At 35.3% G+C, this 70,582-nt stretch overlaps 9 protein-coding genes across 9 annotated transcripts; 8 read left to right on the forward strand and 1 right to left on the reverse strand.

The window, feature by feature from the left end:
* The first annotated feature begins 5,383 nt into the window (after positions 1-5,383).
* On the forward strand, positions 5,384-8,012 carry LOC135837751 (putative nuclease HARBI1). Its single transcript, XM_065353134.1, has 5 exons — positions 5,384-6,089; positions 6,165-6,355; positions 6,434-6,584; positions 6,660-6,915; positions 7,008-8,012. Exons 1-5 carry the CDS (start codon positions 5,841-5,843, stop codon positions 7,256-7,258), a joined length of 1,098 nt encoding a protein of 365 aa, XP_065209206.1. The 5' UTR covers positions 5,384-5,840; the 3' UTR covers positions 7,259-8,012.
* A 6-nt stretch (positions 8,013-8,018) lies between these two features.
* On the reverse strand, positions 8,019-9,582 carry LOC135837752 (uncharacterized). Its single transcript, XM_065353135.1, has 4 exons — positions 9,439-9,582; positions 9,091-9,322; positions 8,804-8,993; positions 8,019-8,731 (listed from the first exon to the last, which is right to left on the reverse strand). Exons 1-4 carry the CDS (start codon positions 9,444-9,446, stop codon positions 8,397-8,399), a joined length of 765 nt encoding a protein of 254 aa, XP_065209207.1. The 5' UTR covers positions 9,447-9,582; the 3' UTR covers positions 8,019-8,396.
* Positions 9,583-21,724: 12,142 nt separating this feature from the next.
* LOC135834495 (FMRFamide peptide receptor frpr-18-like) lies at positions 21,725-23,720 on the forward strand. The gene is made up of 2 exons (XM_065348387.1): positions 21,725-22,547; positions 22,634-23,720. Exons 1-2 carry the CDS (start codon positions 21,901-21,903, stop codon positions 23,073-23,075), a joined length of 1,089 nt encoding a protein of 362 aa, XP_065204459.1. The 5' UTR covers positions 21,725-21,900; the 3' UTR covers positions 23,076-23,720.
* A 2,956-nt stretch (positions 23,721-26,676) lies between these two features.
* LOC135834173 (G-protein coupled receptor dmsr-1-like) lies at positions 26,677-30,687 on the forward strand. Its single transcript, XM_065348010.1, has 2 exons — positions 26,677-27,780; positions 27,857-30,687. Exons 1-2 carry the CDS (start codon positions 27,134-27,136, stop codon positions 28,287-28,289), a joined length of 1,080 nt encoding a protein of 359 aa, XP_065204082.1. The 5' UTR covers positions 26,677-27,133; the 3' UTR covers positions 28,290-30,687.
* Positions 30,688-32,963: 2,276 nt separating this feature from the next.
* LOC135834496 (sex peptide receptor-like) lies at positions 32,964-34,477 on the forward strand. Its single transcript, XM_065348388.1, has 2 exons — positions 32,964-33,871; positions 33,960-34,477. Exons 1-2 carry the CDS (start codon positions 33,231-33,233, stop codon positions 34,414-34,416), a joined length of 1,098 nt encoding a protein of 365 aa, XP_065204460.1. The 5' UTR covers positions 32,964-33,230; the 3' UTR covers positions 34,417-34,477.
* Positions 34,478-42,278: 7,801 nt separating this feature from the next.
* Positions 42,279-44,709, forward strand: LOC135834497 (FMRFamide receptor-like). Its single transcript, XM_065348389.1, has 2 exons — positions 42,279-43,224; positions 43,328-44,709. The coding sequence occupies exons 1-2, from the start codon at positions 42,578-42,580 to the stop codon at positions 43,755-43,757; spliced, it is 1,077 nt and encodes a 358-aa protein (XP_065204461.1). The 5' UTR covers positions 42,279-42,577; the 3' UTR covers positions 43,758-44,709.
* An 11,942-nt stretch (positions 44,710-56,651) lies between these two features.
* Positions 56,652-58,645, forward strand: LOC135834174 (thyrotropin-releasing hormone receptor-like). Its single transcript, XM_065348011.1, has 2 exons — positions 56,652-57,492; positions 57,596-58,645. Exons 1-2 carry the CDS (start codon positions 56,837-56,839, stop codon positions 58,167-58,169), a joined length of 1,230 nt encoding a protein of 409 aa, XP_065204083.1. The 5' UTR covers positions 56,652-56,836; the 3' UTR covers positions 58,170-58,645.
* A 3,644-nt stretch (positions 58,646-62,289) lies between these two features.
* Positions 62,290-63,457, forward strand: LOC135834175 (uncharacterized). The gene is made up of 4 exons (XM_065348012.1): positions 62,290-62,795; positions 62,896-63,031; positions 63,131-63,191; positions 63,390-63,457. Exons 1-4 carry the CDS (start codon positions 62,290-62,292, stop codon positions 63,455-63,457), a joined length of 771 nt encoding a protein of 256 aa, XP_065204084.1.
* Positions 63,458-67,330: 3,873 nt separating this feature from the next.
* LOC135834176 (substance-K receptor-like) lies at positions 67,331-68,572 on the forward strand. Its single transcript, XM_065348014.1, has 3 exons — positions 67,331-67,444; positions 67,575-67,900; positions 67,999-68,572. Exons 1-3 carry the CDS (start codon positions 67,331-67,333, stop codon positions 68,570-68,572), a joined length of 1,014 nt encoding a protein of 337 aa, XP_065204086.1.
* The last annotated feature ends 2,010 nt before the right edge of the window (positions 68,573-70,582 follow it).

The raw sequence follows: 70,582 nt of genomic DNA on the forward strand, positions 1-70,582 counted from the left end.
TTTTTTCAAAATAAGCGAAGTTCACGTCAGCATTATCAACAAATAAGCTGCGACGCTAATGGGGTGAGTAATTTCGACGCTATTGTAAAATGGTATACATTATCAAAAGCGTTCCAGAAATATCATCATGTTAGGTTCATAAAAATGGAGCAACGGAAGCTAGTTGATTTACTCATTTCCTTTGAAAGTTGAGAATGCGGAATTATTTCGTTTATAAAATAAACGATTCGTGATAAACGAACAATGCGATATTGAAAATCAGTCCCTATTGATGAAAAATTCGGATAACATCGATAGCTCTAAATCAATAAGTGGCCGAGATTGATCGCGAAATAACGCATATTTTCTGAAAAATTGTTTCGCGTATTAAGCATGTTAGTATTAAACAAAGAACTCGTGGTTTTGAAATAAAGACATAATTTTCAATGAACTCGCATTAATACGTACAATTAAATTAGTGATTTTATTATTCGAATATCATTAATACAATTGATGGAAAAATTTTATCCGCTCACGAGGAAACGGAAGTGCTAGTTGGTAGAAAAATTAACGTTCGATTTATTTATACCTACCTACAATCGTTTTCCAAGAATTTATCATTACCTTTAAAAAACCAAAAATGTCAAACCAAGAACCATATTGTGGAGACACATTTCGGAAAATTGACGTTTATTATTACGACAATATACATGTATACATCACCATACCAACATGTTTGGTAGGGATGATTTTGAATCTACTCAACTTACTGGTATTCACAAGGAAAACTATGAGTTCGCCGCCGAACCTCATACTCGCTCATTTGGCCTTCGTGGATTTTCTATATTTACTATCTAACATTGGACAATTTTGGTTAACCAACATTCAATTTGAAAGTGCTTTTGATTTATGGCAGTCTTACGGATGGTCAATGCTTTATTGCTACATCGACATTTTTGTATGCACAGCTCAATTCATATCTGCATTTCTGACAGTTCAATTGGCTGCATGGAGATACATAGCTGTGGTGCATCCGTTGGAGGAACGTCGTTGGTGCAGTAAGAAAATCACTCGTAATGTCATCATTACCGGATACGTTGTATGTTGCGTTTTGTACGCTGTACCTTTTCATTTGTCATTTGATATTGATGCGTGGGACATAAATGGAAAAACCTATTACACAGCCACTTTCCAGCGACATCCCATTATGAACTTGATAAGCGACATCGTCTATGGATTGGTGACCAAAATATTGACATCGCTCGTGTTAGCTGGACTTACATCAAGGTGAGTAATCACAGTCGAACCAGAAAAAGTAATATGTAATAAAGGTAGACCTACCTATATGTACATTTTTCTTTTCACGTGTTTAGAATTGTCGCTGCCTTATTGGCAAGAAAAACCCGTCGCGAGCAATTAAGTCCATCCGCAAGCACCCGAAGTGGCATAAAAAATGTAAAAAAGAGACAACAAACCACCAGATTGACAGCGATATTATTGGCAGTTGCGGCATTATTTTTCATTGCAGAATTTCCAAAAGGGATTCTATGGTTACTGACAACGATTAATAAGCGTGATTGGGGCTCTTGTTACGATTCACTGGTAGGGATATTTATGACAGTAACTAATATAAATTTATCCATCACATTCATGGTATACTACACCTTGAGTCAGCAATTCAGAACCACATTCAAATCATTGTTCAATTTGAAAAAGCGTACAACTTCTCATCAAACACATACACCTTTTGCTTTGGGTGATACCGATGAAACCGTGTCAGGAAGAAAAACTTCTGAAGTTTAGCAGCAGTAAGTAGTTCATTAGGCTACCTGTAGGTACCTACATAACCATAAAAATTTTCTGTTTAAAGATTAAAATTTCTAAAGAATAAAAAACTACTCATGAGATCCAAAAGATAGAGGGCGAACTGTTTGCATTAAGAATATCGTTTTTCACAACTCAAATCACAACTTTTCGAAAGATTAAAGCTTTTCATCTCGCTTCGCTCCAAACTATTCACCTTTCTACTTTTCTACTCCTATTTCCAAGTTGAAATTTCTAAAAAAAAAAAAAAAAAAAAAAAACTGAGTTCCAAATTTGAAACCAACAAAATGTCATACAATTTTCTCCTCACATGAAAAATATAGTTTCTTTGTCATCGTTGTAGTCTCACTCCTTTACAGGAGATAGTGTATATTTCCATCTATATTGGCCAGTATCTAGCGTATCTGATCGTTTCTTTTAGGGTCTTACAGGGAGAGTTGGCCGGTGAGTTTGTTGTTAACAGCTCTGATCAATTCTTCCTGCTCGTCGATCTTCCTTGGATTTTCTCCTGTACCACTAGCATGGAAATACCGTTTTCTCATATGTATTTTATGAGCTATATACTTTGGCTTTCTGGTTTTGATATCTTCAACTACCATTTTCCGCTCCTCTCCTATTCTTGCCAATACTTCCTTGTTGGTAATGAAGTCCTTCCATGAGATCTGTAGTAGCCTTCGATAGCACCACATCTCAAAAGCGGATATTCTCTTCTCACATTCTGCACTCATGGTCCATGCTTCGCAGGAATTCTTCAGAACGATTCATACGTAGCATCGCATAATTCTCTTCCTCAGATCTATACTCATTGTTCGATTTCCCAGCACATTGGCAAGGTTGTTGAAAGCGGTTTTTGCCATTCCAATCCGTGATTTAATTTCTTTATGATCTCCACCATCATTGTTTATCAGCGCTCCAAGGTGTCTGAATCACTTCTTCTAGGTCGTTGTAGAAGTTGTTGATTTCTGCTGTACTGCTTTCCTCTGTTGGTGCATAAACTTGAATTATCACAATTGGTTTAGGCTTGACCTCCAATCTTACACGTAGTATCCTCTCGGATTTTGGAATTATGGCACTGATTTTATCGCTGATTCTGGTATGTATTAATATACCCACACCTTGTTCGTGTGTGTCTTTCCCAGGGTAGGCCATTTCATAGTCTTTTTCTACCCGGTTTCTACCATTTCCAGTCCATCAGGTCTCACTTATTCCTAACACATCGATTTGCAATCTCCTGGGTTCTTTAATTACATTAGCAAGTTGTCCAATTTTATACAAAGTTTGTACATTCCAGGTTGTGACGTTGATGTTGTTCCGCCTTGTTTTGACTCTGTGTATTCTTAGCACCCTATCCGGCTGCCTTGGCGGATGAGGATCAGCCTGACGGAGACATAGGACCATTGCTATTGCTAAATTGATGTCCATATAATTCTAGGGAAATATAATGTTGTTGGTTTTCCGTTGCCTTCCATCATGATTTTCTGTTGGGGTTTACTCCCTTAGCCAAATTTGCCAGTTTTTAGGTGCTGATATTTGCCTACTCACTCTGAAGCTCTTGTGCTTCCCTAGAGCTGGAACGAGTGAGTTGTTGGTGTTCTGCAGCTCTTATGCATTTTTGTTTGTAATCCGTATTTATGTAGAGGCTTGGCCTTTATTGACTTGCCACTCCTCTCTGTTGTTCCACCAACTGGAGAATTCTGCTTCAGCCATGTTTATCGATTCCAAGTCCATCAAACAGCAACATGTTACCACATCGCACCCTCAAAATACCAATTTTCAGATGTTTTTTCCCTCGCTTTGATCGGGTCAATTTGTTTCTCTGTTTCAAAATGGTAAACTGAAAATTTAAATCAAAAATTTAAAATATTTTACTGCAAAAACGCTTTATTTTATTTGAAAAAATTGTTATATATATTCCTTGCGCTATAGTCGATTAATTTCCAGAACACACCATAGAAAACACCTTAGAACCTTAGAAACCTTATCATCACTCAGTTCAACAGAAATATTTCCTCTCTTAGGAATATTTCTTGGAATTTACCTATGACAAAATTATCGCAATATCTCCTTCAGGTATATATTCATAATATCCTTGTCTATGTAGTCTTTCTAACTTCCACTCTTACAACAGTAGGTAATAGCGCGTGTTCCAAAATAGCAAAATCTACAGATCTGCCACACTCTTCCAACCACTTATGTATGTACCTACTCACTGCAACTTCTACAACTTTTTCTATAAATCAGACACGCTGTGAACTCTATCGAGCGATTAATTTCAAAAGCACCAACGCAAAAAATAATGACAATACAAATTATCAACATCATTCCTGGAACATCACCTTTATACTTATCAATTTACAGTGATGGAAATTACTGCATTTCCTCATTTCCTTATTTGAAAATTGAAACAGTTGAATCATTTCGAGTAGAAAACAGTAGAAAATAATGGATTGACTATTGAATCGAAAAGCGGTATATCCCAAATGAACCTACGTAATTAGTATGATAATAATTCAGATTACATCAATAACCGTTTGGAGCAGTAAGTGGCCGAGATTGATCGCGAAGTAACGTTCTTTCGCAAAACAGTTTCGTGTAATACATAAGTATGTGTCAAGTAGAAAAGTTACAGTTTCTGATAATTTTCAGTAAAGCTCGCATTAATGAGTATGCATAAATTTTGAAAAGTGATTGTTATTCCGATATCGTTACAATAATTGGAAAAATCTTATCCGCTTACCAGGTAACGGATGCATCAGTTGGAAGAAAAATTTACGTTCAATTTAAATACCTATGTACAATCATTTATCAAGTACCTATCAACTATTGCACCAAAATGTCAGATGAAGGACCATATTGCGGGGTCATGATTCGGAAAATTGGCCACTACTATCGACATATTATATATGAAAACATCATCATACCGATATGTTTGGTGGGGATGATTTTAAATCTACTCAACCTATTGGTATTCACAAGGAAAACTATGAATTCGCCGCCGAACCTGATACTTGCACATTTGGCCCTTGTAGATTAGTCAAGCTGCTATCTTCATTTTGGTCTGTTTGCAATGCTTCCTGTAGGTTAGCAGCCAATAAGGCTTTTGACGTATTGCGGGTTGCATATCGGTTTGCCTGAACTTTATCAGTTTGGTGGGCATTCTTATCAGTGAGTATCAAAATTTCATATTTTGAGCAATTTTCACAAGATGTTTTTGAAATGTATAGCTTTTATTTAGTTTTTTCTTCAATTTTAAACACTGTTAAATCCTGTGATGGAAAAAGATCCGCTCTTTGTCGAGATTCAAAGACGTTTTGTCAACTTTTTTAAAACTCGACGAAGAGAGGATCTTTTTACATTACAGGGTTTCACAGTTTTAAAATTGAAGAAAAAACTAAATAAAAGCTATACATTTCAAAAACACCTTGTGAAAATTGCTCAAAATATGAAATTTTGATACTCACTGATAAGAATGCCCACCAAACTGATAAAGTTCAGGCAAACCGATATGCAACCCGCAATACGTCAAAAGCCTTATGCAGAGTTACCCCTAAATATTTAGGGCAGTCATGAATGTCGCAGCTCGGATTCGCTCCATCAAACATTTAGCTGCCTTTTTACCTCGCAGTTACGAAGGTGAAAGGAGCGGGTCTCTGTCTTCGAGGGTTTTGGCTTTAAATGGTTGGCTTTATAATACGTGTCCAACTCTCCAATGACCTGGACCCGTATTATGAACTGTCGTTATGGATAACGAAATTCGCTATCGTCCGCTATGACTCGCTATAAAGTTGTTTGACCAGTTTTGGTGTCGTTATTATAGCGACACCTAAAACCTGTCGTTATGATTCGTTATGCGTCGCTATGTGTAAAATGTGATGGAAATTTGAAGAAGGGAGAAGCCAAAAAAGAATTTAGTGATAAAATAAAACACGTAAACGCCATAAACAGTTGATAGTAAACATTTATTTGCGCCTTTTTTTTGTTCATAAGTTTGTTAATTTTGTAAAATTGATTTACTTTTATTACAAATTAATTTCAAAATGCCGTTACAACGATTTAATGTCACTCTTCAAATGGTTGGTGTTCCTCGTAATAGAAGGAGAAACAATAGAACTAGAGATCGATATGATTTGAGACAGAATAGAGAAGGTTGTTATTTAGATTTAGAAGAAGATCAATTCATCAGTCAATTTCGTTTGAAAAAAAGTGTTTTTCACCACATCGTAGATATTATGAGACCTTATATACGAGTTGGAACTACAAAACGCTCACTTTCAGCAGAAAGAAAGGTAAACTTTATCTGCCGCTTTATGGGCATTTTATACTGATTGGTGATTATTACAAACAATGGTGTTATTTATTAGGTGCTGGCTGTGCTGCGATTTCTCGCTCAAGGAGGATACCAAGCGAGTGTAGGAAATGAGTATGAAGCTGCTATAGCTCAGTCAACTGTAAGTGTTGTTCTTAATGAAGTTATTGATGCCATGAATCTGCTGATTTGTCCTCGGTTCATAAAATTTCCATCAATTGAAGGCTTGAAACGCACTGCTCACTAGTAAGTTCTATTTCACATTATTTAAGGGGTTATTTTACTTGAAATATGACGTACTTATCTCTGCAATTACTGAAACAGTTTTCAACATAAAAAGAAACTTCGTATTCCTGGTATTATTGGCGCAGTTGATGGAACCCATATCAGCATTGTGGGCCCGAAAGATGATGCGGAGCATCCAGAGTTCATTTACGTGAATAGGAAACATTTTCACTCAATCAACGTTCAAATTGTGAGTAAATTTTTCTGAGAATTACACTACAACTACGTACGTAAGTTTGATAAATAATCGTTTTCATCATTACAGATCTCTGATCACAATTACAAAATATTGAATGTAAATGCAAAGTTCCCTGGGTCATCTCACGATTCTTTTATTTCGAAACAAAGTCAAATACGGAGACATCTTTCAGATAATTTTGCAGATACGCGATTATGGTTACTGGGTGATTCTGGATACCCTTTGGAACCCTGGCTAATGGTTCCATTTAAATCACCGGATACCCCTGGAGAAGAATTGTTTAACAACTACCACGCTCGATGCCGTTCAACTGTTGAAAGATGTATTGATGAGTGTTTATTTTCCAACGCCGCACTTGTGTAATAATAAACTGTGTGTTATGGACTTACGGATACCAAAAAAATTATTTTTCAGGTGTTCTCAAGGGACGATGGCGTTGTTTAAAGCAAGAAAGAGGTTTACATTATCACCCAGTAACAGCGAGCAAAATTATTAATGCGTGTGTGGCGCTTCATAACATTTGCATTGATACTGACGATTCATATTGCGACATTGAAATTGAAGAAGATGTGCAACTAGCAGAAAATGCTGTTGTCAATGCAACAGATCCACTTCACGTGCAAGGAAGTGAAATTAGGAATTCATTGATAGCATATGTTCTGTAGATAGAATGCTATAACGAATCAGTTGTACTCAGAGTTGGCGCGATTCCGGCAATTTCGGATCCCGATTCCGAAATAAAACCCCCAAATCCAAATTTTCGGCTGCCCAAGTTCATTTTTTCGATTTTTGGTGAATTTTTGAAAATCCAAAATTGACTATTTTAGTATAAAATGTATACCTTTCTTTCTGCTGAAAGTGAGCGTTTTGTAGTTCCAACTCGTATATAAGGTCTCATAATATCTACGACGTGGTGAAAAACACTTTTTTTCAAACGAAATTGACTGATGAATTGATCTTCTTCTAAATCTAAATAACAACATTCTCTATTCTGTCTCAAATCATATCGATCTCTAGTTCTATTGTTTCTCCTTTGCAATTCCGCCGAAAAAGGAATCGGGATCCGGAATCTGATTCCAGCGATTCCCACGGCTCTTTTTAAAAAGTCGGAATCGCGCCAACTCTGGTTGTACTTTGTACTGTACTACCTATTCTAAGTTTGCTGCAAAATATTATTTATTGAATTTGGTGTGCTACTGCTACCCAAATTAAAATAGTTTAAAATATTACCTATTGATTTATTGAATTTGGTATGCTGCCCAAATTAAAACTCTGCTGCAAAATATTATTTATTGAATTTGGTGTGCTGCCCAAATTAAAATAGTTTTAGATTACCTTGTACTCCATACTGTGGCCCTTCTACTTATTTTATTATTTATTGTAAATCTTAACTACATTGAATAAAAATGATTGAACACATTCACGTTTATAATTTTAATAAAATGAACTGGTAAGAACAAATTATAATAATAAAACAGAAAAATATGAAATCATTTTTTCTTTAAAATAAAATTCACCAACTCTGTGAGACAAGCTGCCGTTTCTGCCGATGACTGGGCTTGACTCTCTTGAGCAGCAGCAACTTTTCGGAGCAAATCGTTGCTCGTTTCCATTTCGGTATGTATTGCCTTAAAAATGTTCAGTTCTTGGTCTTGAAGGTTCAAGGCTTTGTCACCCTTTGTTGTTCGTTTTGGTGCCTGAATTTTTGCTCTCATGGCCGCATATTGTGCAAGAGTGGGACTGCAGACAGAGCTTGCTTTAGGCACAACTGTTGGGGGTTTCTTACTGGATTCCTGTTTTGCTTCAGCCAGGGAATTGCCACTGCATGGGAGTGGGATTTAGCTGAACTTTTGCTATAGGTTTCTTCTCCTTCATTGGGGGTTTCTTACTGGATTCCTGTTTTGCTTCAGCCAGGGAACTGCCACTGGGAGTGGGATTCAGGTGCACTTTTGCTGTAGGTTTCTTCTCCTTCATTACCTTTAATATTTGAAAAACGTTGCTGGAGCTGATTGGTGTACTTTCACGACATTCCTCATCTGATTCTATCTCAATGCTGTCTACTTCAAAGTCAGGAGAAGTTAATTTCCTTTTTACAGTAGTGGAACGAGAGTAGGAGGGTGTTGAAGGGGTTTCCGTTTCTGTAAATAGAGATTTGAAAATGTTTATATTTTTGATCATTTTTAGAGGCATTCCTGAATTTTTGTACTAACCTCCAATTCCGAACTCTTCAATTCCAGCATGGCCTTCTGTAATGGTGTCCCCACCGGAGATCGCCAATATCCGTTCTTTCAGGGGGCTCAAGGTATCCGCTGGGATGCCTTCACCCCCCCCTGTTTGAGTAGAACTTCGTCTCAATGCAGCTTTGGCTGCTTTGGCTTTGCTCCGCATATCCTGCCAGGTCTATGGAACACATTAAAAAATAATGCATTAAGAAAAATAAAATTTTAAAGAAATTATAAAATAATTAGAATAAAAATTGAAGACAGAGCATTCATACTTTTTTCCAATCCGCTCCAGTTTTTACACAGCCATATTTATTAAGTTCTCTTGAAATTTCTTCCCATTTCTTCTTTTGATCTATAAATGTGAATGCTGGTGTTATCTGTCCCTTAGCAACAATGGGGCAGTTCTCTAGTAAGGAGACCATGAAGTCTTTTTGGTACTTATTTAGCTTCGCGGATCGTTTCACATTCACCTTATTTTCTGCTTTTTCAGTATCAGTAGTATTGCTGTAAAACAAAAATTATTATATTTCATTTATGGTAGATTTTCATTTTCAATTATCTAAAATCTAAATTTGAAATTATGGAAGTGAGCACATCAGTGCAATGAATTAAATACTTACCTCGCCATTTTATCTTTCTCTTCCGGATGGTTTACGTTTATAATAATTAATAAGTACAAAAATTATTATTTATTTAAACAATAATAACTGCATAAATTCAACAAATAATACACATTTATCAGTCTTCAGTCCGCCAAAATATCAAACAATCTTTTCTTATCATTGGATTGTGAAAAAAATCACAGATAAAGCACAGAAGAAATGCCATTATAACGACAGTTCATAATACGCTCCTCGATAGCGAAAAGCGGATAACGAATTCGTTATTCGTTCGCTATAATAACGACAGTTCATAATAGGGGTCCTGATTCAGTTAATCTTCTACCTCGACAAATGTGTCATGTTGAGCTGCAAGTGCCAGGTCATCTGTGTATAGGAAATGTCGTGTGTTTTCACCAATGGGTTGATCATTGGTATAAATATTGAAAAGCACCGGTGAGAGCACACAGCCCTGTGGTATGCCATTTTTCTGTCTTCTCCAGGCACTGCTTTTCCCATTAAGCGGTGGCATACTGTATCAAAGGCAGCTGTGAGGTCTACGAATACTACTCCAGTGACCTTTTTTCTTTTCGAAGCCATCCTCAATGTGCTGAGTCAGGTTTAAGATTTGACCTGTACACAACTTGCCTGGTCTGAATCCTGCCTGTTGACTGATTAGTCCCTTTTCTACACATTTGGCCATTCGATTCAGAATTACTCATTCAAAAATGTTATATAGGTGGCATAGTAACGAAATTGGCCTGTAGATCTTTGGATCGTTTGAATCTTTTCCAGGTTTTTGAAGCGCAATTACGTGAGCCTGCCGCCATAACCTAGGCATTTTGAGCTTTTCAATACAGGAGTTGAACATTTTTTGGATCCACATTATCGTTTTAGGGCCAAAATGCTTGATCTGTTCCCTGAAAATTGTGAACATTCGTTTTGGCACATTTTAAACATATACAAAAAAATAAACTTCAGAATAGCATTCTTACCTCACAGAGCCTTAATTTGAGAAAGTGTATGTGCCCTAAATTTTTCCTTGTGTGTGAATTCATTTATTTGAGTATGTTTGAAGAAAGTTGAGGTGTGATAGATCTGCGGTCATAAATGTGAGTGAAAAATGATTTGACAAAAAATTGAAAAAAATGCCATCGATTTGTTTTTCACCTCTTTCAACACATTTGACATTAGAGAAAACACAGACAAACTTTTTACCTCAATTCAGTGAAAATTGTGCCGGGAGCCTAACGTGAAATTTTTTCTTATTCTTGCTGACCTTTGAAGCCAGTTCTGTTTGAAAAACCATCAGCGGGTTGATTCTACTACTCATGTTAACATTTTATAAATACCGGATTTGAGTTTATTGCCCTCGTCCGAGCCAACAAAAAGGGAGTGAACCCAAAATCGTTAAAAATGAACCTTTTAGAAGTAAGTACCATAGTTATAAGAATTGTGTTCATACCTTCTCATCTCTCCAGTTTGTGATTTTATAGAATGTCAAATTATAGGTTTATTCAAAGTGTATGTAGATACGATAATAAGTAACTAAGTATGTAATGCATTATTCATATGCGAGTAATTTTAGCTATACAGTGAAAGTAGGTAAGTACATTCGATAAGAGTAGATTGTAGATTGTAGATAAGTAGGTAAGTAGATGTACCAAGCAAGCAAGACACAATTTTACTTACATTGAGGCCTAAATTATACCTATGCACTTGGGAACACATCAAATGAATTGAATATAATTATTATTATGCTATGTAAAATCATTAAATGTCTTTAAAAAATGTAAAGGGAAGATTTTTTTTTTAAATAAATAAAATTATGTAAATGTTTTTAAATATGCAAAAAAAATATTTTTTTTTCGTTGTGATTAGGTAGGTATTTATAAATATTGTTGTTTTTTTTTTCAAATATACTTCCGAACGTGAAACAATATAAATGAACAACATCATTTCTATATTACCTTTACCTTATATGGAAATGCAGCGGTGGTGGAAGTCATGATCATTTCCCCATTTCCTTTAAAACGTGAAAAGCTTGACTCATTGCAATTTGAAAACACGCAATCCACTGTTGTAACGATTAGCAGGAAACTTCAAATGTCGCTGATATTACAATATTTAAGATAACATCACTAACCATAAACCAGTATGTGGCCGAGATTAATCGCAAAATAACGTCCTTATGTAAATATTTTCGCGTAATATGTGTTAAATACGCAGAAATTATGGTTTCGAAATATTGACATAGTTACTTGGTTTTCGAAGAATTCGCATAAATTGGTGAAATTGAATTTTGAAAAGTGATTTTTATTGAGGTATTATTACACTATAACCTATTTGAAAAATTTTAACTGCTTGCGAGGAAACGGATGCGTCAGTTGGAAGAAAAATTTACAATAAATTTTCAATACAATCATTTACTTGTATCAAGTGTTAACATTATCCTTCGAAAAACCAAAATGCTGAACCAAGAACCATATTGTGGAGTCATAATTCAAGAAATTGGCGATTATTATGAGAAGAATATACATGTAAACATCACTATACCGATATGTTTGATAGGAATGATTTTGAATCTACTTAACGTATTGGTATTTACAAGGAAAACTATGAATTCACCACCAAACTTTATACTCGCTCATTTGGCCTTCGTAGATTTTCTAGTTTTACTAACAAGTATTCCATACTTTTGGATTGACTTCATTCTACCCAAAAGTGATATTCGCCGAGAACAATCTTACGCATTGACACTATTTTATTGGTATGCCGACGTTTTAGTAACCACGTTTCAGTTCATATCTGCATTTCTGACAGTGCAGTTGGCTGCATGGAGATACATAGCGGTAGTACATCCCATGGAACTATAATCTTAAAAGGGAAGCGACGTTGTATGTTGTAAAAAGTGAAGCTATCGCTATCTCTCTCTAACCAACGTTTTCGTCGCCGTTGTGATACGCGCCTTTTTTCAAATTTTGAACGCGCGACCAAGATTTTGACGTTTTTAGATTTTTTCAAATTTTTTTCAATTTTTTTTCAATTTTATTTTTAAATTTGCATAAAATAAGATTATTGCAGTCGACATTCATCATTTTTAAAGTTAATACAAAGAAGGTGTGTTTTTAAATTCGAATTTTCACTTATGTGAATCATTTTTTTCATGTTTTTTTCAAACAAGGATGATTTTTTTTTGGTAAAAATTTTTTCCAACGGTGAATCAGACTTTCCTTTTTTTTCAGCCTCCTAAAAGTTTGTCAATGCAAAATTAGATGTACGTACATAAGAATGTCGAATTGGTATGATTAGGAAAACGAACTCCTAATGAGAAATAGTACAAAAAAATTATACACAAAAATTCAAATTTCTTCAAAAAGTAAAAAAATTAACCTTGAAATGGCCTTTTTGTACTAAAACTGAATTGTAGGACCTTGGAACATGCTCTTTGATTCATTTTGGTTTAGTTCAAATCAAAAAGTTCCTGTTCAAAAGTTACCTTATTTTTTGGAGCTGAATTTCATTTTTCAATACCTATTTGAGCAATTTTTGAGAATCCCATTTGGCCTATTTTCCATGAAAAAAATAATAATTGATGAAACTTGGAAAGAGAACTGAAATTTGGTTTAAAACTCGTTTCGGCTTTCTGGTTGTAAACCATTCTGGGACTTCCAGTGGATTTTTTGTTTTTTTAGTTTGAAAAATCCTCACAAAAAATGACCACTTCAATTAATTAAAATCTATTGATTCAAATCCGAAATTTCTTCTATAACTGAATCGGTCAGTGCGGAAAGGGCATAAGTCCATTTTTGCGTTTTTCAGGAATAACAAAAAACTGATTCATTCAAAAATCAAAAAATTTCAGTAAACATGCTTAAGGTCATTGAAAGAGGACCCCAAGACACAACTTTTAGCGCAGTTTCCAAAAAAAAATATTCACGTGCGCCAGTGCTGTTGCTGCCTAAACAAATGGGACTTAGACCCTTTCTGCACCGAATTGACAAAATTTCTTTCAAAATTTCTCGGGCACGAATGGGGCTTGATTCTACATCTAAGTACATCATTTAGACTGCTATCTCGTTTAAATTGACCAAAAACCCCTTGAGTTCTAAGACTTTTTGCCGAAGTTGTTAATTTTTTCATCATTTTTCAGTTCAGAGATTAACTTAAATTTCAAAAAATGGTCTTCTCAAAAATGTTAGTTATTTTTCAAGGAATTTAAAAAATTTTACAAAAAAGTCATAAATGCGGATCCGCCCTTTTTCTGCGCCCAAATACCACTTTCCCGGCAGTTTAGCGGAAATCTGACATCACCAGTCGATCCGCCATACTTTGAAACCCCCATTTCCGCAAAAAATTTTTTTTTCAAAAATGTGACTTGTTACCTTTCTGCACTGACCGATTCAACTATAAGTACATATTTTTAAAAATTGTAATACATATGTACATAATTCATTGGAGGGAGCAATTGATTAGGCTGGTGGAAAATTAGGCGTAAATTGTTTGACTTTTTACATACCTACCTTAATCGAATGAAATCTTAATTTTCTCGTGAAAATTGATTTCAAAATAAATTCTCTAAAAATTGATCAAAAATGAAATTTAATGTTTTGCATTTGGTTTGTGAGTGATGTATTTTTGAAAGGTCTATCGAAACAACTTTTCACATTAAGAATGTTGTTTTACATTTTGAATATTGTAACATACGTTAATTTATCTATTTAATACATTATAGAAATGCATGCAGACTTCGGTTTCCTTATCATACCGATTCGCCATTCTAGTGTACGTACTACGTACATCTAATTATGCATTGAAAATTTTTTTAGGAAACTGAAAAAAAGTAGGAGAGTCTGATTCACCGTCGGAAAATTTTTTTACCAAAAAAATTCATCGTTGTTTGAAACAAAAAGAAAAAAATTATTCACATAGGCAAAAATTTGAATTTAAAAACGCGCCCGCTTTGTATTAACGTTGAAAATAATGAATGCTGATTGCAATGATCTTATTTTGTGCGAATTTCAAAAAAAAAAATTGAAAAAAAATTGAAAAAAATTTGAAAAAATCTAAAAACGTCATAATCTTGGTCCTGCGTTCCAAATTTGAAAAAGCGCGCGTATCATAACCGCGACGAAAACGTTTGTTAGAGAGAGATAGCGATAGCTTCACATTTTTCAATACGTTGTCGCTTCCCTTTTAAGATTATAGTTCCATGGTACATCCGTTGAAGGAACGTCATTGGTGCAATAAGAAAATTACTCGTAATATCGTGATTACTGGATACGTCGTATGTTGTGTATCGTATGCTATACCGTATTATTTGGCATTCGATATTGATGCGTCGTTGTACTCGTATAGTAATGGAAAAACCTATTACATAGTCACATCACACAGACATCCCATCATGCGTTCAATAGGAGACTTCATCTATGGACTAGTGGCCAAATTATTACCATCAGTTGTGTTAATAGGACTTACTTCCAGGTAAGTAATACATATCGCACCTTCGGAGTAAATAAGGTTACCTCTCAAAAAGTCGAAATTTACAAGAGAGTGATTTTCTTCTTTTTCAACTCTTGATTCATTATTTTCATCAACGTAGGTACTATAATTCAATGTAAGGAATGAATGGTAGGTACCTCATTTTATAGATTGGATATCGTACCTCCTCTTAGCATAATGAATACTCGGAAAAATAAGTTCTTAAAGAGGAAATTAGGTATTTTAATGTTTGGAAAAAATACCATCAGAAACCTAAAAAATGAATATGTTTGAATTTTTGAAATATTTCACCAATATGTAGACGGATGTGTGAAAAATCCACCTCCCCATAATTTGTCAGTGAATTTATGAGAAATGTCATTTTTCTGGAAATGATTTTACAAGTGATACGTACTTATTGGAAAAATTTTGCCACAGTTTTAAACAAATGAAAAGAACACAATTTTCGTAAAAGATTTTATCAGGGGTGAAACCGGGTCAAGTGGAATGATTTTTACTGACCAAAAATGGCGACTACTTGTTTCAACTTTGAGACCCCATAAATTTTTTGTTGTGTAGTCCCATCCTTTGGCTACAAAATGACTTCTCATTTTTCAAATTTGGTCCAAAAACTTGTGCTCCAGAATTTTTTTTCTGAATCAACTTTTTTCGTTCTACTTGACTCGATGTCGTATCCAAGAGGAAAAGATGGGTGGGTCAAGTAGAACGAAGAGTTTCTCATAAGAAAACAACAGAAAATTAACGTATGATTCTGAATTTTTAATATGATCTTCGCCTCAAGGAGAGCTCACATTTGATATTTTTACAAGCTCTCTACGGTGAAAAATATGTAATATAGACAGGAAGATCCGAAATTAGCATTTTGAGGCAACTTTTGAAATCACAAATGTTTGTGTCAAGAAAAAACCATATACGTATTTAATCAATAGAGTCCAATTTTGTAGAATGATGTAAATTAGCGTGTTATTTCGCAATTTAATGCAATTTTTAAAAAAAAATCATTTTTGACCTGTTTTTCTATATTTGAAATTTTATATCCCCCTTAAAACACCCCCAAAATGAAAATTTTTCGTTATACATATTACTGTGTGAAATCTCGAGCAAATTGGTTCATTTGGGGAGGCTGTAGTCGGGTAATTCTCAAAAAAAGGTAAAAATCGTGTACATGGCAAATTTCTTGAAGGTTTTAGCACGAATTTTTTTTTTTTTTTGGCCCATTCAAGGATCATCCTTTACACATTTTACATATGGTATTAAGATTTTTAGCCCCTCCTTTTATTGGTGTACATTTTGATTTTATACCCCAAATGTCCTTTGACTTGGCTGTCACACGCAATGTTTTTGAAAATGAATGTTATAGTGTCATGAACTTCATTTTTTTGGGGGAAAAATTGACACATTCTCATAATCATAGAACACGAAGGTCCATTATTGTGCAAATTGCAATTGCAATAAGTCCATAGGAAGCTCAAATTTCACATTTGAAAACTGTCACACACTTTTTGCGCAAATTTTAGAGCAATTTTCAATTATTTTTGCTAGTTTTCCAATCCAACATTTTTTTCTGGTAAGTGGCTGCACTGGTGTTCTTGTTTTCATAGAAATGTTACCCCGCAATGTTATTTTCAAAACCTACGCAATGGCTCGTTCTGATCGTACTTATCATCTCTGAAAATTTGATATTAAGAAAAATCGGTGGCCTTCGGCTTGCCTTTTTATTTACCCCGATGAACCCGCCAAAAACGATAATTGTGAAAAGGAAGTTATTCTACATGATAAGTACACATTTATTACGTTTTAAAAATCGAATAATGTCCAGTAGGTAAGGCTAGAAACGAAAAAACGTTGAGATTGTCCTTCGGCTTGTCCAGCGCCCATTTGTCCTTCGACTTGGCCAAATTTCAGACAGATGTACTTTTATCGCGCTAGTCGACATATTACATGATAATACAAGCAAAATTTGACATGTTCTCCCTCCCCACGCCTCACCTCGACGACTACCAAAAAAATAGGTCCAGATTCGAACTCTGCGGGATGAAAAACATAAATCGACATATTACACGATAATACAACATATGTATAAGCAAAAATTGACATTTTCCTCCCTCCCCACGCCTCACCATCCACCTCTACATAAAAAATAACTCCAGATTCGAATTCTACGACCTCGAAAACATATCAATCGACGTATTACACATCGATGAGTGTCGAATCCTAATTATCGTCGTTTTAGGGGGGTCAGGGCCCACAGGGGGATTGAATTGAGGCCAACACCAGAATAGGGATCTGGGACACCTATACAAATGGTTCCAACTTGAAATTTTCCAAAAAAATAATTTTTGTTTTTCAAAATTATGCACATCAAAATTAACCTTTTTTTTTTGAGAATTACCCAGGGTATTTCTATCTTTAAAATATTCAAAACTATTGAAACTGTTTTTCAACACTTTGAATATATGAAATTTATTTTAAAAAATGAGTTTTGTGAGATATAGGTAAGTACGTTTGTAACTCCAAACAACTTGCAATGTTTTTTGGGAATCTTGAGTTATACAACTTACGTTTTAACACGATCAAAGTAGGTGCCTATGAATATTGTGTATAGTCTAAAAGGACTGATCCAAGTAATAAATCATCATCTCTACATAGGTAGTGTACCCAACTCAAAGTGTAATTTTTGGTTGCAAAGGGGCCATATAAGCCCCAAAAATGCAAAAATTTCAAAATTGATTTTTTAATAAATATAACCTTATTACCTACTACGGAGGTGAGATATAATCAAGACAGACAAAAAGAAGTAATAATAAAGCTATGTAAAGGTCTCGAATTGGCTTCATTTTTCTTTTCTGATTTTCAGAATTGTCGTTACCTTATTAACCCGAAAAACTCTTCGCGAACAATTAATCTCATCCGCAAGCAGTCGAAATAACATAAAAAACGCCGAAATGAGACAACAAACCAACAGATCGACAGCGATATTATTGGCAGTTGCAACATTACTTTTCATTGTTGAATTTCTCAGAGGGATTCTATGGTTACTGAGAGTAATTAATGAGAATGATTGGTACAGATGTTACTATTCACTGATGTGGATATTTCACACAATAATTAATATTAATGCGTCCATCACATTTATAGTATACTACACTTTGAGTCAGCAGTTCAGAATCACATTCAAATCTTTGTTCAGTCGTCACCCACATACATCTACTCGTATTTCGCATCAAATACACGCGCTCCCTCCTTTAGGGGATATCAATGAAACAGATTCAGGATGGAAAACTTCGGAAGTTTAGCAGCAATAACAACTACATTCTAGTAGAAAATTTAAGCGATTTTTGAAAAAAAAAAAAAAAAAAATTCAAAACGATTTAGCGGCGTTTCCAGCAAAACTGTTCTCGAGAGGTGGCTGCGGGAATTTATTTTTTTTTTTACCAAATTCAGATCTTAGTTCGTGTTTTTTCATGGCGAAATGAATCTATAAAATTTATAGAAATTGTTTTTGATTTTTATATGTTTGACTCACCTCCGTCCCTAAAATTTTTGTCAATCTCTTCTTCGACTATTTCCGATAAGAGTCTTGGAATTTGCTGTTTTGCACCTTGAGCAAACTAGAATGGCAGGGAAGTAGGATATCTTGAAAATTGTGACAGTCAAATTTAGCCGTTCAAGAACATTTTCAACACGTAAAAAACGAACTTCAGAGCATGATTCTGACCTCACAGAGGCTCAATTTGAATAATTGCATATGCCCTAAATTTTTCCTCAAGGGCGAAAATTCGTTTCCCTATTTGAAGGTTTAGGAAAGTTGAAGCTTGATAGATCTGCGATCAAAGGTCAGTCAGATATTATTTGAAAAAAAATGAAGAAAACTCCATCGTTTTCTTTTTTTACCTCTTTTAATAAATTAAAGAAAACACGCACGAACTTCTAATCTCAATGTTGACCTCTGAGACCAGTTCTGTTTGGAAACCTACCAAGGGTTGATTCTACTACCCAAGGTAACATTTTTATAAATATCTGTTGAGAAGTTTATTGCCCTCCCCTCGAGCCAACAGAGAGAAGTAAACTCAAAATCGTTGAAAGAATTGTGTTCGTTTTATAGAATCTAAAATTATGGGTTCATTTTAAGAGTAGATACGATAATTAGTAGGTACCTACGTTATTTTTCATAAGCGAGTAACTTTAGCTATAGGCACAGTAACAGTAGGTACATAAATATAATTTATAATTATTATGCTATGATAAAATAATTAAATATCTTTAAGAATGTAAAGAGAAGATTAGTTTTTTAATTAATAAATTGTTTTGTCGAAATATTGGCCAAATTCCATTTCTTCTATGTACCTACATGAAATCAACAAAGTTCGTATAATCCTACAAAATGTTATCTTTGCGATATATGTAACTATACCGTATTGTACGAAGTAAAAGATTTTACGCTTTACAAGGGAACTACCTGAACCGGCAGAAACAAAAATGAACGAATCAAAGCTAGATCGAAAGGGGACCACCTCAGGACCCCAAATCCAAAATTTCAAGTGCTGAAGTTGATTTCTCGATTTTTGGTGAATTTTTGAAAATTGAAAAAACCAAAAAATTATCAATTAATACCAAAAATAGAAAATATTGATGAAAATGGAAATTTTCTCGGGAAGTGGTTCAGATGGCATCCCGAACACATTTACAACTATCGAAATTCGTAAAACCTCAATTCCAGTCATTCTGGAGCCTCCAGCGATTTTTTATCATTTCTCCAGAAACTTGAAATTGCTGTGGAACGGCTAAAAATCAACTTCAGCACAAAAAATGACGTTAACTGGAGCCTATGTGGGTTGCCTTTAACCAATTTTTGCGGTTGTCGCGAAAATCGGCGTCTGCCGGTTCAGATGTGTATTTTTGCCCACTGGAAAAAATGCCAAAATTTGAAAATGTTAAATATTCCATCTTTTGCGATGCTACCTATCCGAAATCGAGCTGCAACCTATTTTCGACGTTCCGAATTGGTAAAACCCCCATTTCGACCATTCTGGAGCCACCAGCGATTTTTTATTATTTCTCCAGAAACTTGAAATTGCTCTGGAACGCCCAAAAATCAACTTCAGCACAAATAACTTTAACTGGAGCCTATGTGGGTTGTCCTTAACCAATTTTTGTGGTTGTCGCGAAAATCGGCGTCTGCCGGTTCGGAGAAATGAACAAAAAATCGATGGAGGCTTCAGAATGGTCGAAATGGGGGTTTTACCAATTCGGAACGTCGAAAATAGGTTGGAGCTCGATTTCGGATAGGTAGTATCGCAAAAGATGGAATATTTAACATTTTCAAATTTTGGCATTTTTTCCGGTGGGCAAAAATACACATCTGAACCGGCAGACGCCGATTTTCGCGACAACCACAAAAATTGGTTAAGGACAACCCACATAGGCTCCAGTTAAAGTTATTTGTGCTGAAGTTGATTTTTGGGCGTTCCAGAGCAATTTCAAGTTTCTGGAGAAATAATAAAAAATCGCTGGTGGCTCCAGAATGGTCGAAATGGGGGTTTTACCAATTCGGAACGTCGAAAATAGGTTGCAGCTCGATTTCGGATAGGTAGCATCGCAAAAGATGGAATATTTAACATTTTCAAATTTTGGCATTTTTTCCAGTGGGCAAAAATACACATCTGAACCGGCAGACGCCGATTTTCGCGACAACCGCAAAAATTGGTTAAAGGCAACCCACATAGGCTCCAGTTAACGTCATTTTTTGTGCTGAAGTTGATTTTTAGCCGTTCCACAGCAATTTCAAGTTTCTGGAGAAATGATAAAAAATCGCTGGAGGCTCCAGAATGACTGGAATTGAGGTTTTACGAATTTCGATAGTTGTAAATGTGTTCGGGATGCCATCTGAACCACTTCCCGAGAAAATTTCCATTTTCATCAATATTTTCTATTTTTGGTATTAATTGATAATTTTTTGGTTTTTTCAATTTTCAAAAATTCACCAAAAATCGAGAAATCAACTTCAGCACTTGAAATTTTGGATTTGGGGTCCTGAGGTGGTCCCCTTTCGATCTAGCTTTGATTCGTTCATTTTTGTTTCTGCCGGTTCAGGTAGTTCCCTTGTTAGAGCGAAAAAACCACGATTGCTTCGAAAAAGCCCACTTTAGTACAGATCCCAAAGAGTAGTCTTGGATTTTGATGGCGATGGCCTAGATCGACGTGGAATTTCAAATACTATCTTTTGGAACCGGGCCAATCTTTCTTTCTCAAAGCAAGCTGGGCAGGGGCTACAGCGAAAAAACAACAAGTTTTTCAAAAATGACACCTGTTTGAGCCCGGGGCATCTACGGAGCTAAAAACTGTTCTGAGTAACTTACAACTCAGAATAAAGGTCAGCTTACTCAAAGATCGCGATATCTTTCCATCCACACGTGATGCTTATAAAAACGATAATTCTATTTTCCCTCTATTTGAGCACTTATTCACTGGAATTTCCACAATTTTTTCTCGGAATCAAACAAGTTCATATCAGGTTTATTTTCGAGTGAGCAATTTCGAAAGTACCAATCAAAAATGGTACCTTTCCTGTAGATAAGTATACCTACGTAACTGATCATCATTCCTGGAATATCACCATACACGTGGAAATGCGACACAGGAAATTTTATTTTATAAATTCTTCTCGAAATCAACAAAAAATTTACTGATTTCATTTTTTAAAACAACAGATTAAATATTCAAACGAACAGCGGAATATCCCGACTCAGAAATTTCTATCATTAAATTCAGATAACATCAACAGCATTGTCAATTAGTATGTGACTAAAATTGATCGCAAAATAAGCTATTTCTGCAGCACTTTTTCGCGTACCTAATTAATATGAGTTAAACGTGGAAATAAAAGTTTCGGTTTTAAAAATTAACGTAGTAACTAGCGTACAATAAACCCGCACTAATGTGATTTTCAAGTATCGATTATTTTGCCTTTGAAACATCAAAATGCCAACCGAAGATCCATGTGAAGAAATAAGAAAAATCAACTACTACTACTCATCGAGTACATATCAATGGATAAGCATACCGATATGCTTCATAGGGGCGATTTTCAATCTACTCAACGTATTGGTATTCACAAGGAAAACAATGAATTCGCCATCGAACCGGATACTCGCTCATTTGGCCTTTGCAGATTTCCTAGTCTTACTGTCTTATATTCCAAATAGCTTGCTGTGGAACATCGATCGTCGCAGTGATTTTTGCTTAGCCGAGAGTCACGGTTGGACAATATTTTATTGGTACAACGACATTTTCACATCCACGTTCCAGTTTATATCGATATTCCTGACAGTTCAGTTGGCTGTATGGAGATACATAGCTGTAGCACATCCGTTGAAGGAACGTTCTTGGTGCAGCATGAGAATCACTCGCAATGCCATGATTGCCGGATACGTCGTATGTTGCGTTTTGTATGCTGTTCCCTTTCATCTGTCATTTGATATCGAAACCATTGACAAAAATCAAAATACGAATGCACGTTACAAATTCACAATCGGCGGACATCCCATTATGTACCAAATAAGATGTTACATCTATGGACTAGTGATCAAATTATTACCATCAGTTGCATTGGTGGGACTTACTTTTAAGTAAGTATCAAAAGAAGCAATAATAAAGGTACATATTTAGGGTACATGTTGGCTTTCATTTTACTTTTTGACATTCCTGTTTTTAGAATCGTCGTTGTCTTATTAGCGAGAAAACGCCATCACAAGCAATTAACTGCTCAAAGTAACATGAAAAACCTCGAAATGAGACAACAAACCAACAAGTTAACAGCGATATTATTGACAGTCGTGGTATTATTTTTTATCGGCGAATTTCCAAGAGGCATGATATGGTTACTTGGAATGATCAATGAGCATCGCTGGGACACACGTCCTGGACATTATTGGGACACTCGTTACGATTCACTGGTACGGATATTTGTCACAATAGCTCATATTAATACATCCATCACATTTATCGTATACTATATTCTGAGTCAGCAATTCAGAAGCACATTTAAATCTTTCTTCAGTCGTAACCCACAAAGTATTACTCATCAAACGCATAAGCCTCTCGTTTTGGGTGATAGCGAAAACACCAATTCAGAAAGAAAAACTTTTGAATTTTAGTGTCAATAGTTCATGGGTTCTTGACTGTTCAACAAACAGAGACGGGTTCAAAAACGTCGACTTGAGATGAGAAAAATTTTTGACCAGAATTCTTCACATTCGCCGCAATTGTTTTGGCTTGGCCTTTCCAGTGGTGCCATTCTATGCAAATTAGTTGCAATGTGCACGGCGGGATTACCGATTTTTTAAATATTTTGCTAATCGGTAGAGATCATCAAACGATAAGAAATGGCCAATACCAGAGATCCTCACGAATTTTGTGCTGGTAAGAGGGGCATTCGAAGATGGTCAAAATGACTGCAAACTGAAAATTTTTAATGCCTAGAAGTCATTTCAATTACCTAACCATATGCATTAAATGTCAGATTCAACAATAATACAACTAACCAATTCAAATCATGTCAATATGATTTATTATTATAAAATCTGTCATTTAAGAGGACTAAAAATATAAATTAATCTAAATCATTTTATATTATAAATGAAGGCACCAGCCAATACTATGGGACTCGCGCTAAGGACTCAAGATATAATAATCATCCGATGTATTCGGATACCACTACATTAATTGATGCTGTTAGATTAAAGGTCATCACACAGATATATAATATTTTGTATACTTTTATTATTTGTGAATAAAGTGCTTGCTGCTCAATATTCGCGACTATTTACATCATTAAGATGGATTAGTGATTAATTAATGATGGCGAATCTACTCACCAGGTTCGCATACTGTCCATTTTTTCTGTCTCTTTTGCGGGTGTCCCCAATAATAGACAACATCGACAGAAATGTATTACACGAAGCACCTATTCAATGAGAAACATTATCGATGCCCCAGAAAGATCAATTAAATGCCCAATGGTACTGTGATCTATCATGTACATTTATTTAAATCACAATATAATCAAAAATTAACCACTTGACAAAGTGGGCAAAAACAGGAAAAGAGGGGAAGAGGAGGTCCTCTTCTTCCCATACATCTGTAGGATTTCATAGTGACAGAGCACCAGTGAGCTCGAGATACCAGCGCTGAGTAAAGATGTTCTCATGCACCAAGCTCTGCAATGGTACATAGTAGAGCTGAAAGCGGTACTCGCTAACAGAGGGTAACTACTGTACCCATACTGTAAATTCTCGCTACTCGCCAGTAGCTGGTATCAAGTTGAAAAAATGTCACACCAGTTCACATTGTAACTGGTAGCATATTGTATGCGTAGCAGGTGTACTGGCATTACGTCATCATTGCCAACAATCTTTGTCAGACATCAATCACACATAATATGAATGACAGGTATCAAAGTGTAACTCCTCCCACTTACGCATTATCAAATTTTGGGGTGCGTGCGCAGACTAAGTGCGAAAACAATTGGGTTGTGCTCGCTATACGCTACTATCCATACCCAAATCAACTACAGTGGAAATTGCTTACAACGAGATTGAAGGGACCAGACATTTTGCTCGTTGTATCCGGTCTCTCGTACTAAAAGGTATTGCATTTATAACGAGTATCTTATAATAACCGGATGTAAAAAGCTTCTCGTTATAAAATGATACTCGTATAACACGTGTAGGAAAAAATTGTCAATTTTACTACTATTTTCGACTTGTCAAATCGATCGGTAACAATTACAAATCATTTATTGAGCAGTTCTAGAGCCTCTAGCAGCTTTTTAGAAAGTTTTGTTTTTCTAAAAATGCCACAAAATCTGTCTGAATTTCAAAATTTCATCAAATTAACTTATACAAAACTTAAATTTGGGATTTAATGAATGTTTTTTGCATGAACACTCGTTATAAGCGGAAGAAAAGACAATAAAATGAACCAAATTTCAAGAATTTCAGCTCGTACTATCCGGATTCCTCGTTATAAATGAGCTCGTTCTAACCGGTACCATATTGTACATGTTTAAATGGCGTTGTGCTCGGGACCGAGCATTTTGCTCGTTGTATCCGAAATCTCGTACTAACTGATCTCATTATAAGCGATTTCCACTGTATATACATCCACTAAACTACTTATGTAGTGAGGCCATATCTCACCATATCAAATTTTTGCGTTTTTGAAATATTTTACCAATACGTAGATGAACATTTGAAAAAAATTTCCTTCCCTTTGCAATTTGTCAACGAATTAACTAAGTATCTATGAATTTTCATGCTGAAATTTCCTATTGACGAGGCTGCAGCCTCTCCAAATGAACAGATTTTCTTGAGATTTCGCACAGTATAGCAATTATGATGTAAATGACCCTTTTGTATGGTATACAACCAACAATTTATATTTGGGGGTGAGGGTTAAAGGGGGAAAGAAATTTTCAAATTAAGAAAAAGGAGGTCAAAAATGACTTTTTTAAAAATAGCATTAGGTAGACCTATATTTCAAAATGACACAAAAAATTTACATCACTGTATAAAATTGGACTCATATCGGTTCAATAGTTTTCTCTTGACATGAACACTCTTGATTTCAAAAATTGCCTCAAAATGTTAAATTCGGATCTTCCTGTCTACATTATTTTTCACCCTAGAAAGCTTGTAAAAATATCAAATTAGAGCTCTCGTTGAGGCGAAGAATATATTGAAAATTCAGAATCATACGTTAATTTTCTATCATTTTCTTATGGGAAACTCTTCGTTTCACTTAACCCACCTGTCTGCTCTACTTGAACACATCATCAGGTCTAGGGGAACGAAAAAAGTTGATCCAGAAAAAAAGTTCTGGAGCCCAAGTTTTTGGACCAAATTTGAAAAATGAGGAATCATTCTCTTAAATTTGTTTTGCAAAGTCTACTCACCCAACTACTAATCAAACCATCATTAATTGGTCTTCAACCGTTTCCGGGGATTGGTGGGGGGGGGGGGTGCTTGATTTTTCAAGTATCACACCACTGAATCATATATTTGAAAAACAAATCTGTATTTGCGATACATCGAATATAGTACGTTTTCGAGGTCACTGAATACGAATATGAACTTATTTTCAGTCCAACCCCTCAAAGCCCCTCTGTGCCCTAAAAAAAAGTGAACATTTTTAAAAATCGTGAAAAGTCGAGTTACATATCGAATGGTACGTTTTCGAGGTCGCTGAGTAGGAATATGAACTCATTTTTGGGTCCAACCCCCTCAATGTTCCTCTGTTCTCTAATAAGGGGGCCAAAATTTTGAAAAACCGTGAAAAGTCGAGTAATATATTGAATGGTATGTTTTCGATGTTGCTGCGTACGAATATGACCTTATTTTTTGCGTCCAACCCAGCAAAGCTCCAAGTTATCTGATATAGGTAGGTATACATCGAATAGTATATTTTCCGAGGACACTGCATGAACCCAAATATGAACATTATTATCTATATGCCACGAAAAATAATTAAATATGTACCTACCTATTTTTAATTTTTTTTTAACTTTTTTTTTTTTTTTTTTTTTGATGATTAACTACTTACATACTTTAATAATCGTTTTGTTGAAAAAGTAGTGAAAGCAACCACTTTTTTTCGGCCAACATCTACTTGGCAAATTTCTAGGATTGAATGAGTAACAAAGGTGTCTACGTACTAAATGATACAAATTACCAATATCAATTATCAGGTCTGAATATCACCTTTATTAAATGGGCATGCAGCATGCAGCGAGGGAAATGAATGCGTTTTCTCATTTCCGTTGAATTCACCGGAAATGAAAATGTTTCATGTGAAGATGAATGGTTACCAATGGGTTATTAATGGTAATTAGATAACCATTAGTTCTCTTGCATACGGGGAAATCACTAGGTATGATAAAAACTCAGATGAGTAACATCAACAACTGACTGAACCAGTAAGTGTCCTACATTGATCGCGAAATAACGTTCTTCTGCAAAACATCTTCGCGAAATATGTAGTTACGTACGTGTCAAATAGAAAAGTTAATAATGAAAATATTTGAATTTTGAACTTTAAAAAATGTTATCCCTTACGAGGAAACGGATGCATCAGTTGCAAGAACAATCAACGTGCGATTTAAATACGTACAACCACTTTTCAAGTATTGATTACCTATTACTTTTAATAAACCAAAATGTCAAACAATGATTCGCTTTGTGGATTCGTAAAACATGAAATTGGTTCTTATTATAAAGAGAATATCCATGTATATATCACCATACCGATATGTTCGGTAGGGATGATTTTAAATCTTCTTAACGTATTGGTATTCACAAGGAAAACGATGAATTCGCCACCGAATCTGATACTCGCTCATTTGGCCTTCGTGGATTTTCTATTTTTACTATCTAATATTGCAGAATCTTGGTTAACATACTTTCAATTTGAAAATGATTCAGACCGAAAACAGTCTTACGGATGGACAATACTTTATTTGTACAGCGACATTTCTTTAGACACGTTTCACTTTATATCGATATTTCTGACAGTGCAGTTGGCTGTATGGAGATACATAGCAGTGGTGCATCCGTTGAAGGAACGTCATTGGTGCACCAAGAAAATTACTCGAAACGTGGTGATAACTGGACACGTCGTTTGCACCGTTTCGTTTGCTGTAGCGTATCTTTTGTCACTTGATATTGATGCGAGAAACGTAGACGGAATAACCTATTACAAAGTCACATCAAAGCGACATCCCATCACGAATTCAATAAGATTCCTCGCCTACGGATTAGTGATCAAGATATTCCCATCATTCGTATTAGCAGGACTTACTTCAAGGTGAGCATTCACAGTTCAACCAGAAAAGTAATTAATAAAGCTAGCTCTATGTAGATTTTTCTTTTCTAATTTTCAGAATCGTCGTTACCTTATTAGCACGAAAAAACCATCGCGAGCAATTAGGTCCATCCGCGAGCACTCGAAGTAACATTAAAAATGTCGAAATGAGACAACAAACCAAGAGGTCAACTACGATATTGTTGGCAGTTGCGGCATTATTTTTCATGGCCGAATTTCCAGTAGGGATTCTACGATTACTGGCAACGATTAATGAGCGTGATTGGAAAGCGTGTTACTATTCACTGGGAGAGATGTTTTTGACAATAGCTAATATTAACACATCCGTCACATTTATGGTATACTACACCTTGAGTCAGCAATTTAGAACCACATTTAAATCCATGTTCAGTGGTAACCCACGTACCAGTATTTCTCATCAAACACACCCCCCTCTTGTTTTGGGTGATTCCAAAGAAACAGATTCAGGATGGAAATCTTTTGAAGTTTAGTTGCAATACAAAGGGTGTCCGTAACGTCAGGTACACAATTATTTTCGGTGGGAAGGGTTGTACCTACCTAGGAACTTGATTTTTGGATATGTTTTAGAGGGATGGTTTTGGAAGCATTTGCCGCAAACTGCGTTTAAATTCATGCAGTGGTATGATTTTACAGTCTTTCTGAACATGACGATTTCTGTCTACGTATGTGTAAGTACACGCCTGCAGAGGTGCCTTCTATGATACGTTTTTTTCCACGCAAAACAAAGGACACTTTTGAAGATTAATTACAAGATTAGAGGGATATATGGTTTGAGTGTGGTTTCTAGAAGACAAAGGTCAGCTTAGAGCCCAAAATTTGATATCAGTAAGATGTGTGTGAATGATATGCCGCAAGATGGATAGGCAAAGTGTTTTGAGACATTCAGGGTGTCTTTTTGTATAAATTTCTTCCATGTGGAGAAACAATTGATATCTGTAAGGAGTTGAAGAAGCTGAGGAACGATATTAGGTTCAGTAAAAATTGTTGTGGATACCTCCAAGCTTGATCAATGTGTCTTTTTCGTGATAACGCGACTTTCCACATGAAGAGAAAAACAAAGGTTTGGTTAGACAAAGTGAAATGGATAGTTAAGGACCCCTCCCCATCCAGCCTGGACAAGGAAACCTTTGATTTTCACTTCTTTGGATTTCTAAAACAACATTTTGGTGGTGAAAAGTCCAATGACCACAACATTTTTCAAGTTTGAGTTGAAAATTTCCCATATAGCACAAGCGATGCCAAAGTCGATGGAAAAGACGAGATCTCTAATCCGTTACTTGTTGACACGACATTTGTTGACACCAATGTCGATAAATGACGAGTGAGAAGTTGATATCAAAATTGACTATCTTCTCTCTTCATTTTTTGTCTCGACAAGGTCTCAACATTGATGTCATTTTTTTGAGTCTAAAAGAAGCAAATTTTGATTGAAAAATGTGCAAAATGTGTCCAAAACTCTTTTTTAGATTCAAGTAAAATTATTCTCAAAAGTATTTCACCCTAAAAAAAATTTTTGAAAGAAAAAAAGTTGCCCTGGGTAGGGATTGAACCTAGGTTGCTATTCACTTCTGTCACATTCCCTAACCACTAGACCATTGCCACTGTTGAGTGGAGAGGCCTTAAAGGAATATTCAGTCCATCTTATTCTGGACTTGGAAAATTTTTCTTATTGTATTGTTGACTTTGACTCTGACATCGACAAATGAGTCGGCAACACTTCGAAATTTCTAAAAAAATTTATAGATCTTGTAATCGACATCAACTTCCTCATCAATATTAACCAGAAGATTGATGTCGATTACAAGATCTACAGAAGTATCTACTCAATGACAACATTTTGTAGATACTTTTGTAGACCCTATAATCGATATCGAAATTCAGGTCGTCTTGCCGATGCCAAAGTTGATGACAATTATTAGATCGACAAAAGTAACTATTCAAGATCAAAATTTTGTAGATGCTTTTGTCGATCTTATAGTCGACATCAACTTCGGATCGACAAGACCACCTGAATTTCGACATCGATCATGGGTCTACAAAGGTATGTATCTGCAATATATCAAAATCTTGCACATGACTGTAGATACAAGTGTAGACAGCAATGACGACCATCAGCATTTTCATCATAATTTTTGATAAAAGTGTCAATTTTTAATTAATCATCTTAAACGTAGTTAGATTGAAGCCCTTTGTGGATAATGTTCGGACTTTTTTCAATCAACAATCATGTAAAATCATGTCGATACTTTTGTCGAGGCCACTGACGATCTCGTCAGTGCTACGCGGGTTCTTCAAAAATGAGAGTGTAGGTAAGTTACAGGTTTTCGAAGAGGGAATTTTGAAATTGAAAATACGGTGGGATCTGCTCATTTCATGTTGGAACTTGAAAAACATTTCAGAGAGAAAATGTGTCAATTTTCTACAAGCGTTGTTAAGTAAGTATATGAACATACAGCATCGTATTTTCCCATTTCCTTTCACAAATTTTGTGTAAAACTCAGGCCAGAATTGAGAATTCTGCACATGAAGTTGATTTTTAGTGAGTTTTTGAATTCTCTCAAGATGGCATCACTTTTTTATGATTTAGGGAAAATTCTTTCCGCGAAATTCTTCGCGTTTACCAGTATTGGAAAACCCCGGTTTTTTGTTGAACAAAAAAATTAAAAATCCGTTTTTTTGTGCGTTTAAAATATATTTTTTGTTTTAAATTTAAATTCAAATGTAAAATTCGGCCCATTTTACACGTTTTTAAAACACGTTTAAAACAAGAAATTTCGTTTTTTCAATAAGTACCTATATGTAATGGTTTCAGATTCAGTTTTGTTGTTGTTTTTTTAAAGACTTTTTTTACTTCCACCTTGTAATTTTGTACGATTTTGTTGTCCTTGTTCAATAAAAAATGTAAATACGAGTAAAACTCGAAAAATGTTGTCTTTAATTAATGTTTTCATGGTAGGTAAGTATATTTGACGGATTTTTTGTTGTTGAAAAAATCACTACCTTTTCACTACTTACTTTTCATATACGTACCAAATTTCATAAAACCTCTCCACTCGACCCAACCCCTCCCCTACACACATAAAACAATCAACAAAATTGAATTTTTCACAGGACACTTTTCGAAAAAGTTGAAATTGGAAAAAAATTTGCATACAAAATATTTTTTAATGTGAATCAAAATTGTAAATCAAGTAGGTATAAAAAAAACCAAGTTGCTAATTTCATCAAAAAAAAAAAACTTTTTTTCAATGGTTTGAATGTTTTTCTTGCGCATTTTAATTTTTTAATTTTCTATATTTTCAAGAACAACGTGAAAAACTATCAGATACGCAAGAAAAAATTTTCAAAATCCAATTTGGTGCTATGACCTTTGGAGGACTTCGAATAATTGATAAAGAGCTCCTGGGTGTTTCGAGAATAGAGATGTGCAGTCTGAAAAGTAAAAAAGTGAAAAGTACTTTTCTTTCAATGAAAAGTTAAAAAGAAAAGTTCCTACTTTTCATTTCACTTTTCATTTTGCACTAAAAAAAAAAAGTGAGCGACCAATTACACATCAGAGAACACTGACTTCATGAAGTCAAATATCAAGTTTCACTCTCTCCACTCCTCCACCTTCGCAATTCAGCACCTATTTATGGACGCTGTATTGAATTTTGATATTTTTCACAACATTTTATTCAAAACAGAAAAAACCAAAAATGTTGGAGGCTCCAGAAAAACTCAAAACCACCACTTTTCAATCAAGTAGAAATATGATTTTGTTTTTTCAGTGTGTTTTAGATAGGCAAAAAATACATCAATTTGAAATTTTTACTCAGAGTTTTGAAATGCGACTCACATGATTTACTTTTCACACTTTTCACAACTTTTCACACTTTTCAATGAACTTTTCACTTTTCATTTCACCAAAATTAATTTTCTGAAAAGTGCACATCTCTATTCGAGAATCGTCAGTGTTTTCTGCTCGGACTGCTTTTTAGGCAGATGGACTAACACTGATACTAAGAGGAAAAATTTAACTGGATGGATGAAAGCCGCAAACTTCAACAACTTGCGCAATAGAACGCAGTGGAATTTTAAAATTTCGCCTCCTTCCAATTTTGAGTAAAAATGTACTGTGGTATAATCATTCAAAGGTGACCTTGCAACCTATCAAAATGGGTAAACATTTCGCAAGAAATTCAACATTGCGCCGAAATTTTTTTTTTTTTTTTTAATACAGAATTTCTTATCAGTGCATCAGCACCTCGTACTAAGAATCCATAGTTAACACGTTAACGTACGAGTATGTAGTCGAATGAAGTATTATACAAGAATAGCAATTACTTCACGTAAGTACTGTGAAATTAAGTGCTTGAAAGAAAATTTTTCCCCATCAGTTGTAAGATAACTTACCTACTCTAATTCAAAGAAGGCAGGATACAAGTTGTACGTATAAAACAACTCACCTGCAACAAAGAAAACATAAAATACAATTGCGGATTAGTTTATCGATTTCAAATAAGAACAATGCATAAGTAAATGATTTTCAATGAGCTCTGAGGCTATTCCAGGTAACATTTCAAGAAAAAGTCTCCATTTCATAACCCACAAATTTTCTTTCATGCGTAGATAGGTATAGCCAATCTAAACACAGAGTTAATTTGAGCAAAAAACATAATTATCATGATATACAACTTTCCCATTGGAGGACACTTCTCACCCATTCTTTAAAAAATATATTTTTATCCAATTTTTCTCAAAAATTCCCTACTTTTTAACCTTAGTTTTTCTGTCGTATAGGTTGAGGGGTAGCCCACTCGATACGCCACCAAGTTAAATTCAAAGGGGATTTAAATTAATTATGTCTCATCATTGAACAAAATTTCAACGTACCATACCTCCGTAAAATAACAAGTAAGGCATTCCAACTTTTTACAATTCATAAATTAATGATTTTTGCAGAAACAAAGATTTTTGCACTAGTATGTAGCAGGAAAAAGTTTAGAACACGGATTTACCTGGTTTTTAAAACGAACTACATAGTTACATACGTATTACGTACCAAGAACTGAACATCATTAATCCGTCATAATATCGATAAACGTTTGAATAGGAGTGAAATCTCTCTCGTGGATCAGTACATGGCTGAGATTAATCGCGAATGAACACTAATCGTCTTATCTCTATGAAAATTTCGCGCGATGTGTCGGATTTTGAAAACATTTAAAAACAATCGTAATTTGAATAAGTAAAATGAAAAGTTATTTTGAAGAACTGTACGCGTAGCAGTCAAAATACTTATAAATGCACGAAAGTTGGCTCATCAAATATCTATCTACACATCGAATTCAAGCACCAGGTACGAATGCATATCTTCAATTATTTTTACACACCCTACCACCATAATTATTCAGAAAACCACACTCGATATGTCAACCGAATCACCATATTACTATTGCGGAACCACATTACTGGAAATTGGCAGATATTACGACGATTATTTGTACGCGTACGTCACGATAGTAACATGCTGCATAGGAGTCATTTTCAACCTAATCAATTCACTAGTATTTACAAGAAAAACAATGAAATCACCGCCGAACCTGATATTTACTCATTTAGCTTTCGTAGATTTGCTACAATTACTGATACGTTTGTTATCTGCATCGCTCAAATTGACTTACGATAAAAATTCAGAAGTTCGGAACACATACGCGTGGTTAGCATTTAGGAAAACGTACGATGCCTGTCTAGCCACATTTCACTTCATATCAGTATTCTTGACAGTTCAGTTGGCCGTATGGAGATACTTAGGAGTAGATCATCCGGTCAAAGGACGTAATTGGTGCAACATGAGAATTACACGTAATGTGATCGTAGCTGGTTACGTGATGTGCAGCATTTCGCTCGGTTTACCGACATTTCTGGCACCAGAAATAAAACCGAAATGTGAAAATTCGACGAAATTCTACACCGATGATGATTGGTTAATGCACGAAATATCTGCCATTGTGTACGGAATGATGGATAGACTAATACCGTCAGTTTTTCTAGCATTCCTCACTTATAGGTAAGTAATCGATGCGCAATTAGTACAATTATATCGTGAAAAATTACATACCTACTTAGTTTATTAATTTTTCTAATTCTATTTTCAGAATAGCTGTTACCTTATTGGCCAGAAAAACTGGCAGACCTCCATCAGCAAGCATACGAAATGGCACAAGAAACGCGAAAACGATTCAACAAATCAATACGTCAACAACCATATTGTTTATTGTGGTGGGATTATTTATCATAGCCGAATTCCCAAAAGGAATACTAAGTTTACTTCGCATGATTTACTTTGAAAAATCCAATCAGAATCCAAAAGGATGTTATTATTCGCTGATCTCAATATTCCATTCGATAACCAATTTCAATATTTCTATCACATTTATAGTGTATTACACTCTAAGTCAACAATTCAGGAATACATTTAAATCTTTGTTTTGTAAGACTATTTCTGAAACAGAAGATGATTCTTCTCCCCTACCTCATTTAGGTGATATACTTGTACTTACTACTTCAGAAATTACAAGTAGTGCTCGTACTTCTACTTATATACATTTATAAACCATTGAAGTTTATCCTATGTACCTGTATATTTATGTGACGAAAGAAACAAATAAATAAAATAAAGTAAAATTAGTTGCGTTCTTAGTCGTTTATCGTGTTAGAATTCTGTTCCTAAGATTTTCATAAGGAAAATCAGTTTTTGACCCATCTTTGACCTCAAAAACCATATTATTTTTGGAAGCACCAACCGGAACTTGAAATAAAACTATAGACAGCCATGCCATATGTCGCAGCAGCAACAGTGTGCGCAGTATGAATACGAAAAACGAATTGAAATTCAGGAAGGTCGCGAATTCGAGAAGACAAGTTGAAAAGTATGGTTTTTGTATAAGTTGGATGTCTCAAATGAATTGTCGATTCTCGAAAAAAATTTCTCAATACTTCTTCTACCCCCTAAACTAGAGTCTTCGAATCGATTCCGACCATTTTCAAGTCGATCCACCCGATCCGGAGCCTTCAGAAAACGTTGACTTTTTCTAGCGAATTTCAAATGGCTGTAGAAGGCGTTGTAATCCACTTCGACAGCTGGAAATTAACTAAATCCTGTCATAAGTGCGACATTTCGAATTGATTAGGGGTGGCGAATCGCAAATCCAAGGTAACGAGTTGAAAATTGTAGCTTTAAATTCACTGAAGAAAACTAAAATTTTTCTGAAGGCTCCAGGTCGCCCTGAAATAATTGCAATCGATTCGGCTAGTGAAGTTTAGGGGATAGAAGAAGTTATGAGAATCAACGATTCATTCGAGACATCCAACTTGTAAAAAAAATACAATACAAATTTACCTATACACTTTTTGTTAATGCTTTAATGGTAACGCAATACCTACTCATTGCGAACGATCGTAACATGCGTTTTCCAAGGCCACTGATCACCATATTCTTCTACAGGTATTTATTTACTCGCATACAACGATAAATTGAGCACCACATCTGTCCGATTTTTGAGCACTTTTACTCCGATTCCAGATAGCAGTGACCTTTTTTGAGCGAGCCAGCGCGAGGCACATAATTTAAAAACTACGTAAAATAGTACACATTATCAACAGCATTCCAGAAATAATTCGTATGAAAATTTAGCAACGGAAGCTAGCTTATTTTCTCATTTCCTCAAAAAAATTAAAAATGTGGATTATCTCGCTTCCCGCTTTTAAAAATGAACGATTTGTGATAAAACCAACAATGCGATATTCAAAATCAGTCCTTGTCGATAAAAATTTGGATAACAATGACGGATCTGAACCAGTAAGTGACCGAGATTGTTCGCGAAATAACGCTTGTCTGCAAAATAATGTAGTTTCGCGCACCTAATTAACATTGTGCCAAACAAAGAAATCATACGCAGTTTTAAAATATCCAAATAATTTCCAGTAAGTAAATCCGCATTAATGACCATATTTAATCAAATTTTGAAACGTGAAAACTATTCGGATACCTACCATTATAAATACTTACCTATTTAACATAATATTGTTTGAAAAACTTTATCCGTTTGCCAGGAAACGGATTCTCCACATATCTAGAAGAAAAATCAACGTTCAATTTAAATATTTAGATATGTACAATCGTTCATCAAGCATTAATTATTGCCTTTGAGTAATCAAAATGCCGAACCAAGGACCATATTGTGGAGTCACAATTGATAAAATTGGGTATTATTATGAAAAGATTTTATATGTAAACATCACCATACCGATATGTTTGGTAGGGATGATTTTGAATCTACTCAACATTTTGGTATTTACGAGAAAAACTATGAATTCGCCGCCCAACTTGATACTTGCTCATTTGGGCTTTGCAGATTTTTTATCTTTACTAACAAGTATTGTAGACTTTTGTTTCAAGTTCATTCTACCTAAATTTGGTATTTATGTTGTACATATTTATGAATTGACAGTAGTTTATGCGTACATCAACATATCACAAGCTGCGTTTCAGTTTATATCTGCATTTCTGACGGTGCAGTTGGCTGCATGGAGATACATAGCTGTAGTGCATCCGTTGAAGGAACGTCATTGCTGCAATAAAAAAATAACACGCAATGTGGTGATCGCTGGATACATCATATGCTGTGTTTCGTTTGCTGTACCGTGTCATTTTTCACTTGATTTTGTTGCATGGAACGAAGATGATGGAAAGACTTATTACACACCCATAGCATTGGTAAATCCCATTATGACCTTAATAAGAGACGTCATCTATGGATTAGTGATGAAATTATTACCATCAGTTGTGTTAGCAGGACTAACTTCAAGGTGAGTAATGCACATATTCAAGATAACCAAAACAGAAACCACAATCAAGCAATGTACGGATCACAAATTGATTAATTTTTTCTTTCTGATTTCCAGAATAGTCGTTACCTTATTAGCTAGAAAAAATCGTCGCGAACAATTAACTTCATCCGCAAGCACCCGAAGTAACATAAAAAACGCCAAAATGAGGCAAGAAACCAACCGAATGACAGCGATATTATTGACAGTTGCAGCATTATTTTTCATTTCCGAATTTCCGAGAGGCATTCTATGGTTACTGAAAACGATTAATAAGGATGATTGGCACACATGTTACTATTCATTGACGGGGATTTTCACAACACTAATTATTATTCATGCATCCATCACATTTATGGTATACTGTACTTTGAGTCAGCAATTTAGAACCACACTTAAATGCTTGTTCAATCGTAATCCACGCACTGATATTTCTCATCAACCACACGCGCCTCTTGCTTTATTTGATACCGAAGAAACAGAATCGGAATGGAAAACTTCTGAAGTTTAGCAGCAATAAAAAATTTTCGTAGGACGCTCAGTTTCAAAATTGTACGCCTTTGAAGTTGGAGTATAACGAAACGTTGATATTTGAAGTTGGCGCTATGAAAAGTTGCAACAATTTTACTTTTTTCATGTTTATTTCAGTGAGCTTTTGGAAAATTTCATTCAAAGACCAACGTTTCGTTACTCCAACATCGAAGGCGTGCAATTTTGAAATTGAGCATCCTACGAAAATTTAATGTTAACGAAACTGTAGAGAATTGAATTCTCTTTCAGATCACTGTCATCAGAGTTTTGCTAGGACGTACGATTCGTCCAGTATATGCGTAAAACTAAAAGACCGACAATTTTCTCATGGTTATTTCAGTGAGCTTTTAGAAAGTTTTTTTTTTGTTTCAAACACATCGAAATTTTCTTGAAGGATAGAGCTTTCACTCACAATAATCTTTTTTTTTCAAAATTGTTAGCAGCATTGTTGCAACGAGGTTTTTAAAAACAATGTAAGCTTAATGTCGCGATTTTGCTGTTTCACCAAATCTCAAATTATGGGTTTATTTTAAGAGTAGATACCGATAACGAGTACGTTATAAACGAGTAACTTTAGGTACACAGTAACATAAACGTGGATTGTATTTTTGTAGATATATTATAGATGTACCAATCAGTACGCAATTTTATTTACATTAAGTTCTGAATTAAGTAAGTAGGTATATGTGGGAATATATCAAATAAAGTTTATAATAATTATTATTATGCTATATAAAATGATTAAATGTCTTTAAAAATGTAAAGAGAAGATTTGTTTCTTAATAATTTAAGTAGTAATTAATTGTTTTGTCGGTTAGAAAACGTTGAGTTTTTTCCGGAGAGTTTCAAATCGTTGCAGAAGACGTTAGACGTTGTATGTAATCAATTTCAACAACTGGAAATTAAATCCTGCCATGAGTGCGATAAGCATTTGGAATCGATTAGGGCTGGTAGTAAATCACAATCACGAATCTAAGATAACAAGTTGAAAATTGTATTTTTAAAGCTTGAGAAAACTCAAATTTTTCTGAAAGCTCCACGTCGCGTCGTCGGCCTGAAAACGATTGGAATGGATTCGGTGAGCAGGGACGTAGCGAAGTGGTTTTGCAGGGGGGGGGGGCAGAAATCATAAAATTCTCAACTAATTTGACTGAAAATTCCCAACTTATTTGACTGAAAATTCCCAAATTAGGTGAAAAAAGGGGGGTATTTTAGCTACAAACTCGTAAGTAGGTATAAAAATGAAGAATATTTCAAAGTTTATTCTCAACTAAATTAGACAGTTACCTAATGTAAATAAAATTAACAAAAATTTACAGGTGAGTAGTTTAGGAGTCAGGTCTAGGTATGTATAATAATAGGTACTTATTTAAGATGAGACAACATGAAAGAATTTAAAAATTAAGTTTTCGTTTTTATTCTTCTATTCTTCAATGCTGCCCAAACTTTCACGATTTCTTCATGTTCCATTTCATCAGTTAAATCTTTTTCAGTATTCATTAACATTAATGAATCCAGTCTTTCGTCTGCCATCACAGTCCTCAAAGGACTTTTCACTTTTTTCAAATGGCTGAAATTCCTTTCGTTCGTTGCAGTTGAATATGAAGCCGTGGTGATGAGTCTTAAAAAACGGAAAGAAAGCTTCAATAAATGTTTCATTGTGCAAGCGTTTTCGACAATCTTTGTGAATGTTGAACAATTCGCACACGAATCAAAGAAACCCTCCATTTCCGTTTGAAGGGCATGCACATCAGGTTTCGTCTTGGGATCCGGAAAAAATTTAAGGCATTCTTCAAGATTCTCTATCGTTAAATTTTCGCGTCTTACAGGCAATTCGAATACGTGATGCAGTGGATTCAACGTTTCGCAAAATTTTTCGATTTTTTCATTCATTTCTACAGTTAAGCTGTCCAAAATTTTGTAAAATTCTGTTCTATAAAACTGTTCAAGAGTCATTGTTGCAGGAATGAGACGACGGCGATGGTGCTTTATAAAGTCTGCTTCAGGATCAATATCAAGTTTTCTTGCAAAGGCTATCGCAGCATTTATCGAATTGTTCACCTCAGTCTCACTTTCACGAATAAGACGTAGAGATGTTACACAACTTCTAAGAGCAGCGAGTACGTCAATAACATTGAGTTCTTCAGATTCAAAAGTTTCAGTCAAAAGCTTCATTTTATTCATGATATGCTTCATGAACTGCATGCTCACTAAAAAATCAAAATTCAACATTCTGCATTTTAATCCATACGCGTTTGTTTTTGTATTACTATCCATTTTCGTATTTTCAGAAATATCATCCATCAATTCGATAATCGATTCGTAAGACCTAACAATAGAATTTAACGTTTCAGCTCGTGCCGTCCACCTTGTCTTTGATAAATTTTTTAGGTTGGTACTGTTTTCTATTGGTTGCAACTTTTCTTTGATCAACGAGTATCGTTTTGTACTGGCATTGAAAAAAACGTAAAGTTGTTCCAAAATAATAAATAAGAGTTTCCAATCAAATTCAAATTCAAATTCTTTATTGTAGTCGACAGCTTTCGCTGTATTACAATGTCACACTTTTCAACTCATCTCCTCGGATTTGTGATCCGACTGAATTTCAGTACATACAGAGTAATTATAAAACTACGTAAATCGCTACTATACTATCAACTACAGCATTCCTGAAATAATCTGTGTAAAAAGTTAGCAACGAAAGCTAGTTTATTTTCTCATTTCATTAAAAAAATTGAAAATATGGATTAATCTCGCTTTTAAAATGAACGATTCGTGATATTACTAACAATGCGATAGTAAAAATCAGTCCCTGTTGATAAAAATTCGGATAACACCGATGGACACGAACCAGTAAGTGGCCGAGATGGATCATCGTGAAATAACGCTCTTCTGCAAAAATGTTCGCGTAATACATATGTACCTACCTCTGTGTTGAAAACATATATACCTAGAAATCATAGTTTCGAAACATTGGCCCAACGATCACCTAGCATTTACCTAATCAGTGCAATTGAATTTTCAAAATTGATCGTTATTCAGTTACCTACCTATAATAACAATTATTATTAGAAAAATTCCATCCGCTTAAAAGGAAACGGATGCGTCAGTTGAAAATTCACATACTCGTACAATCATTTATCACGTGTGAAGCTTAACCTTTGAGAAACCAAAATGCCAACCCAAGAGCCATATTGCGCAGCAATAATTCAGGAAATTGGCAATCATTATAAAGAGAATATACATGTGAACATCAACATACCGATATGTTCTGTAGGGATGATTTTGAATCTACTCAACGTATTGGTATTAACAAGGAAAACTATGAATTCGTCACCGAACCTAATACTTGCTCACTTGGCCTTCGTAGATTTTTTATATTTACAAACAGCAATTATAAACTTTTGGGTGGACTTCATTCCTCCAAGAAGTGGCTTCGATATCGAAGAGTCTTACGTATTGACAATAATTTTTTGGTACAGCGACATTACAGCATCCACATTTCAGTTTATATCTGCATTTCTGACAGTGCAGTTGATTTTCGTTTTTCAAATGCCTTTTTTTTTTTTAGAATTACCCATATATTCAAATTATCTATAGATGAAAAAGTTCAATTAAGCTCATTCTATACTCGTAATTTAGAAGGTTTTTCGTAGAGCCCCCCCCCCACTCCCACTTTAGACACCCTTAAAAAGGAGTTCATGCAGATTTTTTCAAATAAATCGAATAACTTACATTTGATACACACTAGCAAGTGCTCGATAATTTTTCATTCGACTTTTCCTGTAACTTTCATACCTAATTGAGCTATTTTGAGCCCAATTCTGAAATTTAACTCTTTAAAAAAACGTTAAAATCACGTTAAGTTTGGCGCAAATCGCAGGTTTCTAGTTTTACGGGGGTTCCCAAAATATCGAAATTACGAAAAGGTGGAAAATCGGATTTTTGAGTACCTAGGTACCAGCGCAAAATTTCATTGAGCACGAAATTTGGTAGGTTGGAGGTCTTTCAGATACTAATAAACTCAAAAAGCTTTCTAGCGGGGTACGAAGGGGTAGAACTGTCCAAACTTTTCCAAAAATCAACCCCCCCCCCTCTGATTTTTGTCCTTGAGATCGAAAATATGAAAATTATCACGCATAACGTTGATCGGGTTTAAACAGATATTTTACGCTAAAAAATGTATTAGAAAATAATATACCTACTTAGTGGTTCCAAAAATTCCTTTTTCTCATTTTCAACTTTGGGAACCCCTGGAGCCCCAAAAATTGTCATTTTGAGTTACTAACTACATATATTACAACATTTTAAGAATAATCGAGTAGATAACGGTCCGTGTCTGGCCTCAAAAAATGAACTTATCAGGACTCCTCCTATCTCAAAACTTCTACCCCCTGAACTATGACTCTTCGAATCGATTCCGACCATTTTCAAGTCAATCTAAAGCCTTTAGAAAACGTTGACCTTTTTTGAGCGAATCTTAAATCGCTGCAGAAGGAGTTGTAATCAACTTCGACAGCTGGAAATTAAATCCTGCCATGAGTGTGTGATTTCGAATGAAAATTATAGTTTTAAATTCGCTGGAGAAAACTCAAATTTTTCCGAAGGCTCCAGGTTGGCCTGAAAATGATAGGAATGAATTCGGGGAACTTTTAAGAAATTTTTTCGAGAATTGACGATTCATCTGAGACATCCAACTTATAGAAATACACTATTCAACACCTATACTCGGATTTGTGATCTGTTAGAATTTTAATTCCTTTTTTTTTTCATACAGTCCGATTTTTTCGTTGTGCATTTTTAATTTTTATACTTTATCAAGAACGTAGAATGCTACACATTATCAACTACTGCATTCCTGAAATAATCCGTGTAAAAAATTAGCAACGGAAGCTAGTTTATTTTCTCATTTCCTCATAAAAGTTGAAAATACGGATTAATCTCGCTTTTAAAATGAACGATTCGTGATAAAATACTGACAATGCGATATTCAAAATCACTCTCTGTTGATAAAAATATGGATAACAATAATAACTCTGAACCAGTAGATGGCCGAAATTGATCGCGAAATAACGCTCTTCTGTGAAAATTTTCGCGTGATATGTAAGTGTTAAACATGCAAAAATCATAGCTTCGAAACATTTGCATAATTTTCGATCAACTCGCATTGGATTGCGTAGTTAAATTTTGAAAATTGATCGTCATTCAGGTACCTACCTATTACCACAATTTAGTACCTATTTAAAAATTGTTGCTTGCTTGCAAGGAAACGAAGCGTCAGCTGGAAGAAAAATCAACGTTCAATGTAAATACAATCATTTATCAATGTGGGAACTTTAGCCTTTGAGCAACCAAAATGCCAACCCAAGAGCCATATTGCGTAGGAATAATTCAGGAAATTGGCAATCATTATGAAGAGAATATATATGTAAATATCACCATACCGATATGTTTGGTAGGGATGATCTTGAATCTACTCAACGTATTGGTATTAACAAGGAAAACTATGAATTCGTCGCCGAACCTAATACTTGCTCATTTGGCCTTTGTAGATTTTTTATATTTACTAACAGAAATTGTAAACTTTTGGATGGATTTCATTCCCCCTAGAAGTGGTTTTGATATCGAAGAGTCTTACATAATGACAATAGTTTTTTGGTACAGCGATATTTCATCATCCACGTTTCAGTTTATATCTGCATTTCTGACAGTGCAGTTGGCTGCATGGAGATACATAGCAGTAGTGCATCCGTTGAAGGAACGTCATTGGTGCAACAAGAAAATGACTCGTAATATCGTGATTGCTGGATACATTGTGTGCTGTGTTTTGTACGCTATACCCTATCATTTATCATTTGATATTGAAGCGAGCACCATACACGGAAAAGCACATTACACAGTCAAATTCGACCGACATCCCACCATGAACTCAATAAGAAACGTCACTTACGGACTAGTGGTCAAATTATTACTATCAGCTGTGCTAGTAGGACTTACTTCCAGGTGAGTGATACATTACATATAATCAAGGCAGCCAAACAGAAGCAATAATAAAGCTATGTACGGGTCACGTATATTGACTTGACTTTTCTTTTTTGATTTTTAGAATCGTTGTTACCTTATTAGCCAGAAAAACTCTTCGCGAAGAATTAACTTCATCGACCAGCTCCCGAAGTAATACAAAAAACGCTAAAATGAGACAGGAAACCAATAGATCGACAGCGATATTATTGGCAGTTGCAGCTCTATTTTTCATCGCCGAATTTCCAAGAGGAATTCTATGGTTACTGGCAACGATTAATGAAGATGATTGGGACACATGTTACTATTCATTGGTATGGATATTTGAAACGATAATTAATATTAATACATCCATCACATTCATGGTTTATTACACTTTGAGTCAGCAATTTAGAACCACATCTAAATCCTTGTTCAGTCGTAACCCGTGTACTAGTGTTTCTCATCAAACACACGCTCCTCCTGCTTTGGGTGATACCAAGGGAACAAACAGTTTCAAGATGGAGAACTTCTAAAGTTTAAGTTAGCGGAAATGTACATTCTACTAAAATGTTGAGGCTTCCTGAAATTTGATGAAAAAAATTCAATGGGAAAAATCATTATTTATTTATTTATTTATTTATTTATTTACAATTTAGGTCTCTCCAACAGCGTAAGCCAATTACAGGAGAGACCGTTTATAGCTAAGAGATAAAACTAAAAAAGACCTGAAAAACTATAACTTACAAAAACAAGAAAAAGAAAAAAAATACCATAAAAAAACCAGTAAGAAACAAAAGAAACATTAGTACATTATCAATATATATGTAGTTCTTCTCATTGAAAAAAAAAGTAAGATAAGCAAAAAAAGAAAATAAAAAGTACAAAATCCAATAGAAGAAAAACAAAAGAGTGAGGGCAAAAACCCAAACTTAAGGCAGATAAAAGGGGGGGGGGAGAGGGGAAAATAGAAAAAAAAGAGAAAAAAAATCTGGGATATGAAATGGCTCATAAACAGCTCCCACTGCATCCACGCTCCCTTTCCCATGCCTTCTCCACCACACGCCTAAAAGCAGACCTACCCATACTATAGATATCGGCATCCACACACCTACTGAGGAAAGCGTCAGAGATACCCATGATGTTATTCATAGGGGACACCCTCATCCTAAACGTACTGTAATTGTGTAGAGAGAATATTTTTTTTTGCCTGGAGTGGATCTTTGGGGCCCAGAAATTAATTTTTCCCAAAAGGTTACTATCTTTTACATTGCAGTGGATGAGATCATATAGGAACATCAGTGCAGCTGTCTCTCTTCCCTTTAATAGCAAATCTACTTCAAACCCTTCTAAAAGCTCTTTTTGAGATATATCATGGGGATAATATTCAAAAGTTTTAAAATATAGGTATTTTAGAAATCTGTTTTGAATTTTTTCAAGCTCTTCCACAAATTTTTTAGTATGAGGGAACCAAATTAGTACACCAAACTCAACTATAGATCTATAGACACTGCACCTGGGCCCTCCGGGTAAGACATCCAACTGCAGGCAACGGGGAAAAGGGAGGGTTGTGTAGTCCGGAAGGAACTCCTGGCTGCGCGCGCAGTCATGAGTACCTCGCGTAACTACACAACCCTCCCTTTTCCCTGTTGCCTGCAGAATTGAAGTACAGCGCAGCCAAAAGCATCCAGCGGGATAAATTGGCATGACACACGTAATTCAGCCAATATGGCCGCTAGTTGGATGTCTTCCTGCAGGTCCAGTGTCTATATATAGATCTTACGAACGAGAAGTATAGGACTTTGAGTGTACTTATCCTCTTAAAGTGCACTGAATTTCTGACAACAAAATAGGCCATCCGCCTTGCCTTCGCCAAAACAGTATTAATGTGATGTTTGAAGGTAAGTCCCACATCAAGATTTATACCTAGGTCCCGAACAGTGGTCAAGCGACAAAGTTCTTCCTCATTAACTGTGTAAGTATACTTCAAAACATTTTTTTTTCGAGTGAATGTCATTGTTCCACACTTGGAGATGTTAAGGAACAGTTTATTCTTGATACTCCATTCCACAAACCTATCCAAATCTGCTTGAAGACCCTGACAATCCTTTATATCTTCAATTTTCCTGTACATCTTTACATCATCAGCAAAAAGCTGTATTTCTGAATTATGTATCACTAGTGGTAGGTCGTTTACAAACAGGAGAAAGAAAAAGGGACCCAAGTTAGAACCCTGAGGGACACCTGATGGACAGGGGTAAATTTTGGATTTATAATTTTTATAAGAAACATATTGGACTCTACTTGTTCTCCTTGTTTAGTGAGACACTTTCGAAATTAATTTTCAAAAACTGAAAAAAATTGGTGATCATTGAAAAAAGAATTCGATAACTACTTCATATTTCACTTATATATCGATGGGTCATTCCATGCTATAGACACTGGACCTGCGTATAAGACAACCAACTGGCAGTCATCTTGGCAAAATAACCTGAGTAACGCCAATTTGTGAGAGGAGGGAATAGTGGTTAGAACTGGTGTCAAAAGAGAGATGTTATACCAATTTATATCAAGTAATCAGATCAAAAGACCTTACCCAACGTTTTTACCTAAGGACCAAGTAAATTTATGTCACCAAGAATCGTCATTCCCACACTCACCGATGTAATAATTGAAACACGACGCGTAACGTGCAAACCAATTTAATTTAATGAATATATTCAAATTAACCGAGGATTAGCAAATTTTCCGGATGATCACTTGTCGCGAGCTACGATGTAATCACATTACAAGATGAAACAGTAATGATAAAGAATTGCTCGAACTCAGTACAAGTACTTCGTTTGTTACCCCCCCGAAGGGAAAAGAGAGAGAAACACAGCTAAGTAGATACACTAGTAGTGTGGCCATATTCCTGCCTATAACAAGTTTTTGAGTTTTTCTCAAAATTCATTTTTCTAAAAAGTGATCAATTTAAAAAAAATTTTCCATTTGGTACAAACCAATAAAAAATGCACTCCTTGTGACTATTTCTAACTGACAAACATTCAAAACAATCAAGACTGTTTGTTAACACTTTGTATGTACAAAATTTGCTCAAAAAAGGTGGAGTTTTTTGAGATGTACCCTTATAACTCTAAACAACTTGCAATTTTGTTAGGATTTTGAGTTAGGCCATTTGCGTTTTTTACAAGATCTAGATAATGTACCCAACTCAAAGGACTGCAAGTGGTTTGCGCACAAATGGGGGAAAACATAACTCGTTTGCGCACAAAATTAGAACTCGTTTGCGCACAATATATTTTCCCTCTCACGTTCACAGGCTTAGGACTGTCTGTTTTAGGTGACCCACATTCCGGCTTCCGCAACTTTGATCTTCAAGAACTTTTGAACGGTAGAAGGTAGAGCTTTTGATAAAAAACCATTTTAAAAATGATAAAATAACAAACGTTTTGCTGTATTAACATACCTATGTGTTCGTTGAAAATTTTGAGTAATTCTAGTTCAAAGTTCAATATTTACCATCCACAGTTTGTTTTTGCCTTGTTTTTGCAGCTTCAAACTTCTAGAACTTTTGAATGGTTGCATCGAACATTTTGTTACATGTATTGGGTAATAGAAGTATTCATAAAATCGTCAATTTTTCGCGAAATGACAGGAAATTTCATTGTCTTTAGTTCGAAACTACATAAAAATCCACCCGAATCCGTAAACAATCGAAAAAATTGCATTTTTTACATGTAAGATTGTATGCATACTTACGTTCTGATAATGTTTACATCCGTTGGTTAGAACCAATACGGCGTATGCGTATACTTTCCCTCTCTAGCACTTTAATATCATCATGTGCTGAGATGTAGGTATAGGTACCTACGGTTGAGAAGGGTCATACAAACCCCAAAAATGCAAAAACGTCAGAATAATTTTTTTTTTGAGATGTAACCTTATTACTCTTGAGGTGCGATTTGATACTTTTTACCGACTTTTCTTAAGAAAAGTGGAGTACTGTATTTGTTGCGATGGTGGAAGTTGGGTCGGGGAGTGACTTTTGTTTACGTTTTGAGGGTCTGGGATCACGATATGACTATTCCCGAAAATTCAGGTTTCCTTATATAAGGTTTATATATAAATATAGATTTCCCCCATACATTACGCAGCCCATGATATTTCACTGACTTTTTGCGGACCGACTTGTGTTGGCACTAGCAGGGGCGCGCTTGAATTTTTCCACGTGTTCTCACAGCAGCTTACTGTTGGACCATGAGAAGAAGGTATATACTCCACCAGGTTGGAAAAAGACTCACATTTAGGCTTGTAATTCGATTTTCGATTATTGAGGAGAGCTCCCCACTCAAGTGTATGTTTTTTAGATATTCCCCAGACTTTTTCCGCCACTAAAAAAATGTTTTCATTGACTTACAGAGAGGTGAGGAGCTCGATTCGCTCGTGTATGTAACGTCAAGTTGATAAAATCAGATAATGCAGGTCTTTAGTGGTGTTTTGCCTTATGTACACACTGCGTTGCTTGTTTTTGAATGTCTGTAGTGGTTGAAAACAGAACAGACTTTTTGCAGCCCAGTACTGGGCTGCAAAAAGTCGTGATGGGCCGCAAAAAGTCTGAGGTTTATCTAGTATGGGCTGCGTAATACCACTTTTCATGTGTATGTATATATACAGTTGTTCAGGGCCCAAGTGGCATCTTTTTTTGTTGTTGAATGGTAAACTGGCATCTTTTTTACAAACTGGCATCATTTTGCGGATGCCACTTTAACATTGCTGTTATGTGATATCCTACAGGTCCGTACATTCCAAAAATATGGTTAGTTTGGTGATGCCACTTTACCTGATATACAACCGCCCACACCCCTCAGGTTCAAAGACAATGTGTGTGGGCGCATACGGAAAGGGACCTACCGACCAAAACGTAAATTTTACAGGAGAGCCGTTTAAAGTTTTGCGCGCGGTTATTTCTCTTGTTGTTACTGTAAGATTACGTAGGGGTATTCCAACTTCGAAGGTCCTACACTTTACCACACACTCACACACGCCCTCCAATGACCTCTACCGGTCAGATTATGCACTGCATTCAAGTTTTTTCGATTATGAATTCTGTCATGGTTCACTTAGAAGCGAAAAATTTCGATGAAATAGGAGTTATTGGCGGGTTTGGGAGGTTCCATTCGATTCTCTAAGAGTTCCTACAACAATTTCAGGAAAAAAATTTTTTTTCATTTTTTGGTCAGTAGGTCCCTTTTTGTACGCGCCCTCACATATGTGGTAATGTGGCATCTAGCATGTTTTACAACGTAGCGTGCGTAGCGCGCCATGTTACAGTGCTCCCCTCACGCTACCCGCCTATAAAGGAAGCCCTTTTGTGCTCGTATGTCATGCGCACATGCGGAGTAGTGCAGCTATACTATTACTTGCTGAAAAATATGTTTGATGGTGAAGATTAGTGAAGATGCCAGTCTCCTGTATATATTCTTGGATGCCAGAATACCGTCGAACGACTATTCATATATAACCGGTTTCGGAATTTTCGATTTAATTCGAAAGCTGAAAACTTTTGGGTCGTGGTGATAATTTTGGTTTGTAGGGATGGTAGAGGTCTAGTGATATGCAAAGTTTCATCGAAATTGGTTCAGCCGTTTTCTAGATAATGAATTTTTAAAAAAAGTTTTAAAAAAGTTTAAAGTTCAATAACCTCGGAAGCTTCGAACTTTTGGAACATGATGATGGTGTCAAAAAATCCGGCTACTAACCTAGTTGTAAGGTAATGAATTTGATCAAAATCGGTTGAGCCATTCCTGAGAAATTTCATTTTTAATGAATTTTGTGCAAAGTCACCCTGCAAATTTTGTCGCTCGATAAACGCGGAAGCTGTGAACTTTTGAAACATGCTGATGATGACAAAATGTCAGGCTAGCATCCAACGGGTGAAATTTTAAATTTCATCGAAATCGGTTCAGCCGTTCTTGAGAAATTAATTTTTTTATTTAATGATTTTTTCATGTGCCATTTTTACGAAATGAAATTTATCGATTTTCGTATTATTTCGAAATTCGAATATTCGCGGATGAATTTTGGAAATTCGAGTTCGACAAAAATTCGAGGATATTTTTATTGATACGATGTACGCGTTTAAACGATACGTTTATCGATCAATTTCATGAAAATTTATCGATTTTCTCATTTCAAATAGTTTAGCAACGTATTGTATACCTTTTAAAAATTCATTTTGGTAAAGTTTTGCGGTAGCCCTGTGGCGAAGGAATTGGCTTAGTGAGCGGGAGGTACAAGGTTCAAATCTCACCCCCAGCACAATTTTTTTAAAAATTTTTTGAACGATTTTTGACAGAAAATGTTGGAATTTATCGATTTTCTTATTTCGAATGTACGTGGATCAATTTTGGACTCAATAATTACTCGAATTATTCGCGAATAATTAACCAAAAATTGATTAAACGGATTTTTGACAGAAAATGTTGAAATTTATCGATTTTCTTATTTCAAATGATTTTTGATTTTTGACAGAAAATATTGGAATTTATCGATTTTCTCATTTCGAATGTATGCAGATCAATTTTGGACTCGATAATTACTGGACAAAAATTAATTAAATGAATCGAGTCGTTTGCGAATGATTCACTAATACGAATCAATTTGTTCGCGAATGATTCATCAAAAATTGAGTAAATGAATCGATTCGTTCGCAAACAATTCACTTACACGAATCGATTCGTTCGCGAACGAGTCACTCACACGAATTGATTCGTTCGCGAACGATTCACTTACACGAATCAATTCGTTCGCGAACGAGTCACTTGTACGAATCGATTCTTTCGCGAACGAGTCACTTATACGAATCAATTCGTTCGCGAATAATTTAGTAACTATTGATTAACTCATTCGCGAATGATTCACCAAGAAATCAATCAATTTATTTACCAAATTGTCAATTGTTTGTAAATGATTCGACTGGATTGTAAATAGATCAATTGCTGTAAAAATGTTTCAAAAAAAGTGAATCAATTCGTTCCTAAAAAAATTTTATTCGAAGAAAAGTCGGTCTTCTCACGCTAAATGCGTGAGTGTTTTTTTCAAATTAGCTTCAATTTACAATAAATTGTGTCATTTTAACAATTTCCTCAGCAATTTTGAGAAATTTTATAAACGATTTGAGCAATTTTTTCAAGAATCAAAAAATTTTAGGACCATTTATTTTCAATTTTTCCAACCTTTTCAATGAATTTTTCACCCATTTTGTAATGGTTAAGGATATATGGCCACACTGTTGGTTTAACTCCCCTTTACCCTCGGCTCTCCAATGTTGCACGTATTGCAACATTGTATCTTTTCAAAGTATTCCTTTTCTCGATCGCATCACGTTTATACGTTCGTGATGTGGTTTCATCAGTTAATTTGTATAATTTCGGTTGAATATAAATGTTTCACACGTTCGCGAAATGTTTCATTTAATATACTGGTGAGTTTGCTCTAGGTACTAATTATCAAAGGTTCAAGTTTCTATTTCGATTGACCCTGGCAGAGATAGAGATTATAAGGTATGACTCGTATGGAAGATAATTAATTCTGTTTCCTACACCTGAAGTAGTTAGTTTAGGCTTACGAGTACTTATCACAAATTCACTGGTTCATCTCTGTTAAATTTAACAGTTTCTCAATTTTACATTTTTTTATAACTAATTTCTTATATTTTTAAAACACTGCTTTGATTACTTTTTCATATGTTTTTTTCAATTTGTAACAAATGGTGTCATTTTTCCTGATTTCGCATGAATTGTAAAGAATTTTACCAAGTTTTTGAACAATTTTATCGATATTTTATACAAATTTTGGTAATATTTTTCAAAGCTAAATTGGTGTAATGAAACTTTTTTTTCAATTAATTGTAAACGTACGAGTATAGTCTCTTTTTAATTGCACAAATTACCGTTTTTTCATCGTAAGAATGGTTCTTCCTAAATTGTATTATTGTACATAAGTAATTTGACTTATCTGCTTGTGGCATGTGAAATAATTATGTGTCGTTGAGTACCTATACATATTTTTTTACCATTCAATATAGAATGTCTGTCGTTGGAGGAATTTTTTGACATGCTTTTGTTTCTTGTCGCTTAGACCTCTTATTTTACTTGTGTCGTGCAACTGCATTCGCCCTTTTTGTCGTAACGATAAATCATATACCTATTACAAAAAACTACGTAAATTGCTATACACATTATCAACTACTGCATTCCACGGAAGCTGGTTTATTTTCTCATTTCCTCTAAAAAATTGAAAATGTGGATTAATCTCGCTTTAAAATGAACGATTCGTGATAAAACCAACAATGTGATATTCGAAATCAGTATCTGCCGATAAAAATTTGGATAGCAACGATGCACATGAACCAGTAAGTGGCCGAGATGGATCGTGAAATAACGCTCTTTTGTAAGAATGTTCGCGTAATATGTACCTTTATGTTAAAAACATAGAAATCATAGTTTCGAAACATTGGCATAATTTTCGATTAACTCGCATTTAATCAGCGTAATTGAATTTTGAAAATTGATCGCTATTCAGGTATCTACCTATATTATTACAATTATTAACCAAAATGCCAACCCAAGAGCCATATTGCGCAGGAATAATTCAGGAAATTGGCAATCATTATGAAGAGAATATATATGAAAACATCACCATACCGATATGTTTGGTAGGGATGATCTTGAATCTACTCAACGTATTGGTATTAACGAGGAAAACTATGAATTCGCCACCGAACCTAATACTTGCTCATTTGGCCTTTGCTGATTTTATAGCTTTACTATCACTTATTGTAGAATATTGGATGGTATTCATTCAACCTAAAAGTGGTTTTGTCCTAGAACAATCCTACGCATTGACAATACTTTATTGGTACAGCAGTATTTTTATATGCACGGCTCAATTTATATCTGCATTTCTGACAGTCATTTTATGCCAAAATCAGCCAATAAAAACATATTTGTAGGTGGTAGAAGAATTATGCGGGGGTAAGAAAAAGGGATACGTTACCCATATTTCTTAATCAACTGCTTCAATAATTTGAAGGATTTTGTTGAGCGTTTCAATTCAGGGTGTCTAACTGTCTGTACAGGAATTTGGTGACCAAAAATCACTACCTTCCTTTCGAAAAAATTACCACCTTCCGAAATATGTCCATTCCCCCCCCCTCTATAAGATCGATTTTCCGCTTTTTTTGCAGAGCATAAGTATGTCCAAGTGTCCATAACAAAATTTCAAAATAAAAAATCCAGACTTCAGCCGGACGTTTTTTAAACACTTGGGATTTTTTAACAGGGGAAGAGGATGGGTGAGGCAAAATTATTTGCTTTTCTAATATCTTTAGACATCCTAAGATTTTTTTCAAGCAAACGGATGTCAAAAATATAATTTTATTATTTCAATTTTCGATTTTATTTTTACATTCAAGGTCCTTTCTTCTTTGCTAAATGTAATGAATTTGGGCGAATAAAAAACGTTCTTCAACGTAATAACAAATTTATAAAAAATACGAGTAGGTATAGGTACAAAAATTTAATGCAAAATTTAAGCGTTTTTTGTGAAAAAAATACCAAATTTTCGAAATAAAATATCGAGTTTTGAAGTAAAATAAGTAAGAGATTAGGTGCACCAGGGGAAGTCAAAATTCGGGTAAGTCTGAAAAACTGCTCTAGCTCTTAGAGGCTTATATCTGCTGAAGCGCTACCCAGGAGTAACTTGATGGTACTACCCCTACTTCATCACAGCATAAAAATTTTCGCAACCCTGTTTCATTTTACAGGCTTTTGATTGGTTCTTTTTTAGTTGCTGTTTTGAATTTGAATTCAAAGTGTAACCAATATTTTTCAAACTGCTTTTTACCTCAGAAGAATTGATCAGTAAAACTGATATTATACGTCTTAGGTGAAAGTATTCCTAAAACAATAATGTAAAACCCCAAGTATTCAATTTTTATTAATTTTCAATAATTCATTATTTATATCGCTTGTTCTGACTTACCCCCTAAATTAGTGCTATGGGGTAGGTAAGTCAGAAAAGTGAACATTGATAATTAGGATTCAACTTCATCGATGTGTAATATGTAGAATGATGTTTTCGAGGTCGTAGAATCCGAATCTGGAGTTACTTTTTGTATAGGAGTGGGAGGGGGGTGAGGCGTGCAGGTGAGGGGGAAATTCCAAATTTTTCCTACATTATTGTGTAATATGTCAAATAATATGTTTTCGAGGTCGTAGAATTCGAATCCGGAGTCATTTTTTGTGGTGAAGGTGGAAGGTGAGTCGTAGGTTCGTATGGGTGGGGGATTTCACATTTTGCTTATATTATGGTACTTTTGCTCAATGTTTTCTTATACCACTGATGTTCAAAGTTGACAGTTTTTTGTATAACATCAGAATTCAGAACATGTTTTGAAAAAAAAAATCCTATACAATCAGGCAATATCATGTGTTCTTTTTTGCAGGGTGATGTCAAATGTGTATTTTGGAGTGGTGTAGTGTATACTACGTTTTGAGGATTTTTTGTTTTGTTTTCTCAGAAGATGATAATTATTTTTTCTCTTACATGAATTTTTTAATTTTTTACAAATACATTTTGTACTCTACAATAAATTGTCAGATGAATTGTTTTGTTTTTCTGAAGTTACCACAAAGACAGCCAAAATGCCACTATGGAGGAATTAATAGGCAGGAGGGGAAGCTTTCTACAAATCGCCATTTTCATACACATCCGTGTTTTTGAGCAGAAGGTATTTCAAATAACCATTAGTTAGCTCATTTCGTTACTGTTCCAACTTCCAGGGGGCACAGTGGACCACAACCTCCCCTTCCCAAACGGAGATACTTAAATAACACCCGACTCTAAAAACTAGCTCAAGATTCGAATTCTGCGACCTCGAAAACATATAAATCAACATATTACACAATAACATAGGCAACATTTGAAATTTCCTCTCTCTCTCCTTTACTTATCTCCCACACCTACAGAAAAAAAATAACTCCAGATTCGAATTCTACGACCTCGAGAACATATTCGTCGTCGTGGCGTCGTCGTTTCCTTATAAGTGGTAGGCCTATTGGCCTGTCTGCTGTGGTGTGGAACCTGTTGAGGATGAGCCTGAGGTATCAGTGAGTTTTCTCCTTGGTCTCCCTCTGCTTCTTTTCCCCGTTGGTGTATATTGGAGGACCTGTTTTGGTGATCTTGTTTCCTCCATCCTTTTGACATGATTTCTCCAATCTTTCCTATACTTTTTTATCTTTTTCATGACTGGCATCACTCCGTGATCTGCTGTTATTTTCTCAGATGGGACTCTGTCTCTGAGAGTCACCCCTGCCGTTCTCCTCATGAACTTCATCTCAGCTCCCGTTATTCTTCTTTTATCAAATTTCTTCAGTGCCCAAACCTCGCTTCCATAAGTTATCATTGGTATTGCTAGGGTATTGTACACCTTCAATCTTGTTTCTTTTCGCACCTTACTGCTTCTCAGGGTCCTATTTATCAGTCCTGTGACTCTCAGGAACTTTGCAATCTTTCCACCAACATCTACTTCTCCCTGGTATGATATCGTGTTTCCCAGGTATTTGAAATTATTGACCTGTTCAATGATTTTTCCGTTTATTACAATCTTGCTTCTTACTGGTTCCTTTCCTTTGAAGGCCATTGTTTTTGTTTTCTCTGATGATATTCTCATATCATGCTTTTCTGATGTCTTTGTTAGATTGTACATTGATCTCTGTAGGTCATCTTCTGTTTCGGCTAGTACTGCTTGATCATCTGCGAAAAATACTGTTGATATTTCCTGCCTTCTGTCTGTCTTGATTCCTTTTGGTTTCATTTTCTGCCATTCTTTCACCATGTGATCCATGTACATGTTGAATAAAACACAAGACAGTGGGCATCCCTGGCGAACTCCCCTGTTTATTTCTGCTTGTTCTGAGAGTTTTTTTTCCAATTCCTACTCTTATTCTGGTGTTCTTATAAATGCTGTTTATTACCTTTCGAATTTTATATGTTATCTCTTCATCTTTTAGCACTTCAAACAGTTTTTTTCTATTGACCCTATCATATGCTTTTTCCAGGTCTATAAAGCACATATGTGTTTCTAGGTTGTATTCGATCCTTTTTTCCATCAGTAGTTTTACTGTAAAACTTGCATCAGTGCATGATCTTCCTTTTCTGAATCCATTTTGACTTTCTGACATCTTTTCTTCTGCATGGTCTGCCAGTCGTTTTGCCAGTATTTTTGCATATATCTTGTAGCAGGTATTGAGTACTTATTCCTCGGTACTCGGTAGTTTTTCAGGTTTGACATATCACCTTTCTTGAACAGTGGTATTACAATTGCTGTTTTGAATTCTTCATGTACCTTTTCTTCTTGGTACATCCTATTTAGGAATTCCACCAGTCTTCTTTTGAATTCACCACTTGCGTATTTGTACAATTCTGTTGGTATGCCATCTTCTCCTGGAGCTTTTGCATTTTTTTGCTGTTTTCAAAGCCTCTTGTAGCTCTCTAAATGAAATTCTGTCTTCTGGTTCATTATTCAACATATTACACAATAACGTAGGAAAAATTTGATATATTGTCTCTCCCCATGCCTCATCCCCCCTCTCCTACAAAAAAAATAACTCCAGATTCGGAATCTACGTCCTCGAAAACATACCATTCGACATGTTGCACATCTATGAGGGTCAAATCCTAATATCACCAATCAATTTTGTAGATGTGCGAAAGCTACTGTGACAATCGCACTCAAATTTTTACCATACGTACAGAACCTTATGGGAGCCTACATAAAAAGTTTGAGCCATGTTGGTTCATCAGTAAGAGAGTAATACGAGTAGCTGATCAAAGTTGAAATATCGAAAAACCATTCTGACTTCCCCTGGTGCACCTTATATTCATAAGCGAGTAACTTTAGCTACACAGTCTAAGTACATACCTAGAAAAGATTTAGAATGTAGATAGAGATACGTATAAATGTATTTACAAATTATTGCACTCTGTAAAATGGTCAAATTTCACATTTCAGCCAGAGCTGCCAAAAACCACTACTTGCATAACCCGTTAGATGCCTACACTGAATATTCATTGGAATTTCCGCGGTTCTTAAATTCTTAAAATAAAACAAATGTACATCGATTTTATTTTTGAGTGAGTAATTTAAAACCTGCCAACGCAAAATGCCGATTACCATTCCTGGAATATAACGATCATAAGTGAAAATGCGACACAGGAAATATTATTTCATCAATTTCTAAAAAAAAATTGAAAAACTGAATCATTTTGTTTTAAAAATAACAAATTTGTTATTCAAACTAACAGAGGGATATCTCTAATCAGTAGATAATAGGCTATTCTATCATACAGAATTCAGATAACATCAACAACGCTGTCAATCAGTATGAGACCGAAATTAGTCGCAATATAACGCTTCTCTGGAAAACAATTTCGTGTAATATGTACCTATTGTGTTATGGAAAAAAAAGTAATAGTTTTGATTTAAAAAATTAACGTAAAGTTCGATAAACTCGAATCAGTGTTCGATTATTGCCTTCGAAAATCCAAAATGCCAACTGAACAGCCATATTGCGAAGAAATAAGGAGAATCACCTACTACTACTCAACGAGTACATATCAATGGATAAGCTTACCGATATGTTTCATAGGGGCGATTTTCAATCTACTCAACATATTGGTATTCACAAGGAAAACTATGAATTCGCCATCGAACCGGATACTCGCTCATTTGGCGTTTGCAGATTTCCTAGTGTTGGTGTCTTATATTCCAAATAACTTGCTGTGGAACATCGACCGTTCTAGTGATTTTTGCTTAGCCGATAGTTACGGATGGACGATGTTTTTTTGGTACAACGATATCTTTACATCCACATTTCAGTTCGTGTCTGTATTCCTGACAGTGCAGTTGGCTGTATGGAGATACACAGCTGTGGTACATCCGTGGAAGCAGCGGAATTGGTGCAATGAGAAAATTACTCGTAATGTCATCATTGCCGGATACATCGTTTGTTGTGTTTTGTATGCTGTACCCTTTCATTTGTCATTTGATATCGAAACCATCAACAATAATCAAAACACCAATGCACATCCTCATCACAAATTCACAATCGCCGGACATCCAATTATGTACAAAATAAGATACTACATCTATGGACTAGTGATCAGATTATTTCCATCAGTTGTCTTAGTATGGTTGACTTTCAAGTGAGTAATCAGTAATCACAGTTACATCCGAAGAAGTAAAAATAAAGGTACCTATGTAGGTCACAAATTGACTTCATTTTTCTTTTCGCTGTTTTCGTTTTAGAATCGTCGTCGGATTATCAGCGAGGAAACGTAATCACGATCAACTAACTGCATCCGCCGGTGCTCCAAGTAGCGTGAAAAACTTGGAAATGAGAAATCAAACCAATAAGTCGACGGTGATATTATTGGCAGTTGTGGTATTATTTTTCACCGCAGAATTTCCCAGAGGGATTCTATGGATACTGGGAAGGCTTGATGAGCACACTTGGGAGACCGTTTACGATTCCATTTCACAAGTATTCGTTACAATAGATCATATCAATATAGCCATTACGTTCGTGGTATATTACTCTTTGAGTCAGCCATTCAGAACCGCATTCAGATCCTTGTTCAATTGCGATACGCGTACTATTTCTCATGAAACACACACTCAACTTGCTTTGGGTAATACCGAAGAAATCAATTCGGAAAGAAGAACTTTTGAAATGAAGCGATTTTCAACAACGGATAACCATTTGAGATATTCAACTTTTTTGACCGTTTCTCAGACAAATCTGGGTTCAAAAACGCCAACTGAAACGAGAGAAATTTTGGACCAGAATTCCGCACCTTCACCGCGATCTTCTGAGTGCTGAGACAAAATACATATAGTTCCTGTGGGGTCATTTTCTGCCAAAATCAGCCAAGAAAAACTTAGGAGGCAGAAGAATTATGCGGGGGTAGAAAAAAAGTGGTACGTTACCCATGTTTCTTAATCAATTGCTTCAATAATTTGAAAGTTTTTGTTGGGCGTTTCGATTCAGGTTGTCTATACAGGAATTTGTTGACCGAAAATCACTATACCTTTCGAAAAAAATGACCACGTTCCAAAATATTTTAAATCTCGCCCTTCCTCCTCTACAAGATCGACTTTCACCTCTTTTTTTTGCAGGGTGTCTTTGTACTCACAAAAAATTAATGCAAAATTTGTGCGATTTTTATGAAAAAAAATTGCGAGTTTTGAAGTAAAATAAGTAAGAGATGTCATTCGAAATGCACAATTCTACCTAGTATTCATACACTTGACGTATAAAAATTTTGGTTTTTCTTTCAAGTCTGGAATTTTTCAATTATGGAAAAGAGAAACAAACTGACCCTCAGGAAGCAAGGGCGAAAGCTCTCGAAAATCAGTACTTCGAAAGCCATAAAAAGCAATGTTTTTTTGTTTGATGAGTTAACTATGTACTATACTTTAGAAATTTCAACGAACCCGATAGGAGCGAGGGCGAAAGCTCTAGAAAATTAGTGCTTCGAGAGGTATAAAAACGATGTTTTATTGTGTAATCACTAATCAGTGAAGGAATTTATTATTTTAGCTTCAAAAATTTGAATGATGATTTAGAAAAAAAAATTACACTTGAAAAAGAGAAGTAAACGAGCCCGAGTGAAGCAAGGTCAAAAGCTTTCAAAAATTAATGTTTTGAGAAGTAAAAAAAAAGTTCCCTTATGCAGGGAGGAGTTCATTTTTCTGATTCAAACTATGAACATTTCTTGAATTTGAAGAATAAGTATGTTTCTGATGGGGAAAAGGAAGATTTCAAAAATACGTAATTCAAATTCTACAAAGTCGATAAATGAACCATTTTCTACAAAATATATTTTTTTTGTGTGGAAAATTTGATTTTCCACTTTTGTTTACTTTTCACTACCTTTCAAGTTTCAAGTAAAATTGCTGAAAATCACTACTTTTTCACTACTTTCACTACAGACTTTCAAAATCACTACCTTTTCACTACTTTCACTACCTTATAGACACCCTGTTTTTCTTTCATTTTTTTACTACCTGTTTGACTAAATTCACTACTTTTTCACAACTCTTACCGCCCCTTTTTAAAATCACTACTTTTTCACTACTTTCACTACCTGTTAGATATCCTGTATTCTGAAAACAATAATGATTCCAAAGGTTATTTGGACGGTTATTAGACCACTTTAAAAAAAAATCTGAAATTTCCAAAACATACCCAAAATTCTCCAGAACAGCCTGAACGCACCTCTAAACGACTCAGCATATCAAAAATGGGATACCAAGTAAAGGAGGAGTCCTGATAAGGCCATTTTTTGGCCCCCAGACAGTTATCGACGAGACCAGTTTTAAAACGTTGTAACAAATGTCCCAAACAGAAATCCGTGGTTAGTTCACCGAAAATGACCATTTTTTTGGGCTCCAGGGGTTCCCAATGTTGTGAATACAAAACGAATTTTAGGAACCACTGAATATTATTTTCAAAAATTTTGTTAGCATAAAATATCTGTTTGAACCAGATAAACTACATGTGGAGTGATTTTCCTATTTCCGACTCTCGGGGGAAAAAATTGAGGAAAACTTGAATGAGAAATTATCTAGCCCTTGTTAATGTGTTTCAAATGTAAATTATTCAATTAAAAAAAAATAATAATTCGGTGGTTCCTAAAATTCTTTTTGTATTTACAACTTTGGGAGCTTCTAGAACCCAAAAAATGGTCATGGGTTAACTATAACCACGGATTTCTGTTTGGGACATTTGTTACAACGTTTCAAGAGTGGTCTCGTCGATAACTGTCTGGGGGCCAAAAAATGGCCTCATCGGGACTCCTCCTATCTTTTCATTTCATCAACTCAATTGGGTAAAATAGTGTGGAAATTTCAATTTTTAAAAATCTGCTAGGGTGCTCCAGAACTACCATCAAAATAGTTCGAAACAATTTCCAATCAATTTGAAGGGTCGAAAACAGGGCATACGCCAAATTTCGGCTCTCTTGGTCTTTTGGTGAAATTTTGATTTTTTTTTCATTTTTGGCCCAAGTTTGGTGTTTTTTAAAATTCATCAAAATCGTCTGTGAACTCAAAAATTAGATCGACGGTTTCCTAATTTGTATTTGGAAAATCAGATCACCATAATTCAAACCTGATGGGCAATTGTTTCAGCTGATTATCAAATTCCGTGATTTCAGATTTTTTTTTTTTGATTTGCCAAATAGGTCACTGGTGTAGAAGCGACTTATAGGTAACTTTTCTCATAAGGATTATAAAATTACTTACATATTCTCATACGCGAATTCATATAAGATGGATTAGTTAGTTATAAAATTATTGATCAATCAACAGATATACAAAATAATAATGGTCGAAGGCCAAAGTAAAAATTCTGACGATCTCCATGTTTAATAAAGAGGCAGAAGTGAATATTCACATAGAAAGTATTATAAAAACTGTAAAATTGATTGTGAGAATCACTCAAAAATATCAAAAATTGATGGACCATCCCAGAAAACGACAAAAATTTGAGAAAAATAATTATGTATCTCATTGGGTAAAATTTTGCACAGACTGCTCAAGTGCTTATAGATTATTGAAAAATACCAAGAATTATTTGGAAATTCTCAAAATTGAACGATAATTTGTCAAAACTGCAGAAGGTGTCATAAATTTTTTCAAATTACCCCCCTTCCTCCCCCCAAACCCCCATCAATGAAAATTACCTGGGAATGTATTTTTATTTTTTGAAAAGAATCTCTCTACTTTTTTCATACCTTTTTCCAACCAAATTTTCAGAAAGCTCTCTACTCGAACTCCCTCACCCTCCCCCCTCCACACACACAAAAAATTAATAGTCACATTTTTCACAGGAACATTTTTAAAAACATTGAAATTGGAAGAAAAGCAGGTGCTTCTGGGCTTCAGATATGGGTCCTCAAAGAGAGATATTTTTGATAAAAACGTGGAATTTTCGCTGTAGCTCATACTGTCAACATGATAAGTTTTTGGCTATTTTTCTCAGTTTTTTCAAAATCATGCACGTTATACGTACTTAATGGCCAAAAATGCACCATTGCACCTACAATTATTATGCTATGTAAAATGATTTAATTTCTTTAAAAATCTAAATATATGACTTATCTTTCAATAAATACTTGTTTTGTCGAGATAATGGTGAAATTCCTGCTCTTCTGAACACGAGTAAGTACATAAAATCCACGAAATTTTGAGATTTGCTTTACACGTGAATGTCGTATTTCGTGCATTTGCTTCATTCGCTTGGCACGACTTTTCAGCCAGATCTGTCAGATACCTACCCTGATTATTCACTGAATATCCCACAATTTTTTCTTAAAATGAAACAAGTGTGACATCAGCTTTATTTTCGAGTGAGTAACTTCCAACGTACGTATGTACCAACGCGCTACCGATATCATTCGCTGAATATTTAACCATCATACGAGTACGTAGATATATCACATGAAAATGCGACACAGGAAATGTTACTAGTTACATCATCCCAAACAAATAGAGCAGACTCGTTTCATTATGAAAATGACGCATTCGCAACCTATTCAAACGAGCAGCTGGAAATCGAAAATCAGAAATATTCTATCAATCACACGAATTCAGGTAACATCAACAACACTATAAATGAATCAGTATGTGGCCAAAATTGGTGCCAAAACAATGTTTTTCTACAAAACAGTTTCGCGTACTTGATGTAGATATTGTTTTAAGGGAAAAAAGTAATAGTTTTTATTTTAAAAATTAACGTAAAGTTCGATAAACTCGCATCAGTGTTGGATTATTGCCTTCGAAAATCCAAAATGCCAAGTGAACAACCATATTGCAAAGAAATAAGGAACATCAACTACTACTATTCATCGAGTACATATCAATTAATCAGCATACCTATATGTCTCGTAGGGGTGATTTTGAATCTACTCAACATATTGGTATTCACAAGGAAAACTATGAATTCGCCATCGAACCGGATACTCGCTCATTTGGCGTTTGCAGATTTCATAGTGTTGGTGTCTTATATTCCAAATAACTTGCTGTGGAACATCGACCGTTATCGTAGTGATTTTTGCTTAGCCGATAGTTACGGGTGGACGATGTTTTTTTGGTACAACGATATTTTCACATCCACGTTTGAATTCGTGTCTGTATTCCTGACAGTGCAATTGGCTGTATGGAGATACATATCAGTGGTACATCCGTGGAAGCAGCGACAGCGGTGCAATGAGAAAATTACTCGTAATGTCATCATTACCGGATATGTCGTATGTTGCATTTTGTATGCTATACCTTTTCGTTTGTCATTTGATATCAAAACCATCAACAATAATCAAAACACGAATGCACATTACAAATTCACGATCGAGGGACATCTCATTATGCACGAAATACGAAGCTACATCTACGGACTAGTGATCAAATTATTTCCATCAGTTCTGTTGGTGTGGTTAACTTTCAAGTGAGTAATCAGTTATGACAGTTACATCAGAAAAAGCAAAAATAAAGATATGTACGTCACATATTGGCCTAATTTTTCTTTTCGTTGTTTTTATTTTTAGAATCGTCTTCGGATTATCAGCGAGGAAACGCAATCATGAGCAATTGACTGCATCCACAAGTGCTCCGAGTAACGTGAAAAACTTGGAAATGAGAAAACAAACCAATACGTCAACGGTGATATTATTGGCAGTTGTGGTATTATTTTTCACTGGCGAAGTTCCAAGAGGCATTCTGTGGATACTGGAAAGGATTGATGAGCGTACTTGTGAGACACTCTTTGATTCCATGTCACAGATATCTGTTACAATAGCTCATATTAATACATCTATCACATTTATGGTATACTACATTCTGAGTGAGCAATTCAGAACCGCATTCAAATCCATGTTCAATTGCTATACACATACTATGTTTCATCAAACACGTACTCCTCTCGCTTTGGGAAACACTGAAAAAACCAATTCGGAAACAAGAGCTTTTGAAGTAAAGCAATATCCAGAGAAGGATAACAATTTAAGACATTCAACTGCGTTTTCGATTGTTTTTCAAACAGAACTAGACCCAAAAACGTTGATGGAAACTAGAAAAATTGTAGACCAGAAATCCGAACCTTCACCATGATCCTGGTCTTCTGAGTGCTGAGTCAAAATATAGTTCAAAAGTTTCAAAATAGCTGCCAAATTAAAATCACAAATACTTCTGCCGGTGGTTTTAATACACTTTGTGGTTTGAGCTTTTTCTCATTTTATTCTACATCTCAAGAGCTATTCGCTTCTAAGGCTAATTCAGTGTTACCAATTTCGATGCGATGTGTCGAATGTAAAGGAACCTGTTTAAATACATAGCGATTAAAGTAAAAGTGAATCGGTGAGAACAGAAGGGTACCAAGTCACATTTTTGAAATTTAACTTTTTCACGGATTGGTGGTGGGGGGGGGGGGACTTCGAAGTACGGCGGATCGACTGGTGATCCCTTGGGTGCAGAAAAGGGCCGGGTCCGCATTGATGACTTTTTTGTTAAATTTTTTGAATTCCTCGAAAAATAACTAACATTTTCGAGAAGACCATTTTTTGAAATTCAAGTTCATCTTTGTACTGAAATCACTTGATAAAATAATATCAAAATTTTTTTAAAAAAATACTTTCGATGGTTATCGGTCGCATTATGTCTAAGTATTTAGGAGTGAACCCCCATTTTCATTCTTTTTTTTTTACTCTATTGGATACTATACACAAAAGCAGCAATTTTCAAGATAATTCGCGATTCATCTTGAGTTTTGCTAATCATTATTCATTAGAAGTCCAGCAATGCATTTTATAACTATAATTAATTAATTATACTTCCTTACTCTATGATAAAAAAAAGTTACATGATTTCGGACGTTTAATATGTAAATAACGACTGCTTTCTTGATTGTTAGGTACTTTCTACATCTACATGCATTAGAATTGTCATTTTTTTTAATGGAATAAATAAAAGCGTATTAATTGCTCTCATTGTATACTCATTTTTAATTATTGTGCGAGTAAAAATTTATTCTCCATTTTTTATTTGTTTTTCATTCGGCATTTTTGTACACAATACACCCCCTTCAGAAAATTTGGAGCGCGACGACGCCACTGTCGATAGTTATGTGTATGTATTTAGTACAGTCGGTAAATCACTTTATGGGGGTAAACCCAAACAAAATTGCCACAAAAGAGTTTTTTGCTATAAAATGTCTAGGATGGTGTCCTAAACAACATATCCGGATCTGCCCCCGATCCACCTGGTGCGTCTCCCCCTACAGTGGATTTTAGTCCCCCAAAACACGTTTTTCGCCATTTTCTCCCCCGTATTGCATTTTAGCGAAAAATATGTCGTTGGACAAAAGAATCTATGTACGTCAAATTTCCGATCTAATGAAGTAATGATGTATCAACATTCCTTGTACGTTCAAGGGGGGTGGAACTACAGCCATTCAAAAAAGGGGGGTTTCCTGAAAAATACATAAATGGCTATATAGAGGGGTAAAATAGCAGCCGAGAGCGTTCGGGTTGATAATAGCATGGAAGGTGGGTACCATAAAAAAACTACTGCGTGAAAAATTTCAGATCCACCCCCCCCCCTTTTTTTGAGGAACTCCCCTTCTCTGAGATTTGAATAACACTTTTCTCAGCCCCATTTTAACCGATTTTGAAAATTTTTCAGTATGTTGTGGACATCCTTAGGAGGTAAACAAAAATTTTCAGTCACCTCCCCTCATATTTACCCCTCAAAATGGCGTAAAAATGTGTCGTAAGGGGGTTGGGGTAAAATGGGAATTTTGGAAGAAATAACTAAGTATCAATGAATAGGATGTCGTTTTCTTATGATTCGACAGTCCGACACCGCTGAGCACGAATATGACGTCCGATTTTTTGCTACACTCATCTAGCCCTCTCCAGAGCGCTTAGCCCCCTCAAATTTGGCTATTGTTATAAAAGCATAAAATGAGTTTAAAACGCCATTTTTAGAGGTAAATATGAGGGGAGGTGACTGAAAATTTTGTTAGGGTACCTCCTAAGGATGTCCACAACATACCGAAAAATTTTCAAAATCGGTTAAAATGGGGCTGAGAAAAGTGTTATTCAAAGTTCAGAGAAGGGGGTTCCTCAAAAAGGGGAGGGGGTGTGGATCTGAAATTTTTCGAGCGGAAGTGTCTAAATGGTACTCACCTTCCATGCTAATATCAAATCGAACGCTTTCGGAGACCATTTCACCCCTCTTAGGCGCCTAATAGCCTTTATGTATTTTTCAGGAAACACCCCTTTTTTGAATGGCTGTAGTTCCACCCCCCTTGCACGTACAAGGAAAGTTGATACATCATTAGATCGGAAATTTGACGTAGATTCTTTTGTCCAACGACATATTTTTCGCTAAAATGCAATGCGGGGGAGAAAATGGCGAAAAACGTGTTTTGGGGGGCTCAAATCCACTGTAGGGGGGACGCTCCAGGTGGATCGGGGGCGGCTCCGGATATGTTGTTTAGGACACCATCCTAGATATTTTAAAGCAAAAAAATCTTTCGTGGCAATTTTGTTTGGGTTCAACCCCTTACCGACTCTACTATATATGTGCTTTCTCAATTTGTATACCTACTCTCTCTTAGGCATGTTTACTCAAAGTGTCGAAGTTAACGAAGACAACTATTCTTTTTGTCAAACGAGATGCCGGTAAAATAAGTCACCGTATTTTCTCATATTTTTGACCACTATTCGCTGGAAACTTTGACAATTTTTACTTGAAATCGGACAAGTCCACCTCAGTTTTATCTCGATGACTGTCAGATCTTTTGAGGGATTACTTTTCAAGTGGGTATAATTACAGTATGACACAAGGCCCACGCACAGGGTGTCCACAAATTGAAAAACAGGTTTGGTCAAAAAATTTATGCCAGTTTTTACTGTCGCAATGTATTCTACACACTAAAGCGACAAAAACGTGGTATGAATTTTTTGAAACAGGTTCATTAATTTGCAATCGGTTAACAAACAATTCCCGAAAATTGGAGATAGAGAAAAAAGCTTGAAACAAAATGTTGTAGAGTGTGAAAAATAACACAATTCTGTCAATCACATTTTGAAACAGGTCATTAGTTCGCATTTAGCAACCAGTTTTCGACTGTCGCCTAAAAATTGAAGAAAGAGAAAAACGATAGAAACTCAAATTATGGAGTTATTTTATCAAAATAGATAGGTACCTAATACAATATTCATCAGCAAGTAATTTTAGCAACACAGTCTAGGTACATACATAAGGTTTAGAATGTAGATAGAGATACATATAAATGTATTTATGTACAATTATTGTGCTCTGTAAAATGGTCAAATTTCACATTTCAGCCACAGCTACCAAAAACCACCACTTTCATTACCCGTTAGATGCCCACACAGAATATTCATTGGAACTGGTATTTCCGCGGTTTGTTAATTCTTAAAATAAAACAAATAATGTATGTACATAGATTTTATTTTCGAGTGAGTAATTTTGAACCTGCCAACGCGAAATGCAGATTACCATTCCTGGAATGGAACGATCATAAATAAAAATGCTATACAAGGAAATATTATTCCATCAATTTCTCGAAAAATTGAAAAATTGACTCATTTTGTTTTGAAAACGATGAATTTTTTATTCAAACGAACAGAGGGATATCTCGAAATCAGTAGATAATAGGATATTCCATCATACAGAATTCAGATAACATCAACATCGCAGTCAATCAGTATGAAACCGAAATTAGTCGCAAAATAACGCTTATCAGCAAAACTGTTTCGTGTAATTATTGTGTTATGAAAAAAAAGTAATAGTTTTGATTTTAAAAATTAACGTAACTTTAACAAGACTCGCATCAGTGTTCGGTTATTGCCTTCGAAAATCCAAAATGCCAAGAGAAGAAAGATATTGCGAAGAAATAAGGAGCATCACCTACTACTACTCAACGAGTACATATCAATTAATCAGCGTACCGATATGTTTCGTGGGGGCGATTTTCAACATACTCAACATATTGGTATTCACAAGGAAAACTATGAATTCGCCATCGAACCGGATACTCGCTCATTTGGCGTTTGCAGATTTCCTAGTGTTAGTGTCTTATATTCCAAATAACTTGCTGTGGAACATTGACCGTTATCGTAGTGATTTTTGCTTAGCCGATAGTTATGGATGGACGATGTTTTTTTGGTACAACGATATCTTTGCATCCACGTTTCAGTTCGTGTCTGTATTCCTGACAGTGCAGTTGGCTGTATGGAGATACATAGCTGTGGTACATCCGTGGAAGCAGCGGAATTGGTGCAATAAGAAAATTACTCGTAATGTCATCATTGCCGGATACGTCGTTTGCTGTGTTTTGTATGCTATACCCTATCATTTGTCATTTGATATCGAAACCATCGACAGTAATCAAAATACACATGCACATCCATATCACAAATTCACAATCGACGGACATCTCATTATGTACAAATTAAGATACTACATCTACGGACTAGTGATCAGATTATTTCCATCAGTTGTCTTGGTGTGGTTAACTTTCAAGTGAGTAATCACATTTACATCAGAGAAGCAAAAAATAAAGGTACTCTATGTAAGTCACAAATTGGCTTCATTCTTCTTTTTGCTGTTCTTGTTTTTAGAATCGTCGTAGGATTATCAGCGAGAAAACGCAATCACGAGCAACTAACTGCATCCGCGAGTGGTCCAAGTAGCGTGAAAATTTTGGAAATGAAAAAACAAACGAATAAGTCGACGGTGATATTATTGGCAGTTGTGGTATTATTTTTCACTGCCGAATTTCCCAGAGGGATTCTATGGATACTGGGAAGGTTTGATGAGCATAATTGGGAAACAGTTTACGATTCCATTTCACAAGTATTCGTTACAATAGATCATATCAATATAGCCATTACGTTCGTGGTATATTACTCTTTGAGTCAGCCATTCAGAACCGCATTCAAGTCATTGTTCAATTGCGATACGCGTACTATTTCTCATCAAACACACACTCAACTTGCTTTGGGCAATACCGAAGAAACCAATTCGGAAAGAAGAACTTTTGAAATGAAGCGATTTTCAACAACGGATAACCATCTAAGATATTCAACTTTTTTGACCGTTTCTCAGACAAAACTGGATCCAAAAACGCCAACTGAAACGAGGAAAATTTTGGACCAGAATTCCGCACCTTCGCCGCGATCTACTGAGTGTTGAGTCAAAATATAATTCCTGTGGGGTCATTTTATGCCAAAATCAGCCAATAAAAACATATTTGTAGGTGGTAGAAGAATTATGCGGGGGTAAGAAAAAGGGATACGTTACCCATATTTCTTAATCAACTGCTTCAATAATTTGAAGGATTTTGTTGAGCGTTTCAATTCAGGGTGTCTAACTGTCTGTACAGGAATTTGGTGACCAAAAATCACTACCTTCCTTTCGAAAAAATTACCACCTTCCGAAATATGTCCATTCCCCCCCCCCCTCTATAAGATCGATTTTCCGCTTTTTTTGCAGAGCATAAGTATGTCCAAGTGTCCATAACAAAATTTCAAAATAAAAAATCCAGACTTCAGCCGGACGTTTTTTAAACACTTGGGATTTTTTAACAGGGGAAGAGGATGGGTGAGGCAAAATTATTTGCTTTTCTAATATCTTTAGACATCCTAAGATTTTTTTCAAGCAAACGGATGTCAAAAATATAATTTTATTATTTCAATTTTCGATTTTATTTTTACATTCAAGGTCCTTTCTTCTTTGCTAAATGTAATGAATTTGGGCGAATAAAAAACGTTCTTCAACGTAATAACAAATTTATAAAAAATACGAGTAGGTATAGGTACAAAAATTTAATGCAAAATTTAAGCGTTTTTTGTGAAAAAAATACCAAATTTTCGAAATAAAATATCGAGTTTTGAAGTAAAATAAGTAAGAGATTAGGTGCACCAGGGGAAGTCAAAATTCGGGTAAGTCTGAAAAACTGCTCTAGCTCTTAGAGGCTTATATCTGCTGAAGCGCTACCCAGGAGTAACTTGATGGTACTACCCCTACTTCATCACAGCATAAAAATTTTCGCAACCCTGTTTCATTTTACAGGCTTTTGATTGGTTCTTTTTTAGTTGCTGTTTTGAATTTGAATTCAAAGTGTAACCAATATTTTTCAAACTGCTTTTTACCTCAGAAGAATTGATCAGTAAAACTGATATTATACGTCTTAGGTGAAAGTATTCCTAAAACAATAATGTAAAACCCCAAGTATTCAATTTTTATTAATTTTCAATAATTCATTATTTATATCGCTTGTTCTGACTTACCCCCTAAATTAGTGCTATGGGGTAGGTAAGTCAGAAAAGTGAACATTGATAATTAGGATTCAACTTCATCGATGTGTAATATGTAGAATGATGTTTTCGAGGTCGTAGAATCCGAATCTGGAGTTACTTTTTGTATAGGAGTGGGAGGGGGGTGAGGCGTGCAGGTGAGGGGGAAATTCCAAATTTTTCCTACATTATTGTGTAATATGTCAAATAATATGTTTTCGAGGTCGTAGAATTCGAATCCGGAGTCATTTTTTGTGGTGAAGGTGGAAGGTGAGTCGTAGGTTCGTATGGGTGGGGGATTTCACATTTTGCTTATATTATGGTACTTTTGCTCAATGTTTTCTTATACCACTGATGTTCAAAGTTGACAGTTTTTTGTATAACATCAGAATTCAGAACATGTTTTGAAAAAAAAAATCCTATACAATCAGGCAATATCATGTGTTCTTTTTTGCAGGGTGATGTCAAATGTGTATTTTGGAGTGGTGTAGTGTATACTACGTTTTGAGGATTTTTTGTTTTGTTTTCTCAGAAGATGATAATTATTTTTTCTCTTACATGAATTTTTTAATTTTTTACAAATACATTTTGTACTCTACAATAAATTGTCAGATGAATTGTTTTGTTTTTCTGAAGTTACCACAAAGACAGCCAAAATGCCACTATGGAGGAATTAATAGGCAGGAGGGGAAGCTTTCTACAAATCGCCATTTTCATACACATCCGTGTTTTTGAGCAGAAGGTATTTCAAATAACCATTAGTTAGCTCATTTCGTTACTGTTCCAACTTCCAGGGGGCACAGTGGACCACAACCTCCCCTTCCCAAACGGAGATACTTAAATAACACCCGACTCTAAAAACTAGCTCAAGATTCGAATTCTGCGACCTCGAAAACATATAAATCAA

The sequence above is a fragment of the Planococcus citri genome, chromosome 2 (genome assembly GCF_950023065.1).
Source record: "Planococcus citri chromosome 2, ihPlaCitr1.1, whole genome shotgun sequence".
In the NCBI taxonomy this organism is placed as follows: Eukaryota; Metazoa; Arthropoda; class Insecta; order Hemiptera; family Pseudococcidae; genus Planococcus; species Planococcus citri.

What these genes read in the sequence shown, in the direction of transcription:
- LOC135837752 (XM_065353135.1), bottom strand. An exon ending in CTGGAGCGGATTGGAAAAAA is followed by an intron (nt 8,994 to 9,090) that starts GTATGAATGCTC and finishes TGTGTTCCATAG; the next exon opens with ACCTGGCAGGATATGCGGAG. An exon ending in TGAAGAGTTCGGAATTGGAG is followed by an intron (nt 8,732 to 8,803) that starts GTTAGTACAAAA and finishes CTCTATTTACAG; the next exon opens with AAACGGAAACCCCTTCAACA.
- LOC135837751 (XM_065353134.1), top strand. Translation starts at nt 5,841, where the DNA reads ATGCCGTTACAACGATTTAATGTCACTCTTCAAATGGTTGGTGTTCCT. An exon ending in CACTTTCAGCAGAAAGAAAG is followed by an intron (nt 6,090 to 6,164) that starts GTAAACTTTATC and finishes GTTATTTATTAG; the next exon opens with GTGCTGGCTGTGCTGCGATT. An exon ending in TTGAAACGCACTGCTCACTA is followed by an intron (nt 6,356 to 6,433) that starts GTAAGTTCTATT and finishes TTACTGAAACAG; the next exon opens with TTTTCAACATAAAAAGAAAC.
- LOC135834496 (XM_065348388.1), top strand. Translation starts at nt 33,231, where the DNA reads ATGTCAACCGAATCACCATATTACTATTGCGGAACCACATTACTGGAA. An exon ending in CTAGCATTCCTCACTTATAG is followed by an intron (nt 33,872 to 33,959) that starts GTAAGTAATCGA and finishes TTCTATTTTCAG; the next exon opens with AATAGCTGTTACCTTATTGG.
- LOC135834174 (XM_065348011.1), top strand. Translation starts at nt 56,837, where the DNA reads ATGCCAACTGAACAGCCATATTGCGAAGAAATAAGGAGAATCACCTAC. An exon ending in TTAGTATGGTTGACTTTCAA is followed by an intron (nt 57,493 to 57,595) that starts GTGAGTAATCAG and finishes TTTTCGTTTTAG; the next exon opens with AATCGTCGTCGGATTATCAG.
- LOC135834495 (XM_065348387.1), top strand. Translation starts at nt 21,901, where the DNA reads ATGCCAACCGAAGATCCATGTGAAGAAATAAGAAAAATCAACTACTAC. An exon ending in TTGGTGGGACTTACTTTTAA is followed by an intron (nt 22,548 to 22,633) that starts GTAAGTATCAAA and finishes TCCTGTTTTTAG; the next exon opens with AATCGTCGTTGTCTTATTAG.
- LOC135834175 (XM_065348012.1), top strand. Translation starts at nt 62,290, where the DNA reads ATGAATTCGCCATCGAACCGGATACTCGCTCATTTGGCGTTTGCAGAT. An exon ending in TGATATTATTGGCAGTTGTG is followed by an intron (nt 63,032 to 63,130) that starts GTATTATTTTTC and finishes TCCATGTCACAG; the next exon opens with ATATCTGTTACAATAGCTCA. An exon ending in TATGGTATACTACATTCTGA is followed by an intron (nt 63,192 to 63,389) that starts GTGAGCAATTCA and finishes TTTTTCAAACAG; the next exon opens with AACTAGACCCAAAAACGTTG.
- LOC135834173 (XM_065348010.1), top strand. Translation starts at nt 27,134, where the DNA reads ATGTCAAACAATGATTCGCTTTGTGGATTCGTAAAACATGAAATTGGT. An exon ending in TTAGCAGGACTTACTTCAAG is followed by an intron (nt 27,781 to 27,856) that starts GTGAGCATTCAC and finishes TCTAATTTTCAG; the next exon opens with AATCGTCGTTACCTTATTAG.
- LOC135834497 (XM_065348389.1), top strand. Translation starts at nt 42,578, where the DNA reads ATGCCAACCCAAGAGCCATATTGCGTAGGAATAATTCAGGAAATTGGC. An exon ending in CTAGTAGGACTTACTTCCAG is followed by an intron (nt 43,225 to 43,327) that starts GTGAGTGATACA and finishes TTTGATTTTTAG; the next exon opens with AATCGTTGTTACCTTATTAG.
- LOC135834176 (XM_065348014.1), top strand. Translation starts at nt 67,331, where the DNA reads ATGTTTCGTGGGGGCGATTTTCAACATACTCAACATATTGGTATTCAC. An exon ending in GCGTTTGCAGATTTCCTAGT is followed by an intron (nt 67,445 to 67,574) that starts GTTAGTGTCTTA and finishes TCCACGTTTCAG; the next exon opens with TTCGTGTCTGTATTCCTGAC. An exon ending in TTGGTGTGGTTAACTTTCAA is followed by an intron (nt 67,901 to 67,998) that starts GTGAGTAATCAC and finishes TCTTGTTTTTAG; the next exon opens with AATCGTCGTAGGATTATCAG.